General features: G+C 44.6%; 1 protein-coding gene across 1 annotated transcript; it reads right to left on the reverse strand.

Moving 5' to 3' along the window:
* Positions 1 to 7,842: 7,842 nt before the first annotated feature.
* On the reverse strand, positions 7,843 to 48,934 carry TRIM50 (tripartite motif containing 50). Its single transcript, XM_073565745.1, has 6 exons — positions 48,518 to 48,934; positions 44,785 to 44,880; positions 15,634 to 15,864; positions 14,460 to 14,482; positions 14,256 to 14,380; positions 7,843 to 9,263 (listed from the first exon to the last, which is right to left on the reverse strand). Exons 1-6 carry the CDS (start codon positions 48,920 to 48,922, stop codon positions 8,698 to 8,700), a joined length of 1,446 nt encoding a protein of 481 aa, XP_073421846.1. The 5' UTR covers positions 48,923 to 48,934; the 3' UTR covers positions 7,843 to 8,697.
* Positions 48,935 to 63,808: the final 14,874 nt, after the last annotated feature.

The raw sequence follows: 63,808 nt of genomic DNA on the forward strand, positions 1-63,808 counted from the left end.
AGAAGAGGGGGAGGTAAAATATTACTCATGTAAAGAAGAAAATGCTCCCCTGGTACGTCTTCTCTTTTCTGCCTTTGGGGGGTCTTGTCCAGACTGAGTATACGTTCAGGGGTCTATATGTGATCAGCTATACGCACCTGCTGGCTGGTTATATTTTCTTCTATTCGGCTTTTTATCATATACAGTATATTCATCCTCAACTTTGTGGGGATTATTTTTTTAATAAAAAGTTATATACCGTAATTGGGTTTTCATGCTTGCCACCCTGGATTTACAATATGAGATGATAGGACCCTCACCCCGGCTACAGGACCAAGTCACAGGGTGTGTGTGTATATATGTGTGTATATATACTGTATATGTAGAGAGATAATTGAAATATACGGCTACCAAACATTCCAGGCATTTACCGATCTTCAATATAGCAGCAAAAAAATGAAGACGGCACACCATTTAGACAAAATGAAAAAAAAAGAGTTTTGGTTCTCCTGGAAAAAGGTTCTCAGTAGAACCGAAACATTGCTGAGCCCCAATGAGCTATTAAAACACTTTTTAATTTTGTTAATGGTGCTCTGCCTTCATTTTTTTGCTACTATAGATTTTTACTTTTACCTGTGTATATATTATATATACAGTATATGTATATGAAGAGGGAAAGCCACATATTCTTATCTGTGCTGTCCTGCAGCCGAGGTGACTTCTATCAGGGCAGTGCATGATACTGACCACTAATGTCAGTGGCTCTGAGGCACAAGGAGATTTATGGCAGCTGATTTGCACTGACAGAGATGCCTTCTGAGCTGTATAAAAGTTCAAGTAGCCGCCACAAATCTACTGTGCTTCAGATACACGACCACAAACACAAACAATAAACCATTCAGGACTTGTAAGGAGGGTATCAGCGCCTGCCCCTCATCACTGCACAGACACCTCAAGGCCCCTGATGCATGCAGCAGCCAGAGTTCTTACAGCATCTTATCCATGTCCTGCTCTGTCTGAAGGCTGCATGGTGATGTCTCTCCTGCAGAGGGAGCAGTGTGGGCAAGTGTACAGTTTGCTGGAGGAATCTTAAAGGTATAGTGTCCCTGCACTATACAGAGAAGCTTAACTACATCGATGAGCACACGCTGACCTGGTTAACAGTGGCAGAAGCTCTGGGTGTGGGTGGGCCCCCTCAGAGCAAGGGGCCCGGGGCAACCGCCTTCTCTGCCCCCCTGCTAGCTAAAAGGATTAAAAGTTGACCGGCGATTTCTCATTTTTCCAACAAAATTTACAAAACCAATTTTTTTAGGGACCACCTCACATTTGAAGCGAGTTTGGGGGGTCAATATAACAGAAAACACCCAAAAGTGACACCATTCTAAAAACTGCACCCCTCAAGGTGCGAAAAACCACATTCAAGAAGTTTATTAACCCTTCAGGTGCTTCACGAGAACTAAAGCAATGCGGAAGGAAAAAATGAACATTTTTCTTTTTTCGCAAAAAATTTACTTTGGAACCAATTATTTTTTTATTTTCACAAGGGTATCAGCAGAAAACGGACCACAAAATTTGTTGTGCAATTTCTCCTGAGTATGCCGATTCCCCGAATGTCGGGGAGAGCCACTATTTGGGTGCATGGCAGGGCTCAAAAGGGAGGGAGCAGTTTGACTTTTTGATCGTAAAATTGTCTGGAATCAATGGTGGGCACCATGTCGCATTTGGAGATTCCCTGGTGTGCTTAAACAAAAGAACCCTCCCTAATTCTAACTCCAACCCTAACCACAACCCTAATCCAAACCCTAACCGTAATCCCAACCACAACTGCAACCCTAACCCCAACACAACCCTAACGCTAGCTCTAGCCCCAACCCTACCCCTAGCCCCAACCCTAAACTTAGCTCTAGCTCCAATTCTAACCCTAGCCCCAACCCTAGCCTTAGCCCAACTCTTACCCTAATAGAAAAATGGAAATGAATAATTTTATTTTATTATTTTTACCTAACTAAGGGGGTGGTAAAGGAAGGTGTGATTTACTAATTTTTTTTATTTTGATCACTGTGATATGGTCTATCACAGTGATCAAAATTAACCAATAGGAAAAATTTCCTATTGTTGCCGGGTGCCGGTTAGCAGATTTCAGTGGGCGCACTGCGCATGTGCCCTCCATTTTCTCCTCAGAAGAAGACGCTGACGGCCAGGGGACAGGACCGGGGGATGCAGGTGGGTCCAGGGACACCAAAGGTACTAGGGGGGCTCGGGGGACCCCATTTCTCTCTACTCTGATGTGCTAGATCACATCAGAGGAAAAATTAAATGGAATATTGGACTTTTTTTTTATGCTGTCGCCGTTATTTCGTCAATAACAGGGATCACAACACTGTGGTCGGTAAAAACCGACCCGAATCATGTTCTCCGTGGTTTCAGCTACCCTCGGTAGCCAAGATCTCGGGAGAATTTCCAATGCTGGGGGGCGCTATAACCTTATTTCTCAGCGCCGTTAAAAAGCGGCGTTGAGGAATAAGTACCCTTAATTGCCACGTTAAAAGGGGTATCGGTGGTCGTTCAGGGGTTAAAAGGCTGTGTTGAGACAACTCTTCAAAGTAGAAAGCAGCCATGACCAGTAAGCATTGGAATGGGAATGGCGAGGGGTGGAGGAAGATTTCGTACTGTTAAGGTTGAAAGAACACAAGTCTATTGAGTTCAACCTATCACTCCTCAACATTGAAATTGCAACACCAAGAAGACAAAGTTGTGACATTATGGAAACTTTAATGTTATGCAAATGATGAAAAAAATGAAACAAAATTTCAAAACATCTCAGTTTAGTCTGCGCGCCACAAGCAGAAATCTCTGCACTTACAGTACTCACCTTGGCTGCTATCAATGAGGTTATTAATGGCTATCTGATGAATGTTGTACCTCGCTGAATGCACTTGGGTACACAAATCATCAAGATCCGCTGCTGGCAGCTCCCTCTGCAAAAGCTGACCAATTCATTCTCAGATGTGTTCGTTGGTAGACAATTTCGGACATGCAGCAGTAGCACGTTTTGGGCCACTGAGACAGGTCACAGTAGAATGAGCAAAACAGAAGCCGCGGAGACACCATCACGTGTTTCTCAACGCAAGCAATGACCAGCCAGGTCTTTGCCCGGGAAGGAACAACCACGGGAAGGGCAGTCTCCAATTAAGGAAACCACCTATGCCAAAACATGGTATCCATCCACATACAGCTGTTTCGGGGTATTGCCCCTCATCAGTGTAGAGTAGGAAACTGGCTGGTAGGAGCAATGCCTAGTAAAAAGACTATGAAGAGGAGGATGAATGAACTCATGGAGATCAACATCTGACACTGCGGAGACACCATCACGTGTTTCTCAACGCAGTGATTCAAGAGCACTGCCCCCATCCCTTATGTGAAACACGTGATGGTGTCTCCGCAGTGTCGGATGTTGATCTCCATGAGTTCATTCATCCTCCTCTTCATAGTCTTTTTACTAGGCATTGCTCCTACCAGCCAGTTTCCTACTCCACACTGATGAGGGGCAATACCCCGAAACAGCTGTATGTGAATGTGATACCATGTTTTGGCATAGGTGGTTTCCTTCATTGGAGACTGCCCTTCCCGTGGTTGTTCCTTCCCGGGCTAAGACCTGGCTGGTCATTGCTTGCGTTGAGAAACACGTGATGGTGTCTCCGCGGCTTCTGTTTTGCATGTTTTACATATTTCCCATAAGGGATGGGGGCAGTGCTCTAGAATCACTGCGTTGAGAAACACGTGATGGTGTCTCCGCAGTGTCGGATGTTGATCTCCATGAGTTCATTCATCCTCCTCTTCATAGTCTTTTTACTAGGCATTGCTCCTACCAGCCAGTTTCCTACTCCACACTGATGAGGGGCAATACCCCGAAACAGCTGTATGTGGATGGATACCATGTTTTGGCATAGGTGGTTTCCTTCATTGGAGACTGCCCTTCCCGTGGTTGTTCCTTCCCGGGCTAAGACCTGGCTGGTCATTGCTTGCGTTGAGAAACACGTGATGGTGTCTCCGCGGCTTCTGTTTTGCATGTTTTACATATTTCCCATAAGGGATGGGGGCAGTGCTCTTGAATCACTGCGTTGAGAAACACGTGGTGTCTCCGCAGTGTCGGATGTTGATCTCCATGAGTTCATTCATCCTCCTCTTCATAGTCTTTTTACTAGGCATTGCTCCTACCAGCCAGTTTCCTACTCCACACTGATGAGGGGCAATACCCCGAAACAGCTGTATGTGGATGGATACCATGTTTTGGCATAGGTGGTTTCCTTCATTGGAGACTGCCCTTCCCGTGGTTGTTCCTTCCCGGGCTAAGACCTGGCTGGTCATTGCTTGCGTTGAGAAACACGTGATGGTGTCTCCGTGGCTTCTGTTTTGCATGTTTTACATATTTCCCATAAGGGATGGGGGCAGTGCTCTTGAATCACTGCGTTGAGAAACACGTGGTGTCTCCGCAGTGTCGGATGTTGATCTCCATGAGTTCATTCATCCTCCTCTTCATAGTCTTTTTACTAGGCATTGCTCCTACCAGCCAGTTTCCTACTCCACACTGATGAGGGGCAATACCCCGAAACAGCTGTATGTGGATGGATACCATGTTTTGGCATAGGTGGTTTCCTTCATTGGAGACTGCCCTTCCCGTGGTTGTTCCTTCCCGGGCTAAGACCTGGCTGGTCATTGCTTGCGTTAAGAAACACGTGATGGTGTCTCCGCGGCTTCTGTTTTGCATGTTTTACATATTTCCCATAAGGGATGGGGGCAGTGCTCTTGAATCACTGCGTTGAGAAACACGTGATGGTGTCTCCGCAGTGTCGGATGTTGATCTCCATGAGTTCATTCATCCTCCTTTTCATAGTCTTTTTACTAGGCATTGCTCCTACCAGCCAGTTTCCTACTCCACACTGATGAGGGGCAATACCCCGAAACAGCTGTATGTGGATGGATACCATGTTTTGGCATAGGTGGTTTCCTTCATTGGAGACTGCCCTTCCCGTGGTTGTTCCTTCCCGGGCAAAGACCTGGCTGGTCATTGCTTGCGTTGAGAAACACGTGATGGTGTCTCCGCGGCTTCTGTTTTGCATGTTTTACATATTTCCCATAAGGGATGGGGGCAGTGCTCTTGAATCACTGCGTTGAGAAACACGTGATGGTGTCTCCGCAGTGTCGGATGTTGATCTCCATGAGTTCATTCATCCTCCTCTTCACAGTAGAACGAGCGACCTGCAGCCTGGGGTTGACATGTTGAAAAATGTCTCCTCGGACACTGGAGAAATGCTCTGCCATCTCTGTTCGTCATTAGCAACTATAACTTAGTGAATAAACCAGCGCCGGCTTTATTAATGAATATAGTTTATTTCATATATAGGCTGATTGTATCATGACATCTTCAGAGAATTGTAATACATTGGGTTTTTTTTTTCTTGCGCTAACTTTAATACTGTACAGAATAAGAAAATAATCAGATACTTCATTACCTAACGATACATATTCACTTCACTTTTTTTGAGGGCAATACAGTAGTAGTAATTGCATTCCTAACAAGAATGATGGTCAGCCCTGTTCCCCACATCAGCAACACCGCTTGTGTCTGATGAAACACAATCTGAGCGGTTTTAATCAATAACATTTATTGGTAAGTTTTATTTTTTAACAATAAATATTAAACAGTGTGGTTTTGGATGCCGGGCAAACTTTTTAACTTTTTAAAAGCATTGATCACATGTATTAAAGCACACTTACGTTCTTGATCACATGACTTTTGATATCCATAGGACATCAGTTTTTATACATGAATAATTAAAAAATGATACAAGGCCAAATACAGTTTCCTATGTTTATAATTTCAATGGATCTGTGAAAAACTGTATGCCATATGGGTGGTGTCGGTATGACATCTGTGGGGGGGGGGGTTGCCTCTCTTTGATCCAAGTAGTACAGGATACAATTTTATTTTTATTTTTTACACGTGGACTATTGGTCCTGCCATAAAAATATCCAGCAGGACTACCATTTTCACTTGCATTGGTCCATGTGCTGCCACATACAGTACAGGCAACATATGGACCAGAAATACACTCTTCTATGTGAACTTAATCACTAACTTGAACCTGAATTATCCATAACTGTTACTTTTAGGCAGCACACACCATCAGTCACGTGATACCCAACACCTTTCATTCACTTCGCTCATAATGCAAAGTCTCTGTTATTCCTTGTCTCAATTTAGTCTTTGAACCAAGATCTTGGGGACCACACTGTATAAATGACTGTTATTAATAATCTAAAAGTACTTCTAATGCCCACCTATGGATGTTTGATTGTATACCCCATCAACAAGATCCAGTTCCATACAGGTATTGAAGATTTTATATTACCAAAAGAGTAGGCTTGAGACCTAGCTGTGATACCCCTACGAAAACAACTCTTCTGCTATTCTAGTGATCTATTACACCTACCGTATTTAAACACATTTGTCTAACGCTCGTTCACACAAGTCTCCTATATTACCATATCAGAGTCAGAGTATAATAGTGGGAGACAGGAATATGTTATTTTCTATGAAGTTGGGTTAATACTCACTATCACTTGTCCACACTCTTCTGATTGGCAGCTCTCAATTAGCTCGGGTGCTAACCGAGTGTCTTCGGCATGCTCGAAAAATATCAAGTCCCGTGCCTAAATATCTCACGGCTGTTTGACATCCGCAACACATGCATGGATTACCTAACAAACAGGCAATCCCTGCATGTGATGCGGCTGTCAAACAGCCATAAGACATGCAGCCGCGGGGACTTGAACATATTTTTTGAGCACGCCGAAGACACTCAGTTAGCACCTGAGCATGCTCGGATAACACCTTATCCCAGCACGTTCGTTCATCACTCACAGGCTTTCTCACCGAGTCCTTGCAGCATTGAGGCTGTGTGCCCACGCTAGCGTTTTTAAACGCTCAGGAAACTGATCCCCTTCCCAGAAAACGCGCGTCTTTTTTCGCACAATTCTTGCGCGTTTTGTGCTAAAAAGCCGCGCGTTTTTGACGCGTTTTTTGACACGCATTTTCTGGGAACACTGGGGAAGGCTAAAAACGCTCAGCAATGCGGAAATTAATGAGCATGCTGCGTTTTTAGCCACTATGCGATTCCTGAGCGTTTAAAAACACATGCATTGGCACAAAAAGCCAAAAACGCATGCAAATTAATTTGAAGCATCTTTTAAGCGTTTCTGCAGCGTCTGAACCGGCACAAACGCTGCGGAAACATTTAAAAAAAACGCAACGTGGGCACACAGCCTTAAACAGCTTTTTGGCATTAAAATACTGACTGAAATCCCAGAAAACTCTATATCAGAGGTCTCAGGCTATGTGCCCACGTAGCGTTTTAAAACGCACAATGAAAACCGGACTCCTTCCCAGAAATCGCGCTTTTTTTTCCGTGCGATTTCACCACGATTTTACCGCGATTCTGTTCGCGATTTTGCCGCGATTTTCTCAAGCACTTTCCAAGCGATTTGAAGCATCGCTTGGAAAGTGATTGACAGGTTGGTCACACTCGTCAAAAATAGTGTTTGACAAGTGTGAGCAGCTTTTTACTATTGAGGCCGCCTATGCAGCAGCAATAGTAAAAGATAAAATGTTAAAAATGATAAAAAAATTAAAAAAAAAATCGGGGTATATTTACCTTCCGGCGTCCCGCGCTGCATTCCCGGCCTCAGCGTTCCCAGCGAGACCTGTGATGACGCTGGTCTCGTGTTACTATAGTGATCTCGCGAGACTACGTCATCACAGGACCTTGCCGCAAGGCATTACTGGGAACGCTGAGGCCGGGAATGCAGCACGGGACGTCGGAAGGTAAATATACCCCGATTTTTTTTTATTCTTTTTTTTTTACAGGGGTATGGTACCCAGGGCCTGGAGGACAGTCTCCTCTCCTCCACACCGTGGGTACCAACCGCACATGAGACGCTTAACTTCCCGCATGGTGGGCATAGCCACATGCGGGAAGTAAACGATTCTCATGCATTCCTATGGGTGCGGAATCACGGCAATTCTTTGCGATTCCGCACAAAAGAATGATCATGCTGCGATTTTTTCCGCGATGCGATTCCACCGCAGAAAAAAGCGCAGCATTAGCACAGCATGTGCGGAATGCCATAGGAATGCATGGGGTGCGTCATGTACAAGATTTTTAAACGTTTTCGCGCCGAAAATCGCGGCAAAAACACTTAAAAATCGCATCGTGGGCACACAGCCTCAAACAGGTCATGTTTTCAGGATTTCCTTGTATTGCACAGGTGATAATTGAATCACCTGCACAATGATTCCAGAACCTTGTGCAATGCTAAGGAAATCCTGAAAACATGACCTGTTTGCGGCCCTTGAGGAATGCAGTTTGAGACCTCTGCTCTATATCCCTAAGTTCAGGCTCTCCTCCTCTGTCCTATACACTTATGGATCCATCTGAACTATTTAATTTATGTTGTCAACAGTATTATCAAGCCCCACAATGATTTTTCAAAGCTTCCCTCAAGCTACATCACACAATGTACTTATCTATATTGTGGGATTTTTCTTCTGACCTTATAAGCTTTAATATTACTTCAAGTGATTTCTGAGCTGAAAATTAGTGCAATTTAGAAAGTGATTTTTTTTTTTAAAGCTTTTTTTTTTTTTTTTTTAAACAATCATGGTGCTTTGATGGCTACCGAAGTTGGCAGTATGAGAGGTTGGGGGTTGGTTCCCCGCTCTTGCCAGCACACATCCAGAACTGGGTAAAGCTTTCCTTGGAACTCTGCCTGAAATGTATAGAGAGGTATCAGTTCGTCAGGGTTGTCTGCGTTATAAAACATAAGCTCCCCTTTCTCATAATTTAGGAAGACCCCAATGCGCTGTGGGCGGGTTTGGATGGGCAGACAGACACTGGGGGATGTGAAGGCTTCATAGTAGCGTCCTTCTTTAAGGCCAATGAGCCATGCTCCTGCCTCTGGTGAACGAATCATCTTGCCTTTTCGGCTCACTGTGCCCTTCACCACGCCGATTCTCCACTTCTGTTTGGTACCAACGATAACTTCCCAGTAATGTTTTCCCGTAGAGAAGCCTCGTGTTGCCAGCACGCAGCTGCTGTTTTCAAAGCCTTCAGGGTTGCTGCCACGACGGCCGGCTGGCGACTTGCACTGTACCACGGTATCTCCCCTGGACAACTGTAAAAGTGGATGGGCCGTGAGAGGGTCCAGTTTCAGAACCTCGGGAGCTAAAGAAATCACAGAAGATAACATTGTAAAATAGAGCGCACAATAAAGAAATAAGAAACATTTCCCCAAATCAAAGTCTATTTCTTCTCACTTGAAGGAAGCCTGTCACCAGGAAAGACTTAGGGCATGAAACGTCTTAAAGCAAATATAAATATGTGCAACGCTTTATGCTGATCTATATCTTGGCACATAGTTATAGCAGCCAGAGCTCTATTTTCCAGATACAGAGTATCAAAACTTAAGACATTTCATGATAAAAAGCTTTGTGCTACCTGCAGCCACCACTAGGTGGATCTTGGAGCATACTGTATCCTACTGAAACACAGTAAGCTCCAGGGCTCCCTCTAGTGGTGACTGCATGCTCAGAATTGAATCCTTTTATTCTGTCTCTACAGGGAAAAAAACAAAAACAAAGCTTCATCGGTTATAAAGAGAAATTATGAAGTTAATCAGAGCTAAAAACTATGTGGTGTTAAAAATAGGGAGACTCACTTGAAGTGTATGTGTATAAAGAGCACATACACTGCAGGTCTCCCATCTGGGCAATATGCAGCGTGTTACAGTAGCAGCATTGTCAGTTTCTGCTGTAGATTTTCACTGCTGTTTTAACCCTTAGGAATGCATATGTTGAAATCTGTGACAAATTTGCATGTAACAGTCCCAGTGCTCCCATTTATTCATGAATATTCAAATATTCAAGACCAATAACCGAAGAACTGGCACGGTAATAAGAAAAGATGCCCCAGAATTATTTACCATGTTTGACTATAAAAAGCACCCCAGGATTGGACTAGAGAAAGTAGTAAGCCATATACCCCACTAATTAATACTTTCCCTATTAATGTAAGGAAGTAGGAACGAGTTTTGTGCTCATTGTCTACATAGTTAAAGGGAATTTCCCCCTATAATGTAAAAGGACCACTTTATCAGACTACTAACCACGGCTTCAATCACGCCTCTTTGTCACATGTTACTGCAGTGTGTGTATGAACAATGTGTAACTTTGGTACCCGGACTGGTCCCATAGTGGCATGACTGACCAACCAGCATGAGCAGAGTGGAGAAGAGGGACGTCTCCTCCTTCTCCCTGCACGTACTGGTCTGATACTCACTAGTGATGAGCGACCGTGTTCGGATAACGTGGTATCTGAGTATTTTGGGTGTGCTCGAATACTATGTTCCATTCCCAAAGGCTGCATGTCTGGCGGCTGTTTTATAGCTGCAACACAGGGATTGCCTGTTTGTTGGGTAATCCCCGCATGTGTTACGGCTGTCAAACAGCCAAAATGTGCAACTGCGGGGACTTGAAAATATCCGAGCACATCCGCTCATCACTATTAGGGCTCATACTCACTTGCGAGAGACTCGCACAGTTCTTATTACGGCGGCGGAACACACTTAAAAAAATATAAATAAACGTGTTCGCCGCCCGGGGTCCACCGTGCGGCAGATGTAATGACCGCTGCTAAATAGGCAGAGCACAAGGACGGAGATGTGCACAGGGAGGAACTGCACCTGGTGCACAAAAGCAAGCTCTGTTAAAAGTCACAGAGCTGCACACAAGAACACAATTACAAAAAACGCTGAGTCTGTTTATCCAGCACAGATAACCAGCGGCACACGTGCGGTAGCCAGAGATTGGAGTAGTTAGAGACGTCACTACCACCAAATGGACTTACCGTGACTGGACGTGTGCACGGCGTCGCAACTGCGGACGCCAAAAACGACTGCAGGCGCAATGCAAGACGCTGGCTGCTGTAACAGGTGGAGCTTGAGCGCGCTGGCGCTAGCACGAATACTGGCGGTATCCCAATCACTCACACGTTCGTATTATCAGAGGGAAGGGGTTTCATAATAAGTCAGTCACCAGTCCAAGCATCCATCACCAAACACACAGCAGCAAGTATCGAAAATACTAGCGCATGGCATAGCGGCCATGCGCACTTTTTATAGTGTACGGGACCTGCTGGAAACCTCCAGAGCCCCGAGCATAACCAATCAAATCAGGAGCAGGACCTGAGCACCTGACTCCTGAACTCCAATGAGAGCTCGTCCCGTGAGCATGCTCAGAAGCAGGGAAAAAGGACTTGGCCTCAGGAGACAAATGTGAGAATCTGGGTTGCTGCAAATGCATAGAATGACCCAGATTCCTAACAGTTCTCGTGCGAGTCTCTCACATGAAAACCTGGCACTGCCGCCGGCACACGGACTGGAGCGTACGGCGGCATAGAAATACATGTAGCCGCAAGCTCTGGTCAGAGTGCCGGCGGCAGTGCCAAGGTTTTCATGCGAGAGAGTATGAGCCCTTAATCACCATTCTGTGACTGTGATACCATCGATGAGTGACGGGGATCCTAGATTAGTCCAGATACACAAGTGGCGGGATTAAACACTCTTTTCATACACACTGCCCTAACATGTAGGTGAAATAAAGGCATGATTGCAAATGTTATTAGGAGCCTGATCAAGTGCTCTTATGACATATAGGGGTAAATCCCCCTGACAGGTTCCCTTTAAAGGCGTTGTCCACTACTTTTATATTATCCTTCGTATAGGTCATCTATATCAGAAAGGTGGGAGTGCAATACTTGGCCCCTGCACCGATCAGCTGTTTCTGTTGCAGGCGGCAGCCGGACAGATGAGTTGCAGAGAGGAACAGCACAGAGTTGGCAGCTGTATAGTGTCTGCAGGCGAGTACTGCACAGTGTCCTCTACTTGCTCTGCTTAAATGAATAGAGGTGGATCTGCAGTGCCCCCCTGTGGCCACTAAGCAGATGACTGTGCAGTTTCGTGATTGATCACGTCCTGCTGCAGCTTGCACAGGGAATAGCTGATCGGTGGGTTTGTCCGATGTAGCACACCCATTGGTCTGATATTGAAGATACAGTGGGGCAAAAAAGTATTTAGTCAGTCAGCAATAGTGCAAGTTCCACCACTTAAAAAGATGCGAGGCGTCTGTAATTTACATCATAGGTAGACCTCAACTATGGGAGACAAACTGAGAAAAAAAAATCCAGAAAATCACATTGTCTGGTTTTTTTTCATTTTATTTGCATATTATGGTGGAAAATAAGTATTTGGTCAGAAACAAGCAATCAAGATTTCTGGCTCTCACAGACCTGTAACTTCTTCTTTAAGAGTCTCCTCTTTCCTCCACTCATTACCTGTAGTAATGGCACCTGTTTAAACTTGTTATCAGTATAAAAAGACACCTGTGCACACCCTCAAACAGTCTGACTCCAAACTCCACTATGGTGAAGACCAAAGAGCTGTCAAAGGACACCAGAAACAAAATTGTAGCCCAGCACCAGGCTGGGAAGACTGAATCTGCAATAGCCAACCAGCTTGGAGTGAAGAAATCAACTGTGGGAGCAATAATTAGAAAATGGAAGACATACAAGACCACTGATAATCTCCCTCGATCTGGTGCTCCACGCAAAATCCCACCCCGTGGGGTCAGAATGATCACAAGAACGGTGAGCAAAAATCCCAGAACCACGCGGGGGGACCTAGTGAATGAACTGCAGAGAGCTGGGACCAATGTAACAAGGCCTACCATAAGTAACACACTACGCCACCATGGACTCAGATCCTGCAGTGCCAGACGTGTCCCACTGCTTAAGCCTGTACATGTCCGGGCCCGTCTGAAGTTTGCTAGAGAGCATTTGGATGATCCAGAGGAGTTTTGGGAGAATGTCCTATGGTCTGATGAAACCAAACTGGAACTGTTTGGTAGAAACACAACTTGTCGTGTTTGGAGGAAAAAGAATACTGAGTTGCATCCATCAAACACCATACCTACTGTAAAGCATGGTGGTGGAAACATCATGCTTTGGGGCTGTTTCTCTGCAAAGGGGCCAGGACGACTGATCTGGGTACATGAAAGAATGAATGGGGCCATGTATCGTGAGATTTTGAGTGCAAACCTCCTTCCATCAGCAAGGGCATTGATGATGAAACGTGGCTGGGTCTTTCAACATGACAATGATCCAAAGCACACCGCCAGGGCAACGAAGGAGTGGCTTCGTAAGAAGCATTTCAAGGTCCTGGAGTGGCCTAGCCAGTGTCCAGATCTCAACCCTATAGAAAACCTTTGGAGGGAGTTGAAAGTCCGTGTTGCCAAGCGAAAAGCCAAAAACATCACTGCTCTAGAGGAGATCTGCATGGAGGAATGGGCCAACATACCAACAACAGTGTGTGGCAACCTTGTGAAGACTTACAGAAAACGTTTGACCTCTGTCATTGCCAACAAAGGATATATCACAAAGTATTGAGATGAAATTTTGTTTCTGACCAAATACTTATTTTCCACCATAATATGCAAATAAAATGAAAAAAAAACAGACAATGTGATTTTCTGGATTTTTTTTTCTCAGTTTGTCTCCCATAGTTGAGGTCTACCTATGATGTAAATTACAGACGCCTCTCATCTTTTTAAGTGGTGGAACTTGCACTATTGCTGACTGACTAAATACTTTTTTGCCCCACTGTATATTCTAAGGATAGGCTATCAATATATAAGTACTAGACAACAACCCCTTTAATAGTTAGTAGTCAGTTTCTTTTAGAGCTGCTCTGCAGCATGTACATTACAGAAACAACTCTCCAGCACACACATAGACACAACTAAAAGAAAAAGGAAGCTTTGGAAATATTACGGATTAAAATATTCTAGGATTCTATGCATGCAGCCCCTATGATGGCCATAGTTGTGGACTATTATTTATTATATATATTATTTAAGTTGTTGCAAAAGTTATCATACCCTTAAAGTAGTTTTCCCATAAAAGACTTACAAAATACAACCATTGATTCTAATGCAATGTGGCGACCCAGGCGCCAAGATCTATCTACATATCCACTCCTGACATAAGTGTGGGATCCCACTGGTCAGATCCCCAGCGATCGGGTATGGTTTTTATAGTAATTGTCCTATAAGTAATATAGCATTCATTTCTTGTATATTATTGAATGCACTTGAAGATCCTCACAGGGCAGAACTCGGCGGTGCAGGCGCTTCCAGACTGTTAGTTTGATGTCATCTTGTCGAAATCCAGGCTTAAAAAAGATAGCGCTGTAAGAGGAGTCGCCACAGCGAGGGAGCGGAGGCTGACAACTGCGAGAAAGAAATGTAACTTTACTTGAAATATTAACCTGGATCATGTGATAATGATATAAATGTGGGTATCACTCACCTGGAGGTCACAGCAGCATAATTCTGTCAACAGGAACAAAAAGGAAAAATGGTTAAAGGCGGCTTAAGACTGCGGATTTCTTTTTTTTTTTTAGGGGGGGGGCAGAGGGGGAGTTGGGAGATTGTAAGTCACAAGCTGGCTGCAGAACAAAGAAAATATTAAAATCACTACAACCAGTGCAGATATGGTGACTTCAAGTCCTTTTTTTTATGTTTCTCTGTTTACTTTCTCAGAATTACGACTGAAAACAAGATAAAGATCGGAGGTGATCACACAACCGTCATTACAGTCTCTTCCATCTGATAAGCAGCGGGATGCTCTGGGGTTTTTCCTTTGTTTTTTTGTTTTTTTAAAAAGAGAAAGCTGTAGATTTGGTCACAAAATGTGTAATATTTTTTGTAATAAATACATTTCTAGTACAATATTAAGCATCTATTTTATTTATAAAAGCCACATCATCAATCGGCAAGTTTTCCGCTATTTCTCCAGTATTGTGTTATTGTAAGTGGTAGTGGAGAGCAGTGTGACTGAGTAATATTACTGCACAGGACGGCCAAGTTTAGACTCGGCATTTTGGTTTGATTCACACATGCAATATAAGGAAGCCTGAAAACTCTGACAAAATGCATGTCAGGACATTTGGTGATGCTGTGAGTGCAGTGGTAATTTTTGCTAAAGGGAATGTGTTGTATTGGAAATTCTGCCTAATCTGCAAGCAGCATGTTATAGAGCCATAGGAGCTGTGCAGATTTATATATACAGTATCAGAGGATCCTCCGGTAGGCCCAGGCGCCGGCAGCCACAACAATACTGCTATATCTCCCAAATAGCCTGTTTCCGGCCTCGATAAATACACTTGTATTGAGGATGCTGGGCTCATCTAGCTGGAATGTGGTCGGGAGTATGAATATTGCATAATTGTGGTCACGCACCCGCTCACGTCACTGGAGAATCGGCGCAGCGTGCAGCGTGCGAGATGTGAGGATTCACAAGTCTGCAGTTACAGAGTCACATAGAGTGACTGCAGACTTGCAGCTTTAAGATCAGACAACCCTTTTAAACATTTGTTTCCTGCTTCTATAGGAAACCTGGCGGTGCTGGACTTTGCCCCATCTTTCTGCCTTGTACGATTACACCCTTAAATTGAACATGGGCATGAAGAGCAATGTCTCACCTGGATAAAGTGCAAATGGCTCTCGTTTCCCAGGTTCTCCAGTTGCCGCTCTTTGTCTCGGACAATGCGCAGAATCTCATTTCTCTGCTGTAACTGAATCTCAATGGAGTTGATGCGCTCTGCAGCTTTTGTGGATACCAGCTTCATGAAATGAGACTCTTCTTCGGCAATGTATCGCTGGAGATCACGGAATTCCTTGCAGATTAAACGCTGAAACACATCGGATTCATTCTGGAAAGCAAGACAGCTCATTACTTTGGTGGCTCTGTTTAGGATCGCCATAAATGTCATATCCTGCCTAAGAGGCCCAGAGGTTGTATCTGCAGAATGGGAATGAGATTTTGTAAAATCTCATTCAGAACGCCGGCACTGTAACCTACTGTAAATGTTTTGCCTTTTAATAAATATAGCAATCCATGACATCCATTAAAAGGGATGTCAATGATACTATTAAATCTATCCTTATAGTAGACAATGCATTGAAGTAAAAAAAAACAAAAAAACATTGGGCTGAATTCAGACATCTATTTTACAGTCCTTCTGTTAGAACCAAACATTTCAAACTTTGACTCTTAAAGGGAATCTGTCACCCCATTTTAGTCCTATCAGCTGCTGGCACAGCCATCAGGGGCTTATCTACAGCACTCTGTAATGCTGTAGATAAGCCCCCGATGTAACCTGAAAAATAAGAAAAAAAGAGTTAGAATATACTCACCCTGGCGTTCGGTCCGATTGGGTGTCACCGTCCCGTCCGGCGCCTCCCATCTTCATACGATGATGACCTCCTCCTTGCTTCTTCCACGGCTCCGGCGCAGGCATACTTTCTCTGCCTTGTTGAGGGCAGAGCAGAGTACTGCAGTGCGCAGGCGCCGGACCTCTCTGACCTTTCCCGGCGCCTGCGCACTGCAGTATTTTACTCTGCCCTCAACAGGGCAGATAAAGTACGCATGCGCAGGAGCCGAGGGAGGAGCAAGGAGGACGGCATCGTATGAAGATGGGAGGTGCCGGACCGGACCACGACACCCACCAAACCCAACTCCGCCCCCAGGTGAATATAATCTATCTCGTTTTCTTATCTTTCAGGTTTCATCGGGGGCTTAGCTACATCATTACAGAATGCTGTAGATAAGCCCCTGATGGTGGTGGCCCCAGCTTAAGGGGCAAAACTGGGGTGACAGATTCCCTTTTAGTCCAGAGCACCTGTTGCCATTTTCTACACCCCAGTTGCTATGTTTTTGTGCATAATTGAGTCACTTGGCCTAGTTTCCACGTGGAAGGTATGGTTTTTGGCCAAAGTTCTTCCATGAAATCCACTTCTAGCCAGACTTCTTCATATGACTGTGTCTCACTGGTTGCTGCCAGGTCTGAGCTGATGGCACTGCTGGACATCTTCCAACTTCTAAAGGGAAGTAAGCATGATGTATCTTTTATCTGCTGCACTAAATTTCCTTATCCGACCACATCGTCTATGGTTCTCAATGTTGATGATTTCTTTGTGTCCTCAATGCTGTGAAATACAGCCAGAAACTTATCCATCATGCATTACCATCAGGACTACATCTGAATGGCTCCAAATTTATTCTACAGCAGGACAATGACCCCAAACATACAGCAAAGTCATGAAGATCTACGTTCAGTGTAAAGAAGAGCAAGGAGTCCTGGAGGTCATGATATTGCCCCCACAGATCCCTGATCTCAGCATCATTGAGTCTGTCTGGTATAATGAAGAGACGGAAGGATTTGAGCAAGTCTACATTCATAGATGTGTGGTTGGTTCACTAAGATGTTTGGGACAACCTCTCTGCCAAGTTACTTACCATGGTGTGCAAGTGCCTAGAATTGATGTTGTTTGGAAGGCAAAGGGCGGTCACAGCAAATTTTGATTTGGATTTAGCTTATGTTCATTCATTTTGCATTTTATTAATTGATAAGAATAAACTATTAATAATTGTATTTTTGAAAGCAATCTTATTTTACACCATTTTTTTCACACGTGCCTTAAACTTTTGTGCAGTATTGTATGTGCATATGAGGCTGTCAATTTCCAATCAGGAGACCAGTGGCTAGTCCTTGCATTGCGGTTTATACTCAGACTGTGAAACAAGGACGTCTCAATTCGTACTTACAGTATTTGCCTACATTTCTTGTGCTGCTGTTTTGGTTGTTCCTTCCGTGTCTCTGATTACTTTTCTGCAGTAACGACGTTCCGTACAGACACATGACCACTGAAGCCATTCACCGACCTTAGCAGAAATGCTGGTGGGGAGCACTGGAGCACCAGCAATGTAGCATCAGGGAACTTAACAGGTGAGCAATGGTTATATTTTCCATATAAAAGTGCATAAACATTTATAATAATACATTAATATACAGGTGCACAAATATGCTGTGGTCAGTACACTAACATATACATACATTGTGACTCAGCACAATAGCATTAATCAATACATGAGTTCCACTATTGCTTTACATGTAAAAAACATGAGTTATTTAAGTAACGGTTTTTAATCAGAAAGTGTAAAGGCCATCCAACCATGACAAGGTGTGCCCTTATACTGGAGGGTCCCTAACGCTAATAACTTTCTCTCCATGTGTCCGAACAGACCTGCTATGAAGTGGAGGTGAGTAATGAGAGAAGTGGGGATCTGGATAGCGCTGACAAAGGTACGGGAAAGTAGGTACCACTGCAGGATTACCATACAGATAAACCTGGAACAGATGCCAGAAAAGAGTCCAGTACACCAGGAGACGTGGAGAGGGCGGTAGGAGGGCAATAACCCAGCATCAGGACCGCTACCTCCTCCTTTGTGCAAGGAGGAGAGCCCTGCAAAATGACCTCCAGCAGGCCACTAACATCCATGTGTCTGCTCAAACTGTCAGAAACAGACTCCCTGAGGGGGTATGATGGCTCGATGTCCACAAGTGGGTGTTGTGTTTACAGCCCATCAGTTTATTGGCATTTGCCAGAGAACGTCAAGATTGGCAGATTCCACATTTGTGCCCTGTGATCTTTACGGATGAGAGCAGGCTCACACTGAGCACGTGACAGAGTCTGGAGACGCCATGGACAACATTCTGCTGCCTGCAACATCCTGCAGCATGTCCGGTTTGGCAGTGGGTCAGTAATGGTCTGGGGAGTCAATTCTTTGGAGGGATGCTTAGGCCTCCATGTGCTAGCCAGAGGTACCCTGACTGCCGTTAGGAACCCGGATGAGATCCTCAGACCCATTCTGAGACCATATGCAGGTGCACTGGGCCCTGGGTTCCTTCTGATGCATGACAATGCTAGGCCTCATGTGGCTGAAGTGTGTCAGCAGCTCCTGCATGATGAGGGCATTGATGCTATGGACTGGCCCACCCGTTCCCCAGACCTGAATCCAATCAACCACATCTGAGACATCATGTCTTATTCCATCCACCAACGCCACATTGCATCATAGACTGTTCAGGAGTTGACAGATGCTTTAATCCAGATCTGGGAGAGGATCCTTCAGGAGAACATCCACTGATTCATCTGGAGCATGCCCTGGCATTGTATTGAAATAATGCAGGCATGTGGAGGCCACACTCATTACTTAAGCATCATTTTGTTGTCTTAAGGCAGGGGTCCCCAACCGCCGGTCCGCGGCCCAGCACCGGGCCGCTGCAGTGACCTTGCCGGTCCGCGGACACAAGGGGAGCCAGGGGCGGTCAGTGGCGTAGCGGGGGCTGGGGCGGCGCGCAGCAGTTCTTAGCGGCGGCCAGGGAGCGATCCAAGCAGCTCCGCTGCCTGCAAGAGGGAATAGCAGGAGCGGAGCTGCAAGGACCCGTCCACTGCGTCCAGCTTCCTGCCCGCCGCCCGCGCTTCCTGTCTCTGACTGACACAGAGAGGAGAGCGCGGCCGCTGCTGTGTCAGAGCGAGGAAGCGCGGGCGGCGGGCAGGCGAGAGGAGAGAGGTGGTGTGTGTATGTATAATGTGTGTGTATGTATGTCTGTGTGTGTGTGTGTGTGTTGGTCTGTGTTTGTGTAGCCTGGCCCTGGAGGAGATGGGGACATGAGGAGAAGGCCATGAGGGGAGTGATGGAGAGATGGCAGTGATGGGGTGAAGGCAATGATGGGGAGAAGGGAGTGATGGGGTGAAGGCAATGATGGAGAGATGGCAGTGATGGGGTGAAGGCAATGATGGGGAGAAGGGAGTGATGGGGTGAAGGCAATGATGGGGAGAGGGGAGTGATGGGGTGAAGGCAATGATGGGGAGAAGGGAGTGATGGGGTGAAGGCAATGATGGGGAGAAGGGAGTGATGGGGTGAAGGCAATGATGGAGAGATGGCAGTGATGGGGTGAAGGCAATGATGGGGAGAAGGGAGTGATGGGGTGAAGGCAATGATGGGGAGAGGGGAGTGATGGGGTGAAGGCAATGATGGGGAGAAGGGAGTGATGGGGTGAAGGCAATGATGGAGAGACGGCAGTGATGGGGTGAAGGCAATGATGGAGAGATGGCAGTGATGGGGTGAAGGCAATGATGGGGAGAAGGGAGTGATGGGGTGAAGGCAATGATGGGGAGAGGGGAGTGATGGGGTGAAGGCAATGATGGGGAGAGTGGAGTGATGGGGTGAAGGCAATGATGGGGTGAAGGCAATGATGGGGAGACAGCAGTGATGGGGTGAAGGCAATGATGGAGAGATGGCAGTGATGGGGTGAAGGCAATGATGGGGAGAAGGGAGTGATGGGGTGAAGGCAATGATGGGGAGAGGGGAGTGATGGGGTGAAGGCAATGATGGGGAGAAGGGAGTGATGGGGTGAAGGCAATGATGGGGAGAGGGGAGTGATGGGGTGAAGGCAATGATGGGGAGAAGGGAGTGATGGGGTGAAGGCAATGATGGGGAGAGGGGAGTGATGGGGTGAAGGCAATGATGGGGAGAAGGGAGTGATGGGGTGAAGGCAATGATGGGGAGAGGGGAGTGATGGGGTGAAGGCAATGATGGGGAGAGGGGAGTGATGGGGTGAAGGCAATGATGGGGAGAAGGGAGTGATGGGGTGAAGGCAATGATGGAGAGACGGCAGTGATGGGGTGAAGGCAGTGATGGAGAGAAGGCAGTGATGGGGTGAAGGCAATGATGGAGAGATGGCAGTGATGGGGTGAAGGCAATGATGGGGAGAAGGGAGTGATGGGGTGAAGGCAATGATGGGGAGAGGGGAGTGATGGGGTGAAGGCAATGATGGGGAGAAGGGAGTGATGGGGTGAAGGCAATGATGGGGAGAGGGGAGTGATGGGGTGAAGGCAATGATGGGGAGAAGGGAGTGATGGGGTGAAGGCAATGATGGGGAGAAGGGGGTGATGGGGTGAAGGCAATGATGGGGAGAGGGGAGTGATGGGGTGAAGGCAATGATGGGGAGAAGGGAGTGATGGGGTGAAGGCAATGATGGGGAGAAGGGGGTGATGGAGCACTTATTCAAAACCTATGGTGAGTTGAGTCACATTATAAATGTTATTTAATTATAAGTATGCACTGCTACACTACAACCGTGTCCATAGCCCCGCCCCCTTATGACAAAAGCCCCGCCCCTGCCACACCTCCATCCCCGCCCTGCCGGGCCATGGAAGAATGGTCTTACTTGAAACCGGTCCCTGGTGCAAAAAAGGCTGGGGACCACTGTCTTAAGGCATTTCTACTGAAGTTTGACCAGACTATAGTTTGATTTTACACTTTAATTTTGAGTATCATTCCAGATCTTGACCTATGGGGGCATGGGGAGCAGTGAATATTCATTTCTCTTTAGCAGTGGGCACATGCTTTAGCCGCTGGTGGTGCGGGAGCGGGTCCAACCTGACTCATGGGCCCCATAGCAGCTGCGCAGTGTGACGCTATTAGCAACATGCCACTAGCTAGGGGCCCCTGGGGCAGTGGGGGCGCTAGGCAGCTGTCGGCCTTGTATGCCAGCAGATGTCCGTGCCTGGGCCCACCGGTCTAGAGATCAAAATCCTGCTTTCAGCTGAGAAGTATAGGAAATTCTCTCTGCACTAAGCACTTAATCAGAAACTGCAAAAAACTGCCTTGTAGTTTGCTGCACTGCCAATGTTATGTAAGGTGTTCCTTAAAAATAGGATAGGTTGCTGATAGCTGGAGAACAGTCATGAATAGACTGGACTGCGCATACTTGGTTTTAGAATCATAGAATGTAAGATTTGGAAGGGACCTTCAGGTTCATCGTGTCCAACCCCCTGCTCAAAGCAGGATTCAGTAAACCATCTCAGACAGATGTCTGTCCAGCCTCTGTTTGAGGACTTCCATTGAAGAGGAACTCACCAACTCTTGTGGCCGCTTGTTCCACTCATTGACCACCCTCACTGTCATTTTTTTTTCTAATATCTAATCTGTATTTTCTCCCTTTCAGTTTCATTCCATTACTTATCGTGTTTCCATGTGCAAATGAGAATAAGGATGATCCCTCTACACCAGTGGTCCCCAACCTTTTTTGCACCAGGGACCGGTTTCAAGCAAGACCATTCTTACATGGCCCGGCAGGGCGGGGATGGAGGTGTGGCAGGGGCGGGGCTTTGGTCATAAGGGGGCGGGGCTATGGACACGGTTGTAGTGTAGCAGTGCATACTTATAATTAAATAACATTTATAATGTGACTCAACTCACCATAGGTTTTGAATAAGTGCTCCATCACCCCCTTCTCCCCATCATTGCCTTCACCCCATCACTCCCTTCTCCCCATCATTGCCTTCACCCCATCACTCCCCTCTCCCCATCATTGCCTTCACCCCATCACTCCCTTCTCCCCATCATTGCCTTCACCCCATCACTCCCCTCTCCCCATCATTGCCTTCACCCCATCACTCCCTTCTCCCCATCATTGCCTTCACCCCATCACTGCCATCTCTCCATCATTGCCTTCACCCCATCACTGCCTTCTCTCCATCACTGCCTTCACCCCATCACTGCCGTCTCTCCATCATTGCCTTCACCCCATCACTCCCTTCTCCCCATCATTGCCTTCACCCCATCACTCCCCTCTCCCCATCATTGCCTTCACCCCATCACTCCCCTCTCCCCATCATTGCCTTCACCCCATCACTCCCTTCTCCCCATCATTGCCTTCACCCCATCACTCCCCTCTCCCCATCATTGCCTTCACCCCATCACTCCCTTCTCCCCATCATTGCCTTCACCCCATCACTCCCCTCTCCCCATCATTGCCTTCACCCCATCACTCCCTTCTCCCCATCATTGCCTTCACCCCATCACTGCCATCTCTCCATCATTGCCTTCACCCCATCACTGCCTTCTCTCCATCATTGCCTTCACCCCATCACTGCTGTCTCCCCATCATTGCCTTCACCCCATCACTCCCTTCTCCCCATCATTGCCTTCACCCCATCACTCCCCTCTCCCCATCATTGCCTTCACCCCATCACTCCCCTCTCCCCATCATTGCCTTCACCCCATCACTCCCTTCTCCCCATCATTGCCTTCACCCCATCACTCCCCTCTCCCCATCATTGCCTTCACCCCATCACTCCCTTCTCCCCATCATTGCCTTCACCCCATCACTGCCATCTCTCCATCATTGCCTTCACCCCATCACTGCCATCTCTCCATCATTGCCTTCACCCCATCACTGCTGTCTCCCCATCATTGCCTTCACCCCATCACTCCCTTCTCCCCATCATTGCCTTCACCCCATCACTCCCCTCTCCCCATCATTGCCTTCACCCCATCACTCCCTTCTCCCCATCATTGCCTTCACCCCATCACTCCCCTCTCCCCATCATTGCCTTCACCCCATCACTCCCTTCTCCCCATCATTGCCTTCACCCCATCACTGCCATCTCTCCATCATTGCCTTCACCCCATCACTGCCATCTCTCCATCATTGCCTTCACCCCATCACTGCTGTCTCCCCATCATTGCCTTCACCCCATCACTCCCTTCTCCCCATCATTGCCTTCACCCCATCACTCCCCTCTCCCCATCATTGCCTTCACCCCATCACTCCCCTCTCCCCATCATTGCCTTCACCCCATCACTCCCTTCTCCCCATCATTGCCTTCACCCCATCACTCCCCTCTCCCCATCATTGCCTTCACCCCATCACTCCCTTCTCCCCATCATTGCCTTCACCCCATCACTCCCCTCTCCCCATCACTCCCTTCTCCCCATCATTGCCTTCACCCCATCACTCCCCTCTCCCCATCATTGCCTTCACCCCATCACTCCCTTCTCCCCATCATTGCCTTCACCCCATCACTGCCATCTCTCCATCATTGCCTTCACCCCATCAGTGCCTTCTCTCCATCATTGCCTTCACCCCATCACTGCTGTCTCCCCATCATTGCCTTCACCCCATCACTCCCTTCTCCCCATCATTGCCTTCACCCCATCACTCCCCTCTCCCCATCATTGCCTTCACCCCATCACTCCCCTCTCCCCATCATTGCCTTCACCCCATCACTCCCTTCTCCCCATCATTGCCTTCACCCCATCACTCCCCTCTCCCCATCATTGCCTTCACCCCATCACTCCCTTCTCCCCATCATTGCCTTCACCCCATCACTGCCATCTCTCCATCATTGCCTTCACCCCATCACTGCCATCTCTCCATCATTGCCTTCACCCCATCACTGCTGTCTCCCCATCATTGCCTTCACCCCATCACTCCCTTCTCCCCATCATTGCCTTCACCCCATCACTCCCCTCTCCCCATCATTGCCTTCACCCCATCACTCCCCTCTCCCCATCATTGCCTTCACCCCATCACTCCCTTCTCCCCATCATTGCCTTCACCCCATCACTCCCCTCTCCCCATCATTGCCTTCACCCCATCACTCCCTTCTCCCCATCATTGCCTTCACCCCATCAATGCCATCTCTCCATCATTGCCTTCACCCCATCACTGCCATCTCTCCATCATTGCCTTCACCCCATCACTGCTGTCTCCCCATCATTGCCTTCACCCCATCACTCCCTTCTCCCCATCATTGCCTTCACCCCATCACTCCCCTCTCCCCATCATTGCCTTCACCCCATCACTCCCCTCTCCCCATCATTGCCTTCACCCCATCACTCCCCTCTCCCCATCATTGCCTTCACCCCATCACTCCCTTCTCCCCATCATTGCCTTCACCCCATCACTGCCATCTCTCCATCATTGCCTTCACCCCATCACTGCCATCTCTCCATCATTGCCTTCACCCCATCACTGCTGTCTCCCCATCATTGCCTTCACCCCATCACTCCCTTCTCCCCATCATTGCCTTCACCCCATCACTCCCCTCTCCCCATCATTGCCTTCACCCCATCACTCCCCTCTCCCCATCATTGCCTTCACCCCATCACTCCCTTCTCCCCATCATTGCCTTCACCCCATCACTCCCCTCTCCCCATCATTGCCTTCACCCCATCACTCCCTTCTCCCCATCATTGCCTTCACCCCATCAATGCCATCTCTCCATCATTGCCTTCACCCCATCACTGCCATCTCTCCATCATTGCCTTCACCCCATCACTGCTGTCTCCCCATCATTGCCTTCACCCCATCACTCCCTTCTCCCCATCATTGCCTTCACCCCATCACTCCCCTCTCCCCATCATTGCCTTCACCCCATCACTCCCCTCTCCCCATCATTGCCTTCACACCATCACTCCCTTCTCCCCATCATTGCCTTCACCCCATCACTCCCCTCTCCCCATCATTGCCTTCACCCCATCACTCCCTTCTCCCCATCATTGCCTTCACCCCATCACTGCCATCTCTCCATCATTGCCTTCACCCCATCACTGCCATCTCCCCATCATTGCCTTCACCCCATCACTCCCCTCTCCCCATCATTGCCTTCACCCCATCACTCCCTTCTCCCCATCATTGCCTTCACCCCATCACTCCCCTCTCCCCATCATTGCCTTCACCCCATCACTCCCTTCTCCCCATCATTGCCTTCACCCCATCACTCCCCTCTCCCCATCATTGCCTTCACCCCATCACTCCCTTCTCCCCATCATTGCCTTCACCCCATCACTGCCATCTCTCCATCATTGCCTTCACCCCATCACTGCCGTCTCTCCATCACTCCCCTCATGGCCTTCTCATCATGTCCCCATCTCCTCCAGGGCCAGGCTACACAAACACAGACCAACACACACACACACACACACAGACATACATACACACACATTATACATACACACACCACCTCTCTCCTCTCACCTGCCCGCCGCCCGCGCTTCCTCGCTCTGACACAGCAGCGGCCGCGCTCTCCTCTCTGTGTCAGTCAGAGACAGGAAGCGCGGGCGGCGGGCAGGAAGCTGGACGCAGTGGACGGGTCCTTGCAGCTCCGCTCCTGCTATTCCCTCTTGCAGGCAGCGGATCTGCTTGGATCGCTCCCTGGCCGCCGCTAAGAACTGCTGCGCGCCGCCCCAGCCCCCGCTACGCCACTGACCGCCCCTGGCTCCCCTTGTGTCCGCGGACCGGCAAGGGCACTGCAGCGGCCCGGTGCTGGGCCGCGGACCGGCGGTTGGGGACCCCTGCTCTACACTATAACATCCCTTCAATATTTATAGACAGCTATAAAGTCTCCTCTTAATCTTCTATTTTTCAAGCTAAACATTTCCAGATCCTTCAAACATTCCTTGTAGGACATAGTTTACATTCCACTCACCATCCTGGTAGCTTATCTCTGAACTTGCTCCAGTTATTCGATCTCTTTTTTTTAAATGTGGTGCCCAGAACTGGACACAGTACTCCAGATGAGGTCTGGCCAAGGAGGAGTAGAGGGGGATAATTACTTCACGAGATCTAAACTCTAATCTTCTCTTAATTGATTCAAAAAACAAACCACAAAGAAACAGCCATACCAACACCAATATTATGGGCATCATTAAAAGGCTGTAAGCCGGACATTGTGCATCACACATACAGTACAGACCAAAATTATGGGAGAATAACAAAGGTATTTGTTTGTGATTTATAAAAAAAAGTAATTCTATATACGGTACAGACCAAAAGTTTGGACACACCTCATTCAAATAGTTTTCTTTATTTTCATGACTATGAAAATAGTAGATTCACTCTGAAGGCATCAAAATTATGAATTAACACATGTGGAATTATATAATTTACAAAAAAGTGTGAAACAACTGAAAATATGTCTTATATTCTAGGTTCTTCAAAGAAGCCACCTTTTGCTTTGATTACTGCTTTGCACACTCTTGGCATTCTCTTGATGAGCTTCAAGAGGTAGTCACCGGAAATGGTTTTTACTTCACAGGTGTGCCCTGTCAGGTTTAATAAGTGGGATTTCTTGCCTTATAAATGGGGTTGGGACCATCAGTTGGGTTGTGCAGAAGTCTGGTGGATACACAGCTGATAGTCCTACTGAATAGACTGTTAGCTGCTTTTTTCTTGCCATAATACAAATTCTAAGTTAAGAAAAACGAGTGGCCATCATTACTTTAAGAAATGAAGGTCAGTCAGTCCGAAAAATTGGGAAAACTTTGAAAGTGTCCCCAAGTGCAGAGGCAAAAACCATCAAGCGCTACAAAGAAACTGGCTCACATGAGGACCGCCCCAGGAAAGGAAGACCAAGAGTCACCTCTGCTGCGGAGGATAAGTTCATCCGAGTCACCAGCCTCAGAAATCGCAGGTTAACAGCAGCTCAGATTAGAGACCAGGTCAATGCCACACAGAGTGCAAGCAGCAGACACATCTCTACAACTGTTAAGAGGAGACTTTGTGCAGCAGGCCTTCATGGTAAAATAGAGTGAATCTACAAATTTCATAGTCATGAAAATAAAGAAAACTCTTTGAATGAGAAGGTGTGTCCAAACTTTTGGTCTGTACCGTATATAGAATTATTTTTTTTATAAATCACAAACAAATACCTTTGTTATTCTCCCATAATTTTGACAGAGGCTGTGTGACGAGGGCTGCATTCATCCTTTCACCCACAGTTTCCTTTCCTAGCTAACAACTAAACTCAAACAACTTTCCACCCAATGTGAGAGAAAGTAAGTCTCCAGCCAGAGATAGACATTGGTAGAGCTCTAGGGGTGAGGTAACGCACCTGCAAATTACGTTGATTATTTACATAGAAACCTATTTGCAATAATAACTCTCTTAGAATAATCTAGGCCAGATGACTTTCACATTTTACATGGCTGGCAGCTCTCCTTAATTTCCATTGACATTTCAAGGTTGCAACGATTTATTTTTCCTGAAATTGCTTTCCCTGTTTTGAACTAAATAGTTCTCTGACAGACGCTCTCATTCGGTATATTAATATATAGAAAATGTCTATGTATTTTCAAGTTTAACACCGCTACTATAGTTATAATAATGGCCTGTGATTGTATTAGACACATCTGTAATAGAAAATGTCTATAAAATAAGACATAGTAACATCCTCTGGCTGGGATGATGTAATGCAACATTATATTAGTAAAGTCTAATCAGGCATTAAAGGATTGTCCAGTCTTCTGTACAAGTCTGCAGTCACTCTATGAATTCAGACCTCTGACTCCTGACAGTACGCAGTGCACACGCTGTCAGGATTCACCGATATTTGCCGGTGAGAGCGTCTAGCCACGTGACTTCAAGCATGCGATTTGCATACCATCAGCCACATTCTGACTAGATGTGCCTGGCTTCTCTCAATATGGGTGAATTTATCAAGGCCGAGCACGTATAGTTGGAATGTGGCCAGAAGTATGTAAATCGCTTACTGGCAGTACCAGCGAATCCTGACAGCGTGTGCACTGCACGCTCTCAGAAATCAGAAGTCTACACTTACATAGAGGGACTGCAGTCTTTAGTCAGAAGACTGAATAACCCCTTAAAGGCAAACTTTTTGCAATTACATTTATGGAGGAGTCCTTCACAGTCTGTAATGATATTGAAGTAGATTTGACAACATTTTGAAGGCTAGGGGATAACTTTCTGGTTGCTCGAAGTTCAACCAGTGGAACTCCCAAAAATCCCAACAATGAGACTCTATAGAGCCCTGTCTTGAATGAAGTAGAGGTGTTGAAGCCCATCCTCTGCTCCACTCATTGCCTATGAGACTGACAGAAATAGCTAAGCTATGTACTCTGTTTCTTCCAACAGTCCCATAGACAATTAATGGAGCTGAGATCAAGTATGCACACGTCCACTCTCTTAAAGGTTGGGCTCCATTGCTGGTATCCAACCTCTAGGTACCCCAATGATCCCCACACTGAGACTCTGCAAATCTCCATCTTTAATGGAATAGAGGTGTTTATGCTCTACTCCATTCATTGTCTATGGGACTGCCAGATAAAGCCGAATACAGCGCTCTGCTATTTCTGATAGTAGCATGGACAATTAATGGAGCAAAAGTCCCAGAAAATTGGAGAAAGGGACAACATTTGCCCACCTTCAAAAAAGGAAAGAAGATGGAGCCAGGAAATTACAGGCCAGTGAGCCTTACTTCGATACCAGGAAAAGTCTTTGATCAAATTATTAAAAGGAATGTAGGTACGATAAGTACTTGGAAAGGAATACAGTAATTAACCAGAGCCAGAATGGGTTTGTAGCAAACTAGTCATCAAAGACTAATCTAATTTAGACTAATAAATAACATTTTTATAAATGATCTAGATAAGGGAACTGAAGGTAAACTATTCAAATTTTCAGATGATGCAAAGCTAGGAGGGATAGCTAACAGAGAAGAGAGAAACAACAACCTAAAGGACATAAATTCAAAACACAAACCAGAAAGAAACAGCCTTACCAACACTAAAGCCCCCGTTACACATAGCGATATCGCTAGCAATATCGCTGTAACGTCACCGATTTTGTGACGCAGCAGCGATATTGCTAGCGATATCGCTACATGTGATACTTACCTCCAACCGGCTCCCCCGCTGCTCATCGCTGGTCGCGCGAGAACGTCCTGGACCATTTCTCGTCGGGCGCTTCCTGTGGTGCCGACGAGCGACACGTGGACGCGGGCAGGAGGACGTCAGGATCGCCGCGTCTGACAGGTAAGTAACGACCCCCGACCCCTGCTATGTCGCTGGTGAGATCTGCCTGTGTGGCAGCTCACTAGCGACCACTTAGCGATGCACCAGTGATCCATATCGTTGTCGGGATCGCTGGTGCATCGCTAAGTGTAACGGTATCCTAAGTCAAATCACAAATGCACAAGCATGATGCAGCAGACCCCCATTATCAAGGCGGGGCAGCAGAGGTGCAAGTTACTGATGAAAGCAGCCACTCACAAACCTACCAATTTATGGAGGGGGTGGCTGCTTAGTAAAAAAAATGCACACAAATAAGGCATGAATAGAATGCCAGTCACACAGGTACAGTACCGACCAAAAGTTTGGACACACCTTCTCATTCAAAGAGTTTTCTTTATTTTCATGACTATGAAAATTGTAGATTCACTCTGAAGGCATCAAAACTATGAATTAACACATGTGGAATTATATAATTAACAAAAAAGTGTGAAACAACTGAAAATATGTCTTATATTCTAGGTTCTTCAAAGTAGCCACCTTTTGCTTTGATTACTGCTTTGCACACTCTTGGCATTCTCTTGATGAGCTTAAAGAGGTAGTCACCGGAAATGGTCTTCCAACTGTCTTCAAGGAGTTCCCAGAGATGCATAACACTTGTTGGCCCTTTTGCCTTCACTCTGCGGTCCAGCTCACCCCAAACCATCTCGATTGGGTTCAGGTCTGGTGACTGTGGAGACCAGGTCATCTGGCGTAGCACCCCATCACTGTCCATCTTGGTCAAATAGCCCTTACACAGCCTGGAGGTGTGTTTGGGGGTCATTGTCCTGTTGAAAAATAAATGATGGTCCAACTAAACGCAAACCGGATGGAATAGCATGCCACTGCAAGATGCTGTGGTAGCCATGCTGGTTCAGTATGCCTTCAATTTTGAAGAAGTCCCAACAGTGTCACCAGCAAAGCACCCCCGCACCCCCACACCTCCTCCTCCATGCTTCACGGTGGGAACCAGGCATGTAGAGTCCATCCGTTCACCTTTTCTGCGTCGCACAAAGACACGGTGGTTGGAACCAAAGATCTCAAATTTGGACTCATCAGACCAAAGCACAGATTTCCACTGGTCTAATGTCCATTCCTTGTGTTCTTTAGCCCAAACAAGTCTCTTCTGCTTGTTGCCTGTCCTTAGCAGTGGTTTCCTAGCAGCTATTTTGCCATGAAGGCCTGCTGCCAGTGGCGGATTAAGTGGACTATGGGCCCGGGGCTGTTCATAAAACCTGGGCCCCTGTACCCCCCTTCCCACCTGAGCGCTGCGGTCCCCGTGCGGGAATTGACAGCCGTACGGACCGCAGCACTTGGTTTGCTGCGGGTCCATACGGAAAACCCGCCACCATTCCACCACGTGTGGACATGGCCTAAAAAGACGTTGCACATAAGCTGTAGGCCTACGGCCAATACGCACAAAATCGCCCAACGTGATCCTGGCCATGGGGGATCCACTTTAATGTCCCCACTTTAATTTGAAGTCCCCTTACTTCATCCATTGCAGTCCCCTATCACCCACTCACTTCATCTGCAGTGCCGCTTCATCATTTGCAGCCCCTTATCCCCCCTTCCATTTTATCATGTGCAGTCCCCTTCCCCCCCAACTTCATGTGCAGCCCCACTCCCCCATCATCATGTGCAGTTAATTTTACCCCCACATCATGTGCAGTCCCCCTTACCCCCAATTCATCATGTGCAGTCCCCCTTACCCCCAATTCATCATGTGCAGTCCCCCTTACCCCCAATTCATCATGTGCAGTCCCTCTTACCCCCAATTCATCATGTTCAGTCCCACTTACCCCTTAATTCATCATGTGCAGTTCCCCTTACCCCCAATTCATCATGTGCAGTCCCACTTACCCCTTAATTCATCATGTGCAGTCCCACTTACCCCTTAATTCATCATGTGCAGTCCCACTTACCCCTTAATTCATCATGTGCAGTCCCCCTTACCCCTTAATTCATCATGTGCAGTCCCCCTTATCCCCCACTTCATCATGTGCAGCCCCACTTATCCCCCACTTCATCATGTGCAGCCCCACTTATCCCCCACTTCATCATGTGCAGCCCCACTCACCCCCCCTTCATCATGTGCAGCCCCACTCACCCCCCTTCATCATGTGAAGCCCCCACTCATCCCCCTTCATCCTGTGAAGCCCCCACTCATCCCCCCTTCATCCTGTGAAGCCCCCACTCACCCCCTTTCATCATATACAGCCCCCAGTCACCCCCCTTCATCCTGTGAAGCCCCCACTCACCCCCTTTCATCATATACAGCCCCCACTCACCCCCCTTCATCATGTGAAGCCCCCACTCATCCCCCCTTCATCCTGTGAAGCCCCCACTCTCCCCCTTTCATCATATACAGCCCCCAGTCACCCCCCTTCATCATATACAGCCCCCAGTCACCCCCCCTTCATCATATACAGCCCCCAGTCACCCCCCTTCATCATATACAGCCCCCAGTCACCCCCCTTCATCATATACAGCCCCCAGTCACCCCCCCTTCATCATATACAGCCCCCAGTCACCCCCCCTTCATCATATACAGCCCCCAGTCACCCCCCTTCATCATATACAGCCCCCAGTCACCCCCCCTTCATCATATACAGACCCCAGTCACCCCCCCTGCATCATATACAGCCCCCAGTCACCCCCCCTTCATCATATACAGCCCCCAGTCACCCCCCTTCATCATATACAGCCCCCAGTCACCCCCCCTTCATCATATACAGCCCCTGGGCCCGGGTGCCACTGCCAGCTGGAGCTGCCGCAGCAGGAGCCGCCGGCACCACCACTCACTGTCTTGGAGTTGGAGCAAGGACTGATGAGCCTCACTCAGCGAGCCGCAGCGCCAGCCACTCACTAGGTGTCAGGACTCAGGTCAGGAGATGTGCGACAGTGCGCCGCCCGTCGCTGATGTCCGGTCACCGCCCGGTCCCTCCATGTCCAGAGAGAGACGCGCAGCACGCTTCACAAGCTCCTGCTTCCTCCTTCCGCCCCGTCCTGTCTCCGCCTCGTCACTTCCTCCCTGCGTCGCACACGTGACAAGAGACAGGGGAGGGGAGCTCTCCACGGTCTCCACCAATCAAACGACACTCCTGGGCTGCTGCTGGACTGCGATTGGCTAATGGCATGCGTCTCCTGCCAGCGCCACTGATTCAGATTCAAGGTCGCATTCCCCAGCAGTCAGACAGTGTGTCACCGTGTGTGGGCCCTTCCGTCACGCCAGGGCCCCGGCACTTGCCCGGGTACGCCGGGTGCTGACGCCGGGCCTGAGCCCGCCCCTGCCCCTGGGCCCCCAAAAAACCTTGGGCCCGGGGCGACCGCCCCATCCGCCCCTATTAAGATCCGCCATTGCCTGCTGCACAAAGTCTCCTCTTAACAGTTGTTGTAGAGATGTGTCTGCTGCTAGAACTCTGTGTGGCATTGACCTGGTCTCTAATCTGAGCTGCTCTTAACCTGCGATTTCTGAGGCTGGTGACTTGGATGAACTTATCCTCCGCAGCAGAGGTGACTCTTGGTCTTCCTTTCCTGGGGCGGTCCTCATGTGAGCCAGTTTCTTTGTAGCGCTTGATGGTTTTTGCCACTGCACTTGGGGACACTTTCAAAGTTTTCCCAATTTTTCGGACTGACTGACCTTCATTTCTTAAAGTAATGATGGCCACTCGTTTTTCTTTACTTAGAATTTGTATTATGGCAAGAAAAAAGCAGCTAACAGTCTATTCAGTAGGACTATCAGCTGTGTATCCACCAGACTTCTGCACAACACAACTGATAGTCCCAACCCCATTAATAAGGCAAGAAATCCCACTTATTAAACCTGACAGGGCACACCTGTGAAGTGAAAAACATTTCCTGTGACTACCTCTTGAAGCTCATCAAGAGAATGCTAAGAGTGTGCAAAGCAGTAATCAAAGCAAAAGGTGGCTACTTTGAAGAACCTAGAATATAAGACATATTTTCAGTTGTTTCACACTTTTTTGTGAATTATATAATTCCACATGTGTTAATTCATAGTTTTGATGCCTTCAGAGTGAATCTACAATTTTCATAGTCATGAAAATAAAGAAAACTCTTTGAATGAGAAGGTGTGTCCAAACTTTTGGTCTGTACTGTAGGTATATACAATGCTCAGAATAAATGAGTACACCCCCTGTGAAAACTAGGATTTTAATCACTCACTGAACACAAGAACAATTTCCAAACTCTGACAAGACTAAGCTTTGTAGAACATTTTTAACCCATAACATGAAAGTAAAGATAATAATATAACTTTGACTACAAAATCTTCAGTTTTCGGGTTCGTTCGTTCACACAAGTGTATAACTGGGACGAGCGCAATCAGATAAAAAAAGGTATTGCGCCAGGACCAATGTTTTTCAGTGAGGCAGTGCACAGCATGCTGCAATTGCACTCCAAAATTGGATGGGTGCGAGAAACAAATCGGATGCCATACAGACCATCAGAGCGGCATCCGGTTTTTATGGATACATTGCAGTTCTGTGATATTGGAATCTGCAAAGTGTCCTGTAAGTGATTATTAGCTGCTTAGTAAACAGATTGCATACAGATGACATGCAAGAAAAAAAATTGTAACACTTTTCTGGATGAAAATTAGACCAATTTTTTTATACGCTCATGTGACATCAACCTTAGTCAAATTAGTTGCTGCAAAAAAGAATACACCCCACATCAAGAACTACTACATCTACGCGTAGTATTTGTATAATTTTTAAGAACCGCACCAGGTCTTCTACATTGAATGAAAAAGTTGGCCCAATATGGCAATATGTATCTTTTTTCATTCTTCAAGAATGACAGCTTTTAGAGCCTTGATGCTAGATGAAGAGTGATGCTCTTCAGAATTCTCCCAAGTGTTCGGTTGAGTTCAGATCAGGAGAAATACTTGACCATTGAATCACATTCATCCTTCATCTTCATCATCTTCTTCAGAAACGCAATAGAAGTGTGTTTTGGATTATTTTCATGCTGCAAAAGTGTACGTCTACCAAGGGGACGGAGTGATGGAAACAACTTCTTTTTCAATATACAGCTGCACATCTGTGAATTCATGATACGATCAATGAAATGTAGCTCCTTGACATCAGCAGCATTTATGCAGCCCCACATAAAGACACTGCCACCACCATGATTCATTGTAGGTACCATGCATTTAGAGAAATTAATTTATAAATATGCATGGTGCCTACAAAGAATCATGGTGGTGGTAGTATCCTTATGCGGGGCTACATGAATGCTGCTGGTGTTATAGAACTACATTTCATGGATGGTATTGAAATGATGGCTGGGCGGTAGCCGTGGGTGAGCGTCATGAGTCCGACACCCCAGTATGTTCTTACAGAAAAGATGAGATTTCTGGGTTTGTGTGTATGCTGGCAGTTTTCACGTTCAGACCAGTCCCATTCTACTCCTCACCAGGTCTATTAGTGTTCAAGACAAGGCCACCAGGCATGTTCTTAAAAACAAGGCACGCTGGCCAACACTGGACTCACTTCTTCCTTTACTTTACTTCTCCCACTAATGGGTTTCACCCACTTGCCTGCTGAACTTGATCTCAGTAGCCTCTAAAGTTCCTTCACGATTCTTGCTGCCTTGAGCCTCTCAGCTCCATACTAGTTCTGCTCTTCTCCAGAACTCTGCATGCTCACTGCTCTTCTCCACTTAGGCTATGTGCCCACAATACGGAAAGAGCAGTGTATTATAGCTGCATTCTATTAAAGGTAGCTAAATCCATATGTGTTCACTTAACCATGCAGATTTACAGCACTCAGTACATTCTATTGATGTAATTTCTGTTGCAGAAACTAGAGGTCCTCAAAGATGAGCCACATGTCAGTTTCCGCAGGTGATCTGCAGATGCACAGTCGCATTGTGAACATGGGACTTCTAGAAATCTCATCCACTATGCTGTCACAGCTGGCCACTGCAGTTTTGATGCTGTATAAATACGAAGCATCAAAACCGCATCAATTCCTGAATGTGGGAACGTACCCTTAAACTTCCTGGACTTCCTCTACCTGTCACTAACCCACCATCCCCAGTATGGGCCAGCCTTAAAGTTAACCCTGATATACCGGTAACTGTCTCTGTTTCACAGTTGCTGGACCTATCACCTCCACATATATTACGGTATATTACAGTAAGGAGATGGTAGATATAATTAAACGTGAAATTACCTTTGGAAGAATTACTTGTATTATTAAATAAGAGAATCGCAGCTTATGGAAGCTACCATCTTGGGATTGGCAGCTCAGCATGCTGTATAAAGAGACACACCCCCAGATGCTGGTTGCAAGGCAGCACCTCTGGTCAGCAGCAGTGTAGTAACCCTAAGAGCTCATTTATCAAATGGCACAGTTATAGAAAGATGAAAAGAGTATATTAAGGGGCCTCGTATCTATACAGTTGTGTAAGAAAGTGTTTACTCCTTCCCGATTTCCTATTCTTTTGCATGTTTGTCAAATTTAAATATTTCAGATCACCAAACAAATTTAAATATTAGACAAAGAAAACACAAAATGCAGTTTTTAATTAATTATTAATTATTATTAAGGGGAAAAAAATCCAAACCTACAGGGCCCTGTGTGAAAAAGTGATTGCCCTTCCCTTATAACATAAATTAACTCTGGTTTATCACATCTTTGGGAAGCCGAGTTCAAATTCCCTAGACACACTCCGGCCTAATTACTGCCACACCTGTTCTCAATCAAGAAATCATTTAAATAGGACCTGCCTAACAAAGTGAAGTAGACCAAAAGATCCTCAAAAGCTAGACATCATTCTGCGATCCAAAGAAATTCTGGCACAAATGAGAAACAAAGTAATTGAGATATATCAGTCTGGAAAAGGTAATAAAGCCATTTCTTAAGCTTAAGGTCTCCAGCGAACCATAGTGAGACCCATTATCCATGAATGGCAAAAACATGGATCAGTGCTGAACCTTGTGGATTACAAAAGACCCCACAAAAACATCCAAAGAACTGTAGGCCTCATTTGCCTCAGTTAAGGTTAGTATTCATAACTCCACTATAAGAGAGACTGGGCAAAAATGGCCTGCAAGGAGTTCCAAGATATAAAGCACTGCTGAGCAATAAGAACATAAAGACTCTGGGGCTGACGAGACAAAAGTTGGATTTTTTGGAAGGTCTATGCCCTATTACATCTGGCGTAGAAGTATCACAGCATTTCAGAAAAGGAACATTATAACAACAGTAAAACATGGTGGGTGTAGAGTGATGGTCTGGGGCTGTTTTGTTGCTTAAGGACCTGGAAAACTTGCGTAAATGGAACCATGAATTCTGCTTTCTACCAAAAAATCCTGAAGGAGAATGTATGGTCATCTGTTCATGACCTCAAGCTGAAGTGCACAATGATCAAAAATACACCAGCAAGTCCACCTCTGAATGGCTTAAGAAAAACAAAATGATGCCATGAATATGGTTCCGATTCAGATACCCCTGACCTTTTTTGGGTCGTTAAAATCACCAATAGGAAAATTTATCTGGAAATCTAAACCGGCTAGGTTGTCATATAGGCTTCTTTCTTAACCAGTCTCCTCTGGGGGATTGGGAGTCCCAGATCCCCTTTTATATTATAAAGCAATTCATCTTAGCAGATGGTTAAAGGTGGTGTCTTGTGCTGAAGGTGGGGAGGGAATTAGTGTTGACCTGGCTCTATTGGGCCCGAGGGGTTTACCTTATCTCTGGACTAAAGCTAAACCACCAGTCACTCTTAGGTTAGACGAGATGACTTCAACTACATTACATATCAAAAGATTGGTGTTGGGGGAAGTACCGGAGGACACTTTTCCCTCGACGTTAACGCCGATTGGCTCAGTACCCTATCTAAGAGATCTCAATTTTCAGGATCCATATAATTTATGGTCTACCCTCCCTAGAGAAACATTGAGTAGCTTTTATGGTAATAAAATATTACAGAGAGGGGTTTGGCCACCAAGTGCAACGACTCAACCAACTAATTTTCTTCAGAGCCAGCACATTCGACGTACACTTCTACAATTTAGGAAGAAATTCCCGACCAAATCCAATTGGTCCTGGTTAGATATTATGATTAAACTTCCACCTCCACGGCTAAAAATTCTATCTCGTATCTACTCACATCTTATCTCTCCGAGAGCACATTTTAAACCCTCATTTATTTACTCCTGGGAAATGGAACTTAACACTACGTTCACAGAGGAACAAATATCTAGAATGCTATCTAGTGCTCGGGGATTTTCTAGGTGTGTACTTTTGCAGGAAAATTCTTATAAAATATTGACCAGGTGGCATTTGACTCCTGCAAAGCTCTTTCAGATGGGTCTTGCTGATAATGATGTTTGTTGGAGATGCCTCAACTCTGGAGGACATCACACACATATATTCTGGGACTGTCCTAAACTGAGACATTTTTGGGATGGCGTTGAGCTAGTTCTCAAAAAATTACAACTAATAAAGACTAATCTTAGGGCTACGGAAGTTCTTTCATGCCCGTCAAAAGATTTCTTACCAAAAAAGCATGGTCTACTCCCACTGATGCTAAGTGCTGCAAAACAGCTGATAGCTGTACACTGGAAAGATGTTGCCCCCCCCCACATTGGAGGAGTGGCACGTTAAGATAAATCAGGTTTCTCGTCTGGAACAGCTGTCTAGCTGGGAGATTTTTAATCATAGATCTTATGTGTCGACCTGGGCCCCGTGGACTAAATATCTAGAGGTTAGTCCTCTTGGTGAGAAATCTAATGTCGCTTGAAGTCTTACATGACCTGACGGCCTTTATACTAGGGTAACTGATCTCACAGTTGCATACAGAACAGTCCACCCATGCTATTTCCTTAAATACACCCATCGAATGCTTGTGACCATGCCGACGGCTACTTTTTGTTGTTGTTATTGATACTGTTCATTATTATGTATCCCTCTTTATCCTTTCCTTCCTTCTCTCTTTTTCCTATCCACATTTTCCCTCCATTCTTTCCTTTCCTTTCACCTTGGACCAACTCCTAATCAATACTCCGCCAGCTGTATTTGTGAAATGGTGTTGTGTTTCATGGTGTGGTTTAAATTTGAAAATAAAGAATTAAAAAAAAAAAGAAAAACAAAATGAAGATGTTGGAGTGGCCTAGTCAAAGTCCTGACCTTAATCCGATTGAGATGCTATGGGGTGACCTTAAAAAGGTGGTTCATGCTCGGAAACCCTCCAATGTGACTGAATTACAATTCTGGAAATATGAGTGCGCCAGTATTACTCCAAAGCATTGTAGAAGACTCACTGCCAGTTATTGCAAATGCTTGATTACAGCTGTTGATGCTAAGGGTGGCCCAACCGGTTATTAGTTTTAGGAGGCAATCACTTTTCACACAGGTCCCTGTAGGTTGGATTTCTTTTTCCCTTAATAATAAAGACCTTCATTTAAAACTGCATTTTGTGTTTACTTATGTTATGTTTGTCTAATATTTAAATTTGTTTAAATATTAAAGGGAGGATGGATGGGGTCCCAAGTGTGAAGCATGGTGGGGGAAACATCATACTTTGGGGGTACTTTTCTGCAAAGAGGACAGGATGACTGCACCATATTGAAAGGAGGATGGATTTGGTCATGTATCCGCGAGATTTTGTCCAACAACCTCATTCCCTCAGTAAGAGCATTGAAGATGGGTCATGGGTGAGTCTTCAAGCATGACAATGCCCCGAAACATCCAGCCAGGGCAACTAAGGAGTGGCTCTGTAAGAAGCATTTCAAGATCCTGGAGTGACCTAGCCAGTCTCCAGACTTGAACCCAATAGAAAATCTTTGGAAGAAGCTGAATGTTGCCCAGGGACAGTCCCAAAACCTGAAAGATTTGGAAAAGATCTGTATGGAGGAGTGGGCCAAAATCCCTGCTGCAGTGTGTGCAAACTTGGTGAAGAACGACAGGAAGCTACTGACCTTTGTAATTGCAAAAAAAGGTTTCTGTATCAAATATTATCTCTGTTTTTCTATTAAGTGCTCTCAGTGAGAGAAACAAAATAGGAATCTTGTGGGTATGATAAGATTCCTATTTTGTTTCTCTCACTGAGAGCACTTTATATATTTCTTTCTACTGGCTAACACGGTACCAAGCCACTTTTTTTTGTTTTTCTATTGTATCAAATACTTATTTTATGCAATAAAATTGCAAATTAATTGTGTAAAAATCATACAATATGATTTTCAGATTTTTTTTTTTTTTTAAGATTCTGTCTCTTACAGTTGACGTGTACCTACGATAAAAATTACAGACCTTTCCATTCTTTATAGGTTGGAAAACGTGCAAAATCGGCAGTGTATCAAATACTTATTTTCCTCATATCATACTGTTTGGGCTGCTGTAGTGACTATTATATTATATTATCATGTAAGGAGGAGGTACAGTTTGGAGAGGACAACGTGGTGGGCAGTATTGGAGCATGGTGTGAAGAGGGGTACAGAATGATATGGAGAGGGGGCAGCATGAAATGGGGACACAGTGTGGAGAGAGGTTAGCCTGGTGGGAGACTGTGTGGAGATCTAGAGAGTTTAAGGGAAAACAGTGAATAGGGGACGGCCAGTGTGGCGGTTATATCTAATTATGGCAGACAGGGGGGTGGCTATAGATGAAAATGGCAGACTGTGATGGTTATTAGTTATTACTGGCGGACAGTGTGGAAGCCATATTCCTTAGGAGGTTTATTTAGGGCATAGCATGGATAGAATTTTTTATGCAGAGAGCATTATAGTGACATTCTTATTTTTAAGAGCACTATGTCATTATGTGCTGAAGACTGGGAAAGAGGGAATCTGGAGAGAAGAGCTGTGGATGTGAAAAGTCATCATGGCGTCAGGACAAGATGGAGATGAAAAGAAAGAAATTACTCAATCTGAGGAGATGTCACCTATAAAGTACCTGCATGTAAATGTTTAATTTTTGATATTGACTACATTTCTTCAGTGTTGTAGTTCCTGTATAGTCCATAGTCTGATAACAACAACTCGCAGCAGCATCTCCTTACCATTGTTAAGGACACATTGGGAGTTGTAGGTTCTTGAGAAATAAATGTATATGGGCCTGACTTTATGTTACAATTGATTGCACTAAGCTTGGTTATGTATTCATGTAGTGATGGCTGTTCTGGTGATGTATACATGTACTGGTGTTGTATTTATTTACCGACGGTGGTTGTTTTGATGTGTTCATGTACTGATTGAGGTTCTGGTGATGCATTAATGTACTGATGGTAAATCTGGTGAGATATTCATGTAGAGATAGTGGTTATGGTGACATATACAGTGGGGAAAAAAAGTATTTAGTCAGTCAGCAATAGTGCAAGTTCCACCACTTAAAAAGATGAGAGGCGTCTGTAATTTACATCATAGGTAGACCTCAACTATGGGAGACAAACTGAGAAAAAAAAATCCAGAAAATCACATTGTCTGTTTTTTTTTCATTTTATTTGCATATTATGGTGGAAAATAAGTATTTGGTCAGAAACAAGCAATCAAGATTTCTGGCTCTCACAGACCTGTAACTTCTTCTTTAAGAGTCTCCTCTTTCCTCCACTCATTACCTGTAGTAATGGCACCTGTTTAAACTTGTTATCAGTATAAAAAGACACCTGTGCACACCCTCAAACAGTCTGACTCCAAACTCCACTATGGTGAAGACCAAAGAGCTGTCAAAGGACACCAGAAACAAAATTGTAGCCCTGCACCAGGCTGGGAAGACTGAATCTGCAATAGCCAACCAGCTTGGAGTGAAGAAATCAACTGTGGGAGCAATAATTAGAAAATGGAAGACATACAAGACCACTGATAATCTCCCTCGATCTGGTGCTCCATGCAAAATCCCACCCCGTGGGGTCAGAATGATCACAAGAACGGTGAGCAAAAATCCCAGAACCACGCGGGGGGACCTAGTGAATGAACTGCAGAGAGCTGGGACCAATGTAACAAGGCCTACCATAAGTAACACACTACGCCACCATGGACTCAGATCCTGCAGTGCCAGACGTGTCCCACTGCTTAAGCCTGTACATGTCCGGGCCCGTCTGAAGTTTGCTAGAGAGCATTTGGATGATCCAGAGGAGTTTTGGGAGAATGTCCTATGGTCTGATGAAACCAAACTGGAACTGTTTGGTAGAAACACAACTTGTCGTGTTTGGAGGAAAAAGAATACTGAGTTGTATCCATCAAACACCATACCTACTGTAAAGCATGGTGGTGGAAACATCATGCTTTGGGGCTGTTTCTCTGCAAAGGGGCCAGGACGACTGATCCGGGTACATGAAAGAATGAATGGGGCCATGTATCGTGAGATTTTGAGTGCAAACCTCCTTCCATCAGCAAGGGCATTGATGATGAAACGTGGCTGGGTCTTTCAACATGACAATGATCCAAAGCACACCGCCAGGGCAACGAAGGAGTGGCTTCGTAAGAAGCATTTCAAGGTCCTGGAGTGGCCTAGCCAGTCTCCAGATCTCAACCCTATAGAAAACCTTTGGAGGGAGTTGAAAGTCCGTGTTGCCAAGCGAAAAGCCAAAAACATCACTGCTCTAGAGGAGATCTGCATGGAGGAATGGGCCAACATACCAACAAGTGTGTGGCAACCTTGTGAAGACTTACAGAAAACGTTTGACCTCTGTCATTGCCAACAAAGGATATATCACAAAGTATTGAGATGAAATTTTGTTTCTGACCAAATACTTATTTTCCACCATAATATGCAAATAAAATGAAAAAAAAACAGACACTGTGATTTTCTGGATTTTTTTTTCTCAGTTTGTCTCCCATAGTTGAGGTCTACCTATGATGTAAATTACAGACGCCTCTCATCTTTTTAAGTGGTGGAACTTGCACTATTGCTGACTGACTAAATACTTTTTTTCCCCACTGTACATGTACTGGTGTTGTATTTATTTACTAAAGGTGGCTCTTGTAATGTATTCATGGAATGATTGAGGTTTTGGTAACTCATTTATGTACTGATGGTGGTTCTTTTGATGCTTTCATATACTGATGGTGGTTCTAGTGACCTATTTATTTACTGATTATTGTTCTGGCTATGGTGTTCTATTTATGTACTGATGACAATTTTTGTTTCATATTCATGTACTTATGATGGTTCTGGGGATGAATACAGCACCAGAATCATAATCACTACATGAACACATCACCAGAACAACCATCAGAACAGGAGTACGACAAAAAAAAAAACAATCAGTACATGAATCTGGCCCCAGAACCACCATCAGCACAGGAATAGGGCACCAGAACCACAATCAGCTTTGTTGAGACCTGTATTTGTCGCATGACGGATGTAAAAACCATCATAAGTATCACTTTATGTGTAATGGGGTCTGTTTAGTTTCCATTACGATATCTATTAAATTCTAGACACGTTAACTGAAACCAATTGGCCCCTATTATAGTTAAATTATATTAGTTTCCATATCTGTCCTTGTGTCATAAAATATAGGATGAAAATAACTATTTGTCCTTGGTATTGAGTAAATGGTTTCCAAACACTGAAAGATTATATATCTATCTAACTTTGAAAATCACATTCCCTGTTGAGCCTCTTCCCTAAAGTACATCACATTTTTTTTTAACTTTTGATTATATAAATTTGGCGAAAGATGTAACAATTCTAGTAGAAGTGGATGTTAGAGCTCGTTACCTGACTCATCGGAGGGGAAGGGGAGTGCGTTAGGGCTTTTTTTAAATTTAGTCTCTCACCCATTCCTTTACTTGGGGGTTGAGGGTTCATCATGGGAGGGGACGGGGCGTCATCTGATTCATCTGCCTAGGGCACATAATTATCTTGTTCTGGCCTTGGTGTGCATACACATGCCATAGCTGTTAGCGCTGACCTCTATTTTTACCACTCGCTATTAACATGCAAGCTCAGCTGAGCCTGCATGTTGATCTCGTTAAGTAAACTACATCCACAAATATAAGAATTAAGGGCATGAGTGATGGATTTGCTTGTTCCCCTATAGTCTTGGATGTACAAAGGGGAGGGTCACTCTTGGGTAGGACCACTGCTAATGTACCACTGGCCGACACAGATAAAAAAGGGTCCCTGTGTAGGAACAATATATAGGCCCTTTGCAGTTCAATAGTTTATCATAATGCACAATTCCACCTGCTTTGCAAGTAAAAATGGGCCCCATTATGTCTTGTACCCCTGTGAAGTTGCACAGGTTGCATCAATGGTAAGCTTTGAGAAAGAACACGGTGCTGTGTTCGAAATGCGTAGCGCTGCTACCTCATCCATGTGAACTGTTTTAACATGATTCCTTTTAACAAATACATTTTGGATCAAATAGAAGTTGGAGAACTTTTTTCTTTTTTTGCATCAATGGTATGTCCGTCTTTGTAATGTTCCAAAGCAGTCTTATCTGAAAAACCCATGAAGGACAAGCCACAAGGGCACTTGCCTCAGTGATTCACAGTGACTGAATCCTAATCACCATGTGGAAGTGTGATTATGTACATTTTATAAAGCACACAATGAGCTCATGTTGTACTAGTACAAACATAGAATTCTGGTAAACAAGAAGAATCTGGGAAATTGAAAATTGAAATAGAAAATTCTATATATCAATAAAGATCTATAAACGCATCAGTCATTCAGGTGTCATGTCCAAAGAAGATTTAAAAGTATTAACAGTATCTGCAGTACAATACAATAATTCACATCTTGGAGAGCCAAAGATGGATGCCAAGTAGGTGTCAATCGCTGGTAGCATCGTTTAAGGTGGCCATACACATTAAATAAATGTCTGCCGAATCTTACAACTCCGACTCGGCTCTACTCCAATGCTAGGTGTTGAGAATGAACTTTCAGGAAAATTGGATTTCAAGAACAGCAACTTTAACCATTTTCCTATACTACATTGACAGCCAATGGACTTCTGGTAAATATGTAATACCTAACGACCCTTTGGTGATGCTGCAGAGAAATCGAACACTTGCACTTACTTTGCCAAATCGGCGTCCACTTTGTGTTCTGCACATCGTCAGTGGACTATTTCAACAAGAGGGGACTGTCCAAACCAGACAATTTATTCTTTTATTAGGATGACTTAACTTCTATTAGGACAACCCAGTCATCACACTCACTAAAATTCGGGTCTTGTTGTTGGTAAGTTTGCTTATATGTTCCTCCAGACCTTGTCTCTCTTTCTGTAGTTCAGTCATCAGTGCAGACACTTCTTCCTGTAAATTATCACAACAGAATAATGTAGAGTATTAAATGTAATGGAACTGGAAAAAAAATAACAGTGCGAGGAGAGAGTGATATTTTAGACTAGGTTTAAATTGTACACAAATGTTAATATTATTAGGCGGTCAGACCGGTGAAGACACATTGAGACACCCTTGAAGGTACATTCCCACGTAGAGAAAATTCAGTAGACTTACTTCTGCATACTGTCTTGCAGATTATCTCCTGCATTTTACAGTGCCAGCCATTGTGCATAAGATTTTATGAAATTTCAAGCACATGCCGGATAAAAAACTTCTGTAGCATAAATTGACAAGAGTGGAAAGTTTGAGATCTGCAGCATGTCAACATTTAGTTGGGAGGTCAGTGCGGATTTTAAAATATGGTGTTCCACTGTACCTTCCTCGCAATAATATCCATACAGATATCACTGCAGGACTGTCACTGTGCGAGATCTGCAGTAAATACGCTGTGTGAACGCATACTTAAAAGATACATTTCAAACATTCCAGACTAATAGATTAGAGAAGTTTAGTAAATCTATGTTAATGCAAACAAAAACAGCAGTGTTGGCCACGCACATTGGATAACTGAAAAACCATCTAATATACAGTCTATGTGGGCTTCCGATTCTCATGAAACAAAAGAAGGATCAGGCATGCCGGACTTCCTTGTTGCCGTGAGATGCATCAAAACAAATCTATGCTTGCCTGAGTGGGCATATTTATGGTGTGGGCTGGTGGAATGGCTTTCATCCAAGTGAGTAGTCAGCCGTTACCTGTCTTTGGGTTGCATTTACACTGCACGATTTTCGGGAGCATGCATTTCCCAAAAACTGTCGTTTATCAAGCGAAGTGTTCTTTCAGATTGCGTAAACAGGATATGTGCTACTGAGAACAATCTATAACCAATCACTCTGTGCACGATAGAAGCACGGGCGGCCTATTTAGACGGGCTATTAAATAATCGCCGAAAGGCAAACCTTTAGCCAGTCGGTGGTTATTGTCCGTAGCGCACCATGTAGTGTAAACCTAGCTCGAGGGTATGACCAGATTTAATGACAGGGCGTTCAGAGAGAAGAGAAATAAAAATGGATCACCTTCACTCATCCTTATTCCTATTGTCATGGTTAGGACATGGTTAAAGTCCTGTTCTCACAGGGTTAACTTTTGCCGGCCTCTCTGTGGATCTGGGAGGGGTATTTATACTCACTCCAGACTAGGATTCCTTGTCAGCTATGCTGTTATTCTGGCTGTGTGACTGACCCCCTGGTGTGCTTGTATATTGCATTGCTTGTTTGATTACCGTGTATGACCCGGCCTGTCCCCTCACTCAGTTCTCTGTCTCACGCATTGGTATTATTGTCTTCTCCGGTTCTGACCTCCTGGCTTGGCTATTGTTACTCCGTTACAGTTTGTCCCTATTGTACAGTCCATTGCTGATCTATTGCTACGTCCTGACTATTCGCTCTGTCTAACCCTTTGGCAATGTATTGCTATCTCGTGCTTTGACCCGGCTTGATCTGGTTTACGTCCCTGTCTATGCCCCTTGGTAACATTGTCCCGTAGTTACCTTTCTAGGAGTTTCCCTGCAGCTCCTAGCTCTGTGGAGCTTAGGCCACACCCCCAGCAGTCACGTGCTTCAGGTCCTGATAGTCTGAAGCACGCATCGTCACCGCTGCTGCCCCTCTCCACAGGTATCTTTGAGCACTGTTTTTGTACTCAGGACACGCACACTGGCTCAGTGAGCAAGTGCAGTGCGGTGTTCCTGACACCTATTTTGTCACAGAAGGCTGGAGATTCCTTCCACCTCTTTTCTTCTATTTAAATGTAGATTGATGTGATCTTTTTGATGGTTCTTTTATCTTTAGTTTGCTAATATTGAAGTTGCTGTAGACTAATTACTTATAGCAAAAGGTATTCAAATCAACCAATCTATCAAGTGCATACAGGATATCCTTGGTTGTGAAAATATTTGTGTGGGTGGACCAAAAACATCAGCCTATTTTAGGAGAACATGGGAGAACTGAGTCTAGCAGAAGATTTTCCAGAATGAAACCTTTTTATCTTCAGGCCATATAGATTGATTCGAGATATGGGTTGAAATTGGGAGTTAAGGGAAGCGGTCATGTAAAAACACTATTTGCATACATGGGGTTAATATGCAGGTCAATAGAGTTCTGACACCAAAAGCCCGGCTGCTGGGAGGAAATTAACTTTATTCTTCTGGCAGCCTCAGGCTTTTAGTTAAAGAGTAACAGCTTCAGACATCGCTCATTACATAGTGAGAGACATACAGCTGGCTGTGGAGTGTGCCAATGATGAGTCTACTGTCAGTCAGTGCCGGAATGTGGTTACAACTGCCGCTCGCTATGTACTGAGCCATGACTGAAGACGGGCGGCTCTGCCTCCGTGACTGAAAGACAGAGGCTCCCTCTCCCTTCAGATTGGCACCACTGCAATGCCATCGAGAGGGTCTGATTGTTGCCATGGTCAACATCCATGTCAGCCAGCTATGGCAATCCTGTTAGACCATGCTGAGAGCTGGTGCATTGCAATGCCTTAATCTAGCGATCAAACTAATAAAAGTTAATTCCCCACAGAGGGACCAAGTAAAATTTAAAATAATTTTTTTTGAAAAATAATGTAAAAATATTTTTTAAAAACTAACCAATAAATAAATATACCTATGTAAAAAAAATACAAATATTTGAAAACAAGAAAGTGGAATAAAACACAATCAAAAAGTCAATTGTAAATAAAACATGTCTAGCCGAAAACGTAATCTTGTCCCGCAAAAACCAAGGCACAATACAGCTCCATCAGCGGGGAAATAAAAAAGTTATAGCTTTCCAAATATAGCGATGTAAAAACAATTCTTTTGTCTTTAACATTTTTTTTTACTGTTTAAAAGCTGAAAAACATAAAAAAATCCTATGTATGTGGTATCGCTGTAATCCTACTGACCCGAAGAATAAAGCTGCCTTGTCATATTAAAAATGTTAATAAATTTATAAAATTTTAAAAAAATTATTTATTTTCATAAATAAAATACAAAAAATATCGGCCTAAATTTACCAAAAATGAGTTGAAAAAAAACAGTCTTAGAATCTTTGGGATACATTGAAGCGTTCCAGCGTCATTATCACATAAAGTCTGGTCAGAAGGGTGAAAATGGACTCGAGAGTGAACTTCTTGTAAAGTCTTTTGAAATTTCATGAGATTTCAATATTATTAAAACGTTAGGAAAAAAAAAGCACCATATGTATTTATAGTATGTATGTATGTAGTATGTATTTACAGCACCTTTATCACATTGCTAGGGATCCTATGACCCCCAAAAATTGGACACTGGATTCCCCTGTTTGAATGAAGCAATGGTTCCGCACGTGCACAGCTCCATTTATTATTGTGTGAGTGTCTGTCAGTCCCATTGACAATGAATGGGGGATAACATGCAGGATCATCAGTTTATTCAAACAGTCGCCAGACCCCTCTCCCTAGTGATTGTGGGGTTCTCAGCAAAGCAACCCCCAGCAATGACTGTGTATATGTCACAAGTTATTAAGACAGGCCAACCCCTTTAAATATATATTACTAGGTGTAAGAAGTCATAAGATGTCACATTTACCTTCATTCTGCTATACACACTGGTAAGTGGTTTGATTGGGTGTTGACGGTGGTCCCCAATAGTTCCACAAAGGCCACAGATGACTTCTTGGTCTTGTTCGCAGTATAAGCACAGAGGGTTATTATGATGGGGACATGTCTCTGTTACTGCTTGGTCTTCACTCAGTATTTTCAATGTCTCAATAAGATGCTTTAGTGTAACATTAGGGGGAGAGGAGCTGTAATCCACTTCTTGCCGACACACAGGACACAAGAGTTGGGTGTGCGGGTCCTTCATCAGTCCCCATAGACAGTCTTTGCAGTAGGAGTGACCACACTGCAACATGACAGGATCCTTAAATATCTCAAGGCAGATTGGACATGTCAACTGGTTTTCCAGTACAGGGAGCCTTATATTACAAGCCATTCTTCTTAATAAATACCTGTTGGAGATCATCACCATCACAAACAGCATTTTTATTTTCCAAAAGTAATTATGAAATGGTACAATTAATAGAAATTTAGGGCTAGGTGCAAAATCCCATAAATAATTTGCGGTGTATATCAGCCTCGAATGCTCGGTTTGGGGCCTCCATCCAAGACTCCATCAGATTTGATGGGAGTAATAAGTCATTGCTCATCAAACAGTGAACCCTACAGTGTAAGCCAGGGGTGATGCTCAGCAGTCCTGGGCATTGCTTGTACAAGGCTCAATTGCATCTGAAGTGAATAATTCTATTGCAGATTTTATCTGTAAATTCATGATATATTCCCATATAACTAGAACCATGATTCACAATTAATTTACTATATATACACATTTTACACACAAACATGGAAATAGATTGGTTTGATGAATAAATTGGTATTGAAGAGGCAGCAGTTAATGAAGTTTTCTACTAGTATCAGATCAGTGAGGGTCTGATAGCTGGGACAATGTACGGAGCGGAACACCACAGCTTTGTAGAATGGTTAGTGGCTGCTCCTGGTACCACAAATCTACACAAATAACTAGGTACCGTTCTGCAGTACCCGGTAGCTGCAACTACACAGACCACAGAGCTGTGGTCTTCCCCTGTGTACCCTGCTTATATCCAGTGGAGTTGGTGTCAGCTATAAAGAATATACCTATAAAATTACGGTATGTAAGACATTTGGATAAAATAACTGCCTATGTAGTTGGCTGAGCATTTATCCCAGTTGTCCCACAAGGTTTTTTTTGTTGTTTCCTGAACATTTTTTTTAATCTTTTAGCCACAAACATTTTTTTAGCGGTTTCCCAGCTCCTTTGTATCGTCCTCTCGACAGGCTTTTTTTTTTTTTTTTTTATAAACTCAGTTCAAAGATGAGCAAAGGGCTAGCAGTTTTTCAAGCAAAAATGTTAAGAAAACGCTAAAAAATAGACATATGGGCGTCTTACTGAAGTAATTTCAGCCTTTCTAGTGCCATGCAGGGCTGTGGAGTCAGAGTCGGAGCCCATTTTGGTGGAGTCGGTGTCATGGAAATTGAGGAGTCAGAGGTTTGGCTTAACCACTCTACAGCCCTACCAGGGCTGTGGAGTCGGAGCCCATTTTGGTGCAGTCTGTGTCATGGAATTTGAGGAGTCGGAGTTGGAGTCGGAGGTTTGGCTTACCAGTGACTCCACAGCCCTGGTGCCATGTTTTGTAAAGTATAGAGCATCTTGAGAGTAGGAAATGCCAGAAAAATGGTCTAAATTTTTTAACTGGTTGGCATCTTTGGAAACCTAAAGTGATTAAAATACACTAAAAAGACTGGACATATGAACAGCAAGTAATTTTTAAATTCTATTTCATGAAAACTTTGGACTGAAAGCCATACCCTAAGGCTACGTTCCCGCTATGAGAATTTGGTGAGTTTTCTGCACTTATTAGCTTGGTTATGTGCTTTTTTTCATTGTGTTTTTATTCCTATGGTTTTGACTCATTTTAGTATGTCACGTTTTTCATAAAGCTGCTATTTTTTTTATTTTCTGGTATTTGGCTTTGACAAACCTTTATTGATACAGTCATAAGTGGTTTATATATATTTTCTACTTGTGGAATTTTTGCATCCAATTACCAGGAAAATTTGCACATACATCTCAGTGTTTCCACAAGAGAAACTGACGTGTTGCAGATTTTAGACATGCAGCACAGCTCGGCTTACGCAGCATAAGAAAAATACAGTGGGTGCAAGATTTCCAGAAATCCCATCCACTTTGTTGATACTGTAACATACTGTGTTTTTTGGCTCTACAAAAACGTGCAGCGTCAAAAACTCACCAAAAACTCATTGTGGGAATCTTAAATCTGCGTTTAAGTAGCAATAAATCCTATCTGTTCTTTAATGAAAACCAGTCACATGAAAAAAAAAAAATCGCTACTAACCTGCAGATATATAAAATAGACTTCTAAAAGGCGCAAATAAAATAATGAATTGGAGGCAAACAAAAAAAGGTGCACAAAACAACACAAAAAACATGTGCTGGGGCCATTGGCTTTATCTAATGGACTGAAACACGATATGTTACTTCCAAAAAATGATAATAATGTTCAACATATATGTCTACCAGGGATACTTAAAAGGTACCTGACACACTGAAAATGCAATCCTATCTGCAGGTAGCATGTTATAGAGCTGAGCTGACTGTCATATAGTTTGATGAGAAAAAAATTCCGTAAACCTTGAGTTTTAACCCCATTCTGCCATGTGACGTACTATCCCGTCCATGTGCCCTGGGACTTAATTCCCAGGGACGGGATAGTACGTCACAGCGATCACAGAGTGAGCGCCGCTGATCGCGGCCGGGTGTCAGCTCATTATCACAGCTGACACCCGGCACTATGTGTCAGGGGCGGTCACGGACCGCCCCCGACACGTTAACCCCTTGCACACCGCGATCAAACACGATCGCGGTGTACCGGGGGTTAAAGGGAAGCATCGGCAGGGAGGGGGCTCCCTCCGTGCTTCCCTAAGCCCCCCACAGCAGCGCAATGTGCAGCGCTGCTGCGGGGGGCTCCTTCCCTGCAGGTCCCAAGATCCAAGATGGCGACGGGGACCGTCGGGGGCCTGCAGGGAGTTGGCTTCCTCAGTACCTGCAAAGCGCACGCATGAGGAAGTCTGCTTCAATGCCTGTGACAGATTGCTGATCCCGATCTGTGATGTGACAGATCAGCGATTTGTCACATGACAATTATGTTACCCCTGGGACAATGTAATAAAGTTAAAAAAAAAAGTGTAAAAATAATTTTAACAAAATCGCTGAATTAAAAAAAAAAAATATTCCCTAATAAATTCATTTCTTGGAAATAAAAAAAAAACAATAAAAGTACACATATTTGGTATCGCCGCATCCGTAACGACCCGCCCTATAAACCGTCCCATTAACCCCTTTAGCAAACCCCTTAAAAAATAAAATTAAAAAACGAAGCAAAAAATAATGATTTATTATCATACCGCCGAACAAAAAGTGCAATAACGCGCGATTAAAAAGACGCATATAAATATCCATGGTACCGCTGAAAACGTCATCTTGTCCCGCAAAAAACGAGCCGCCATACAGCATCATCAGCGAAAAAATAAAACAGTTATAGCTCGCAGAATAAAGCGATGCAAAAATAATTATTTTTCATATTAAATTGTTTTCATTGCATAAAAGCGCCAAAACATAAAAAAAAGACATAAATGAGGTACCACTGTAACCGTACTGACGTGAAGAATAGAACCGCCTTATCAATTTTACCGCACGCGGAACGGTGTAAACGCACCCCCCAAAAGAAATTCATGAAACGCTGGTTTTTGTTCATTCTGCGTCCCGAAAATCGGAATAAAAAGCGATCAAAAATGTCACGTGCCCGAAAATGATACCAATAAAAACGTCAACTCGTCCCTCAAAAAATAAGACCTCACATGACTCAGTGGGTCAAAATATGGAAAAATTATAGCTCTCAATATGTGGTGATGCAAAAACTATTTTTACAATAAAAAGCGTCTTTTTGCGTATGACAGCTGCCAAATATAAAAACCGCCATAAATAGTAAATCAAACCCCCCATTATCACCCCCTTAGTTAGGGAAAAATAATAAAATTAAAAAAATGTATTTATTTCCATTTTCCCATTAGGGTTAGGGGTGTGTTGGGGTTAGGGTTGGAATTAGAATTGGGGGTTTCCACTGTTTGGGCACATCAGGTGCTCTCCAAATGCAACATGGCGTCTGATCTCAATTCCAGCCAATTCTGCGTTGAAAAACTCAAATGGTGCTCCTTCCCTCCCAAGCTCTGCCATGTGCCCAAACAGTGTTTTACCCCCACATATGGGGTATCAGCCTACTCAGGCCAGATTTCAAAACAACTTTTGGGGTCCAATTTCTCCTGTTGGGGCAAATATCATTTTTGTGGAAAAAAATATGATTTTTTTATTTTCACGCCTGGGCGTTATAAACTTCTGTGAAGCACTTGGGGGTTCAAAGTGCTCACCACACATCTAAATAAGTTCCGTGGGGGGTCTAGTTTCCAAAATGGGGTCACTTGTGGGGAGTTTCAATAGTTTAGGCACATCAGAGGCTCTGCAAACGCACATGACACCCGCAGACCATTCCATCAAAGTCTGCATTCCAAAACGTCACTATTTCCCTTCCGAGCCCCGATGTGTGCCCATACAGTAGTTTTCTTCCACATATGAAGTATCAGCGTACTCAGGACAAATTGGACAACAACTTTTGGGGTCCAATTTCTCTTGGTACCCTTGAGAAAATAAAAAAATTGGGGACTAAGTGATCATGTTTGTGGAAAAAATAAGATTTTTTTATTTTCACGCCCGGGCATTATAAACTTCTGTGAAGCCCTTGGGGGTTCAAAGTGCTCACCACACATCTAGATAAGTTCCTTAGGGGGTCTAGTTTCCAAAATGGTGTCATTTGTGGGGAGTTTCCACTGTTTTGGTACATCAGGGGCTTTCCAAAAGTGACATGGTGTCCGATCTCAATTCCAGCCAAAAAAGTCAAATGGCGCTGCTTCCCTTCCGAGCTCTGCCATGCACCCAAATAGTCGTTTACACCCACATATGGGGTATCAGCGCACTCAGAACAAATTGCACAATAACTTTTAGGATCCTGTTACCCTTGGGAAAATAAAAATTGGGGGTGAAAAGATCATTTTTGTGGAAAAGATATGATTTTTTAATTGTACCGCTGTACGCTATAAACTTTTGTGAAGCCCTTGTGGGTTCAAAGTTCTCACCACATATCTAGATAAATTCCTTGGGGGGTCTAGTATCCAAAATGGGGGTCACTTGTGGAGGGTTTCCACTGTTTAGGTACATCAGGGGCTTTCCAAACGTGACATGGCGTCCGATCTGAATTCCAGCCAATTTTGCATTGAAAAAGTCAAACGGCGCTCCTTCCCTTCTGAGCTCTGCCATGCGCTGAAACAGTGGTTCCCCCCACACATCAGGTATCAGCGTACTCAGGACAAATTGCACAATAACTTTTGCAGTCCAATTTCTCCTTTTACCCTTGATAAAATGAAAAAAATTGAACCTGAAGTATTTTTTTTGTGAAAAAAAGTTAAAAGTTCATTTTTTTTAAATATTCAAAAAATTCCTGTGAAGCACCTGAAGGGTTAATAAACTTCTTGAATGTGGTTTTGAGCACCTTAAGGGGTGCAGTTTTTAGAATGGTGTCACTGTTGGGTATTATCTATCACTGTTTAGGGGCCATTCATCCGTATTACGCATGTAAAATACTGACCGTATTTTGCGTTGGTTAGTGTGACCCCGGCCAAAATCTTATACTCACCTCCCGTAGCGGCGTTGTATCAGTGGTGTCAGCACCCGCGGTGCTGGGACTCTTGTGTGGTTGTGACATGTGACCCCGGCAGCCAACCATCGCTGGCGTCGCTGTCCCCGCCTTTTGTCGAATTGCACGTAAAGAGGAAGTCCGGGGCTACAGCTGATCTCACTTCCTCTTCAATTCGACAGGAGGTGGAGACAGGGACGTCAGAGCTGATTGGGCGCTAGGCTCAGTGACACAAGAGCCGCAATAAAGTCGCGGGGAGAGTGCTGACACAGTGGGAATGACGTCGGCACTGGAGGTGTGTATAAGCTTCATTATTTTATGAGGTCCAAGCGAGGGCTATGAGAAGGGGTTGTCCAAGTAGTGGACAACTTCTTTAATGCACCATCAAACTGGAAGGCAGAAGTGATAGACTTAACCAAGACAAATGCACAAGTTATGCCCATTGGGTTTTCTATTATCCCCAGTGTACGCTATATAAAGAGTAGATCTACTCTTTAGGAAAAACTGGTCACATTTATGATAAACACAAGAAATGTTTATGAAGTACCTCCAGATTGATCCCAAATCAGAAAAAACATACCTGCTCTTGGGTCAGCGAGCAGCCAGCGTGGTCCTTGGGAATGTATGTACCTGTGTGTAACGGCTCCACTGCCTCCTTATCTAGCAGTCACGGGAGGTGGGTGCTGCTGGTTCATAAGCTAATATTGGAGGGGTGATACTGCGTGGAGCGAAAAGATTAACCCTGCCGATATTAACCCTATCATAGGGGACAAGTGAAAAGAAACTGCTTTTGGAAGAAAGAAGTTACGTTTTTCTTAGCCTGTGAAACCCAATTAATGGGAAATGTTCTTAAAATTGGGTTCACCATCTTAATTACTTGGACTTCCTACTAAGTAATTGTTGAATTTACTCATAACACTGGAAAGAAGTTATTCTAGTAGAAGTTGGATGTCCTTTTTCCAAATTATAAAAATATCAAAGATCAATTCATAGATTTTACTTGGGATCTATCTATACCCAGCACGGTATATACTGTGTACCTATAAGGCTATGTGCACACAGAGTGTTTTGTTTTGAGACAGTCAACAACAAGTTCTTGCCGCATTTATTTGTCCTGAAACGTTTTGTCATCAGTCTTTTGCTAACGTTTCCTGTAAACTTTTTGTAAATGTTTATTTAACCCCTTAACATCCAGGGGTATTTTTGGTTTTGCATTTTTATTTTTCCCTCTCCTTCTTCCCAAAGCCATAACGTTTGTATCTTTCTGTCAATATGGCCATTTGAGGGCTTGTTTTTTGCAGGACGAGTTGTACTTTTGAACGACACCATTGGTTTTACCATGTATTGTACTAGAAAACAGGAAAAAAATTCCAAGTGCGGTGAAATTGCAAAAAAAAGTGCAATCCCACACTTGTTTTTCGCTTGGCATTTTTGCTAGGTTCACTAAATGCTAAAAGTAACCTGCCATTATGATTCTCCAGGTCATTACGAGTTCATAGACACTAAACATGTCTAGGTTCTTTTTTATCTAAGTGTTGAAAAAAATTCCAATGTTTGTTAAAAAAAAAAATAAATGGCGACATCTTCCGAGACGTGTAGCGTCTCCAATTTTCGTGATCTAGGGTCGGGTGAGGGCTTATTTTTAGCGCACCGAGCTGACGTTTTTAATGATACCACATTTGTGCAGATATGTTCTTTTGATCGCCTGTTATTGCATTTTAATGCAATGCCACAGCGACCAAAAAAACGTAATTCTAGCGTTTTGATTTTTTTTCTCGCTACGCCGTTTAGCGATCGAGTTAATCCTTTTTTGTATTGATATATCGGGCGATTCTGAATGCGGTGATACCTAATATGTGAATGCGTGATTTTTTAAAATAGTTTTATTTTGAATGGGGCGAAAGGGGGTGATTTAAACTTTTATTTTTTTAAATTTTTTTCATATTTTTTAAAACATTTGTTTTTAATTTTGGCATGCTTCAATAGCCTCCATGGGAGACTAGAAGCATCCCATACTTGATTGGCTCTGCTACTCTGCTACATATGGGCGATGAGCAGATCGCCCATATGTAGCAGAAATACAGCATTGCTATGAGCGCCGACCACCGGGTGGCGCTCATAGCAATGCGGCATTATGTTAACGCATCGCTGACCCCTGATCACGTGACGGGGTCGGCGATGCACGTATTTCTGGCCCAGGGGCCGGAAGCGCCGGTTTAATGACGCTGTCAGCGTTTGACAGCAGCATTTAACTAGTTAATAGGTGCACGTGGATCACGATTTCACCTGCGCCTATTGCAGGCACATGTCAGCTGTTAAAAACAGCTGACATGTCCTGACTTTGATGCAGGCTCAATATTTGGGGTCTTTTTTTGCGAGGGGGTTTATCATGTTTTTTTATATCCATTAAGGCCTCTTTCACACATCAGGTTTTCGCCGTCAGGCGCGATCCGGCGCTTTTGACAAAAAACGGATCCGGCGAAATGCAATGCCGGATCCGGTTTCCCCACCATTGACTTGCATTAGAGCCGGATCGAGCCGGATGGCCATGCGTTTCATCCGGTTTTCGCCGGATCCGGCAATGTGTCGCGATCCGGCGTCTGGAAAAAACGGCTACTGTAACGTTTTTTGTCTCCGGCGAAAAAGCCGGACACGCCGGATCCGGCGTGTCCGGCTTTTTCACACAATGAAAGCCTATGAGCGCCGCAATGCGCCGGATCCGGTGACAGCCGGATTCGGTGGCCGGATCCGTTTTTTTTGGTCTGAGCATGCTCAGTAGCTCTGCCCACAAGACTTTTAGAATCATAGAATCATAGAATCGTAGAGTTGGAAGGGACCTCCTGGGCCATCTGGTCCAACCCCCTGCTCAAAGCAGGATTCGCTAAATCATCCCAGTCAGATGTCTGTCCAGCCTCTGTTTGAAGACTTCCATTGAAGGAGAACTCACCACTTCTCGTGGCAGCCTGTTCCACTCATTGATCACTCTAACTGTCAAAAAGTTTTTTCTAATATCTAATCTGTGTCTCCTCCCATTCAGTTTCATCCCATTGCTTCTAGTCTTTCCTTGTGCAAATGAGAATAAAATTGATCCTTCTACAATGTGACAGCCCTTGAGATATTTGTAGACAGCTATTAAGTCTCCTCTCAGTCTTCTCTTTTGCAAACTAAACATTCCCAAATCCTGCAACCTTTCCTCATAAGACAGGGTTTGCAGACCGGTCACCATTCTGGTCGCTCTTTTCTGAACTTGCTCCAGTTTGTTGATGTCTTTTTTAAAATGTGGTGCCCAAAACTGGACACAATATTCCAGATGAGGTCTGACCAAAGAGGAGTAGAGGGAAATAATGACTTCACGTGATCTAGACTGTATGCTTCTGTTAATACATCCTAGAATTGCATTTGCCTTTTTTGCTGCTGCATCACACTGTTGACTCATATTCAGTTTGTGATCTATTAGTATACCCAAGTCTTTTTCACATGTGCTGTCACTTAGCCCTATTCCTCCCATTCTATATATGCTTTTTTCATTTTTATTGCCCAGATGTAGTACTTTGCATTTCTCCCTGTTAAAAACCATTCTGTTAGTTGCTGCCCACTTCTCCAGTTTATTTAAATCTTTTTGAATCCTCTCTCTCTCTTCTCTAGTATTAGCTATCCCTCCTAGCTTTGTGTCATCAGCAAATTTAATCAGTTTACCCTCAATTCCTTCATCTAAATCGTTGATAAAGATGTTGAACAATACAGGGCCCAGGACAGAGCCCTGTGGTACCCCACTTGAGACATTCTTCCAACTGGATGTGCAGCCATTTACGACCACTCTTTGGGTCCGATCACTAAGCCAGTTATGAATCCACCTAACAGTTGCCTTGTCCATTCCATACTTAGTCATTTTTTCAATAAGGATTGTATGAGAGACTTTGTCAAATGCTTTGCTGAAGTCAAGATATACTATATCTACAGCATTTCCCTGATCCACCCAATCAGTGATTCCGTCATAGAAGGAAATTAAGTTAGTCTGACATGACTTATTAGTTACAAACCCATGCTGACTCTGTTTAATCACTTCATTCTTATCCAGGTATTGACATACATGTTGTTTAATAATTTGTTCAAAGATCTTTCCTGGTATAGAAGTCAGACTCACCGGCCTATAGTTGCCTGGGTCCACCTTCTTCCCCTTTTTGAAGATAGGAACAACATTTGCTCTTCTCCAGTCTTCTGGCACTTCTCCTGTTCTCCAAGAATTTTCAAAGATTATGGAGAGGGGTTCAAAAATTTCTTCTGCTATCTCCTTCAGTACTCTGGGGTGTAATTCATCTGGACCTGGAGACTTGAATTCATTTAGGTTAGCTAAGTGTTTCCTCACTATCTTTCTGTTTATAGATATCCTGGATTCTTCTATTCCCTTAATAGGACAGTGAATAACAGTTGATGTTACATTTCCTTTCTGAGAGAAAACAGATGCAAAATAGGAATTTAAAAGTTCAGCCTTCTCAACATCCTGTCTTACCATTTCATCATTTTCATCCTGTAAAAACCCTATAGCATCTTTGACTTTTCTTTTACTTTTGACATATCCCCAAAATCCTTTATTATTGCTTTTGACATCTCTTGCAAGCCTCAATTCATTTTCAGCTTTGGATAATCTGATTTGTGCCCTGCAGGTTCTGCAGACAGCATTATATTCTTCTTTAGATATGCCTCCCTCTTTCCATTTTATAAACATTTTTTTCTTCCTTTTTAGCATGTGCTTAAGTTCTGTGTTCATCCATCCTGGTTTCTTTAAATGCTTCCTATTCTTCCCTCTTTTCGGAATTGTTAACAACTGTGCTTTGAGAATTTCATTTTTCAAGATTTCCCATCCTTCCTGGACATTTTTGTCTTTAAGGATATCCAGCCATTGGATCCCTCCAATTCTCTTTCTGAATCCCTTAAAATCTGCCTTTCTGAAATCTAACCTTGACGTCTGAGTCTTCACAGGTCTTCCGCCTCTAGTTATCCAAAATTCTAAAATAGCATGGTCGCTACCTCCTAGGGTCCCAGCCACTTTTACCTCCTCAACCATTTCCTCCCTGTTTATAAGGATTAGATCCAAGGTAGCAGTTCCCCTTGTTTTCTCCCTTTCCTTTTGGAAGATAAAGTTGTCAGCAAGAGAGGATAAGAATTTCCTTGACCTGTTAGTTTTGCCTGAGAGAGATTCCCAACAAATGTCTGGATAGTTGAAATCTCCCATGACAACTATGTCATATTTTTTGGAGAACTTGGCCATTTGATGCATAAAGAGTTCATCCATATCTTCAGCTTGCACAGGCGGCCTGTAGTAAATGCCTACAATGGTGTCCTTTCCATTGTTCTGTCCTTGTATTCTTACCCAAACAGTTTCCACAGAACTCCCAGTCTCTGAAGCTTCAATCTCTGTGCAGATATACGCGTTTCTAACATACAATGTGACACCCCCTCCTCGTTTATCAAGTCTGTTTCTTGCAAATAAGTTGTATCCTTCTAGTCTTGTATTCCAATCATGTGTATTGTCCCACCAAGTTTCAGTGATTCCAATGACATCATATTTCTTTTCCTGTGTTAGTAGTTCCAATTCTCCTTGTTTGTTGCCCATGCTTTGTGCATTAGTATAGAAACATTTTAGTTTGTGATTGGTTTCTCTTTCTCCAATATTTTTATTAATTTGATTATTTCGTCTTTGTTCTTGCTTTCCAGTTCTAATAGCAGAGTTCTCAATAGCATTTGTCAGGTGTATGGCTTTTTCTGGTCTTTTGCTTCCCTTCCCATGTTGTTCTAGTTTAAAGCTCTCCTTACAAGTGTAGCAAGGTGACTTCCAAATACATGCTTTCCAGTCTTCGTAAGGTGCACCCCATCTCTAGCAAGTAGTCCATCGTATAAGTAGTTCACTCCGTGATCCAGAAATCCAAATCGTTGCTGACGGCACCATCGACGTAGCCAGTTGTTTACCTGCAGAATCTTATTCCACCTCCTTGTTCCATGGCCATCCACTGGGAGGATGGAAAAGAAGACCACCGGCGCTCCCAGTTCTTTCACTTGCCTAAGTCTTCAAAGTCTCTGCAGATGGTTTCCAGGTCGTTTCTTGCGGTGTCATTTGTCCCCACATGTAGTAGCATGTATAGCATATATAAAAGCAAGACAGTGGGACCCTCTGCCACACCCAACATGCCACCCAAGCCAAGAACCAGGAGCAGGAGACATCTGCAGCAGCACCATCAGCACCACCACCACGCCAAATGGAGCAGCAAATGGAACATGCTGAGGAGGGGAGTCCAGCAGCAGATGAGAGACGGTAATTATCAAATCCCCCATTCCTCCAAACTAGGGCCATGGAATATCAAGATATTCATTGCCCCTTTGTTTCTCTTTATTCAACAGCCGCCCAAGAGATGCAGCAGCAGCAGCAGCAATGGCAGCACTGGCAGCAGCAACACCACCCACAGCCATGGAGTCTGGCCAGCAGGAAGACAGCACATCTTCTTCTGGGAGCCCTCCCTCGCATCGTCAGCGTTTGACGTTAAGTTTTTATTTCCAAAATCCATCATCTCTGTAATATATGTCTATTCATTGCCTTTTATTTCAAAACAGGAATCACAAGATGAAGAGGAGCTCCCAGAAGAAGAAGGAAGGGGTGGACAGACACTTGGAGTGGGCTCACAATTGGTAAGATTTTTGCATCAAACGCAGAAACACAACATCACACTACACACAACACATAGAAAACAATGTTCTGCAGACCACACACAGCAAACAAATGCCTACATCCAAAGACATAACATTTTTTGTTTTCTTCTCTAGTCTTCCCAATCTGGTGCTCCGCCAAGAGGTCCTCGCAGTGCCTCCCAGGGTCGTCGGCGACAGCAATGCGGCGGTCACCAGCGTGTAAGTATAAATATTTTTGCTTTGTTTTTTTGCACTTTTTATTTCATTTCTTTTGTGGAGGCTAATTATGTTATTTTTGTCTTTTTCTTTAACAGCCTTCACAGCGTGCTCCCGACTCTGACGGTGAGGATGGAGGAATCGATGTGGAACACCTCATCGATCGCGTCAGAGAAAGGGAGCCGCTCTGGAATATGGCTGACCGCCGCCATGCTGACCTTATCGTTACCAGACGACTCTGGGAGGAAATCTGTTCGCTCCTTGTGGACCGCTGGGAGGACCTCGATGCTTGGGCCCAGATTAAAGAGCGCAAGTATATACAGTACCGGTTGCTTGATTTAAACCAGTGTTTCCCGAACTCCAGTCCTCGTGGTCCCCACGGATCATGTGTTCAGGATTTCTATTTACTTTGGAAATCCTGAAAACATGACCCCTGTGGACCATGAGGACTGGAGTTTGGGAAACACTGATGTTGTATACTAACCACTTTGTCCTTTCTCGTTTCAGGGGAGAGAATTGTGAAGCGGTGGCGGTCTGTGAGGGATCGTTTCAAGAAGGAGTTCAATAAAGAGATGCGGGCCCCGAATGGATCTGGAGGACGCAGGAGCAAGTACAAGTACGCACGAGCCCTGTCGTTCCTCCGGGATACAATGGTCACCAGAAGGTAAATATTACACACCACATGTGACAAAAAAATGTTTAGATGTAACTTTTTTTTTTCAGCCAGGGCCATACCATGTCACTATTTTAATTGTTTTTTTTTCTCTTTATTCCACAGCACGGTTGGACCCTTCTGAGGCGATCCCTGAGGAGACCGGCACCGAGGGACACTTCGACCGCCCCGGTACATCTGCACCTTCCCAGCCTTCCCACACATTCGACCCATCTGTCCCATCCACCAGCACAGGAGCATCGTGGCCGCCTACATTACATGAAGCTGCTGGTGAGGAGATCGCTTTCCCTTTACCCCACCCTTCTGCCCCTGCCACCTCTAGTACACCTGCGGGTACTGGGCGGCAGCGGCAGAGGGGTCAGGAAAAGACTTATGCGCCAGAGTTCTTGCATCTGAATGCATCTTTCCAGAACTGTCTAAAAGTCTTGTCAGAGCAAATCTCCGCAGGCTTTCAGCAGATCAACTCCAGCATTCTGGAGGTGAAGACACTTCTGCAAACCATGCATTCAGAAGCAAGATCTTCGCCAAACCACACCTTTTTCAGGTCTGTTGTGGAGCGCATGGAAACGCTCTCTCCTACCCAGCAGATGCATGTAATGCATTCATGCCACGGTGCTCTCCAGCAAGTTACCTCTCCTCCCACCACAGTAGTTCCTCCACCTGCACCCCCTCCAGCCACTTTCCATCCTCCCCCTCCTATAACATACCATCCACCTCCCCAGCACCAGCCACCTCCCCAGCACCAGCCACCTCCCCAGTACCAGCCACCTCCCCAGTACCAGCCACCTCCCCAGTACCAGCAACCTCCCCAGTACCAGCAACCTCCCCAGTACCAGCAACATCCCCAGTACCAGATATCTCCCCACTTCCAGCAACCTGCCCCGTACCAAACTCCTTCCCCGTACCAAACTCCTTCCCCATACAACTTGCCATCAACATCATCTGCTCCTACAGTCCCTGTCCAACCCTCCACTCCACCGCCCACCACCTCTTCTGCCTCCCACATGTCCACCCATTCTGTAGCTTTTTCCACACCTTCACCTCTAACTGTTCCTTCCCCACCACGATCCCAATCCTCTCTCCACACTCCCAGTGTCGAAGTGTCCCGCAGCCCCTCCAGCAGTATTTCCACCCCACACTACACAGATTTATGATGTGTTTTGTAATAAAAATGCCCAGTTGGTTTCAAACCTTTATTAAAAAAGTTTTTTTTAACTTTAAAAACAGTTTACAAAAAAAAAATATTTTAAATAAAAGTTAAATTATTGTTTACACTGGTTGTCTGTCATTTATTTCTGCGGCGAAATATGTTTAAAAAAAAGGTTAAATACAGGGTATTTAAAAGGTAAAAAGGTATTCAAAACCAGGTATATAACTGTGGGTAAATTTTAGCTTTTTGCCACAGTTGTGTTCCTGGTTGTGTTTGAAGCAAAGTATTTCACCTAAAAAGTTGTGTTTATTGTTGGTGATTTCCTAACAATGTACACAACTTTTGTTAAAAGGTGAAATACTTTGCATAAAACACAACCAGGTACACACCTGTGGCCTAAAGCTAAAAATAGAGACCATGACAAGATAGCCAACTTTGGTTGGCAAAGGTATATACTGTTGGTACAGAAGGTACACAAGTTTGGTTAAGGGCACAAATCTTTCACACTCTGTCATCCTGCCAGTGTACTCTGCCTTGAGGTGACATAAAGTATAGTGCAAAATTGTCCCTCATTACTGAAACCGTCACAGAACTTCTAGTGGTAATGTCATGGTAATCTTGCAAGGTGGTTTCTTCAGAGGTGTCCTCAATGGAAATGGGTTCCTTGCAGATAACAAAATTGTGGAGTACCACGCAAGCTTTGATCACCTCGTCCACAGTTTCTGTCTTGAGGTTGATCGCAGTCAATAGGACCCGCCATTTGGCTGTCAGAATACCAAAGGTACATTCAACCATTCT

This window comes from Dendrobates tinctorius, unplaced genomic scaffold (assembly GCF_039654945.1).
Source record: "Dendrobates tinctorius isolate UK_male_01 unplaced genomic scaffold, ASM3965494v1 ptg000016l, whole genome shotgun sequence".
In the NCBI taxonomy this organism is placed as follows: domain Eukaryota; kingdom Metazoa; phylum Chordata; class Amphibia; order Anura; family Dendrobatidae; genus Dendrobates; species Dendrobates tinctorius.

Bases quoted from the DNA above. Each gene is read 5' to 3' on its own strand.
- TRIM50 (XM_073565745.1), bottom strand. From the start codon at position 48,922: ATGGCTTGTAATATAAGGCTCCCTGTACTGGAAAACCAGTTGACATGT. The intron at 44,881-48,517 runs GTAAATGTGACA...GATAATTTACAG, and splicing joins GTGTGTATAGCAGAATGAAG to GAAGAAGTGTCTGCACTGAT. The intron at 14,381-14,459 runs GTGAGTGATACC...TCTTTCTCGCAG, and splicing joins TATGCTGCTGTGACCTCCAG to TTGTCAGCCTCCGCTCCCTC.